At 38.9% G+C, this 68,375-nt stretch overlaps 1 protein-coding gene and 1 long non-coding RNA gene across 11 annotated transcripts; both read left to right on the forward strand.

Annotated features, from left to right (window-relative positions):
* Window positions 1-384: 384 nt before the first annotated feature.
* Window positions 385-56,165, forward strand: UBE3A (ubiquitin protein ligase E3A). 10 transcript variants are annotated; one of them, XM_068923373.1, is made up of 15 exons: window positions 839-884; window positions 5,361-5,568; window positions 9,844-9,911; window positions 17,324-17,470; window positions 18,083-18,201; window positions 21,717-21,761; window positions 32,690-33,000; window positions 37,303-38,558; window positions 46,490-46,634; window positions 49,294-49,499; window positions 51,675-51,839; window positions 52,398-52,553; window positions 52,647-52,720; window positions 54,511-54,654; window positions 54,836-56,165. In XM_068923373.1, the coding sequence occupies exons 5-15, from the start codon at window positions 18,182-18,184 to the stop codon at window positions 54,954-54,956; spliced, it is 2,643 nt and encodes an 880-aa protein (XP_068779474.1). In that variant the 5' UTR covers window positions 839-884; window positions 5,361-5,568; window positions 9,844-9,911; window positions 17,324-17,470; window positions 18,083-18,181; the 3' UTR covers window positions 54,957-56,165. The 10 variants fall into 10 exon arrangements, with proteins under 10 accessions (XP_068779490.1, XP_068779498.1, XP_068779463.1 ...); XM_068923414.1 differs by lacking the exon at window positions 5,361-5,568 and adding an exon at window positions 18,631-18,696 and having other exon boundaries at window positions 844-1,367; XM_068923366.1 differs by lacking the exon at window positions 839-884 and adding an exon at window positions 1,032-1,367.
* A 6,789-nt stretch (window positions 56,166-62,954) lies between these two features.
* On the forward strand, window positions 62,955-65,433 carry LOC138063674 (uncharacterized). The gene is made up of 2 exons (XR_011137129.1): window positions 62,955-63,077; window positions 63,494-65,433. It is a non-coding gene; the product is annotated as an uncharacterized lncRNA (long non-coding RNA).
* Window positions 65,434-68,375: the final 2,942 nt, after the last annotated feature.

Below are 68,375 nucleotides of genomic sequence, written 5' to 3' on the forward strand. Positions count from 1 at the left end.
AGCCTGTGTGCACGTGTGTATGTATGTTGCTATAGGTGTATATGTGTGTGTGCATATAGGTATGTATGAATGTGCATGCGTGCACATATATAAAGGTACATGCGTGCGTGTATGTGTTGTGTGTATATGTGTGGATGTGTATAGGTATGCATAAGTGGGAGTGCACGTGTGTAAACGAGTAGGCAAAAACGTGCATGTCGACGTTATGTACATGTATGGGTGCGCTTACATGTGCTCGTAGGTGCCCGTGTACGTCTAGCTGTGAACGTCCGCACGTCTACAGGGGTGTATGTCTACGTGCAGGCGTGTATGTGTGCGTAAGGGCTGTTCCGAAGGAGGGGAGGGGGCGTGCGCGGGTATAACGGCTGCGCCCGGCTGCCCAGAGCGGCCGCGGGGCCGCGCAGACCGTTGCGCCCAGCCCGCGCGCCCCTCCGCCAACGGCCGCACGTCTCCCTCGCACCAGGAAGCTCCACCCCTCCCCCACCCCACCCCACCCCACTCGGGATCGCCCCCCCGGAGGGGGGGGGAGGAGGAGGAGGAGGAGGAGGAGGAGGAGGAGGAGGAGGAGGAGGAGGAGGAGAAGAAGAAGAAGAAGAAGAAGAAGAAGAAGAAGAAGAAGAAGAAGAAGAAGAAGAACAGCCGCTGCGCATGCGCGACTCCGACCTCCACCCCACCCCCCCGCTGCCGCCGCGAGCTGGGCGCGCGCCACCACTCCGCTCCATAGGGCCGGAGCGTGCGCCCCGCCCCTTCGCTGCCCTCTTCCAACATGGCGGCCCTCGCCTCTCGCACCAGGCACGCACGCGCTGCCCTGCCTCCCTTCCGCCGGGTGCCCCGACTGAAAAAGGCAGGAGGAAGCCGGCTCGGAGACTCTATGGTTTCGCGCGGTGGGTAGCGTGCCGCAGCCGCCTCGTCTGCCCGCCCCTCCGCTCGCGTTGCACGCCGGGACACAGTGGGTCCTCCTCCCTTGTCCTCCCCCCCACCCCCCCCAACCCGCCGCGAGTCCTCCGAGCTTGCGCCGCGCCGATATCCGCGTTGCTCCCAAGATGGTGGCGCGGGGCTCGGGCTGAGAGCGAGCGAGTCAGCGAGAGAAGGCGCACCCCGCGGGCCCGGCCCGCCCTCCTGCCCCCCCTGCGCGCCACCAGCCTCACCAGGCCGCTCGCTTCTCCTTTCCCCTCCCCGCCGAGGCCGCGGTCCGGTCTCCTCCGCTCCGGGGGCCCCAACGGCTCCACCGGCAGCAGCAGCAGCGGCGGCGGCGCCTCCTCCTCCTCTTCGCCTGTGGCCCGGCCCCGAGCGCGGCGCGGCCCCCGCATGAACCCGGGCGGCAGCGTCGGCGGGAGTGACCGGGAGCAGCAGGCCGCGGCGCCCAGGTCGGTAGGCGCTGCGCAGCGTCCGGCCCGGGGGAAGGTGGGGGGGGGGGACGGGACAGCGCCCGCCTCGGCTCGCCTCGCCCCGGCCCGCCGGCGAGGGAGGCTGCCCCCGGCCGCGAGGGGGAGGGGGGCGGCGGGGAGGCGCGGGCGGCTGCCGTGGTGCCGTCCTTCCCTGCCTGCGAGGCACATGGGTACGGGCTGTCCCGTCCGTCCCCGGCAGCGGGAAGGCCGGGCGGGCGGGCGGGCGGCTCGGGGCTTCAGACCGTCCGCCCAGGGGAGCTGGGCTTGCTGCGCCCTGGTCTTCCTGGGAGACCTTGGGTGAACCCAGCCTGCCATTGCCTCCGTTTTCCGGCGTGGCGGAACGGAGCGGCGGCGCTGCCTGCTCTGCCGGGCTGCTGTGGGGATGGAGAGCTTTGGTGTCTCTGACATGGCCAGCTGTGCCAGTTGGGGAGGTAGAGGTTCGTGCGGTACTGCTGGGGTTCATAACGAACGGGCAGGGCTTGCTCAACAAAATAGACGTGCTCTCTTGCTCATACTACCTTTTATCCTGTGTGAAGAGTTGGATCTCCTAAGGTGTGAGCAAGCCACTTTGCTTATAGGTGGGATCTGTCGGTCCTGACGGTAGGACTCGTTGGACTTCGGTTTTTAGTGTATCTGCTCTATTTCTTCTAAAGGAAGTGCATGGGTTCTCAGTCCCTTTGTAAAGATGATGTGACATGGCTATTTGGAAGTTAATACTGCTTGGGAAACAAAATATGTTCCACGACTGTCCTTCAAGTGGCAAGAACATGTAATCTGTAAACTTGTAGTCATGTTTGCTGTCTTCCTAGAGTGTTCAAATGAATGGGAATGATTGTTATGTTTCTTCCTGTGTAAGAGCTGTCCTGAGTTCTGGTTTTGGGATGAAGCCTGTCTCATGTGTTACTTCTGAGATGCTCCCACTGTATCTGTAAGGAAACTGTTGTACCTCAGTAGGATTCGGTGTAAACCTGGGGTTCTGTGAGAATCAGCTTGTCAAACTAGCCTGGTACACAGCCTTTTGCATGTGTACCAAAAAGTTAGTTCTTCATTGAGAAATTATGCCTGATTGTAGCTTTGATTTCCTAAGAAAGTAGGACCTATGTGATTGTATTGCCAGCTTATCTAATAGTTTAACTGGTTTACCAGTTTGAAAGGGAGAAGTGTGAAAGATAAGATGGAGTTTCTAAAAGTTTCATGCAAATAGCATCCAGTTAACTGCTTCTCCCTTGGCAAGGAGTTTCTAACTATAGTGTTAAGACACCTTTAACTGGGTGGAAGAAGGGTGGAGGTGGTAAGGGATACCTCTTGGTAAGAATGAAAACTGCTGGAAGATGGGCTTTACAATTCTCACGGAATACTTATTGTGCTGATTAAGAAGATCTTGATCACATGTTTTGGGTGGTGTTAGAGTAGCTCAGTACTGTTGCATTAAATACTCTATGCCCTTTCATCTTGGAAACAAATAAAGGCACGTTTTTTCTTCTGAAAATACTGTTAAAGTTTAAAGAGTGCAATTATTGTGTTGACTTGAACATAGGAAGCATGCATTATCAAATTGCTGTGGATGTTTGATAGTTTTCCTCATGTAGTTTGCCTTTTAAAACAGATGCAGTTTGGCTGTTCCTAACAGTGCTTATGATACTGCTGTCCTCATAACAGCAATGGTCTGTCAAGTCAGTATAGACAAATCTTGGAAGAAAAACTGTAACACTATTTACATTCAAAGGACTGAAAAATACCTTTAATCAAAATCACTTAATTACATTATTACAGATATTCCATCTCTCTTTTGGAAACACATTCTATTCCACTCTTAGTGTTTACTGTTTAATTCCTATATGAAAGACACTGCATTAACAACTCTGTTTACTAGAGTTGTTTGATATTCTTCCTCACTGGAGTATCCTGAATGTCTCCCCAGTATTTGGAAATAAAAGCATCAAGTTCCCTTTCTAGATGGCAGAATAAATGGTTTGATTTGTTTGTTTTCTTTAGTGGTAATAATCGCATGTGTGTGTGCGTGTAAGAAGTTACTGAAGTAAAGGCAGGTTTGAAAAAGCAGAGGTGTGTTCTTTATCTTTTTCACAGCAGAGTTCCAAAGCCTGGATCTCAATCCAGGTGGTCTTAAGCACTCTAGCTAATTTCGTGATTTTGATTCTTTTTTTAATAGCGAACAAAATTTTTAGGCTTTTTTGTTTATTGCTGCCACTGCTTAAAGACAACATGTGAACGGTGATGCTATTCTGAATGAGAGTTTTTCTCGGTTTTAGAGAATTAATCATAGAAAATCTTTTAAAATTTGTGTATATTTGTTAAATACATCAGGAGATCTGCTCTGATTGCACAAGTCCCTGTTAAGCACCTTGAGGATATACCTGTTCCAATCATCTGATAAAAATAGAACCAGGTTGCCTTTGTTTTCATCTGACTTCATCTTTTTAGGAGAAAACCTGCTTCAAAAATATTTAATGACGTATGTGCTACTAGTACAATTATGCTTCTTTCGTTATAAATGCCTGCTTTCTTGCCATGTTCTTCATTAGTTCTTTATGAATTCGCAAGTTCTGCTTAACTAAATACATAATTAAGGGAAATATGTTTGAGTCAAGCTTTAATAGTCACAAACATATAAACATATTGAAGTGCAGAACATGTTTAAGCATGTAACATTTTGTATAAACAATAATTACTGTAATATATAATATGACACTTACAATGGAACAAATTTGGTGTTTTATATTTTTCTAAATATAAATGTTTCTAGTTTCTGTTGTGCAGGAAAGATTTTTTTTTTTTTCCCCCTTTGCTACTTTTGGTTTCAGTTTACTTAGTGAATGTCCAGAGAGTATTCAATTTTTTTTAAAAAGCAGGAAATCTTCCCCCCCAGCCCCGATCAGTTTATTCATACACTGGAAGGTGAGAATCACTAATTCTTAAAGACAGAAAATGAAATTGAGGAACAAGGGAACAGAATTCTTAAAGTACTTAGGCATGTATCTCATTGCAAAGTGTTGATCTTTGCTCTGGTCACTGTGGGCCGGGTCTTCATTTAGCTTTAGTTAATGAATTGTTATCGATTTTTAAAAACAGGAGGTATGTTTGACGCTTCCACATATTCTGGTAAATGTTTTTTCTGAACTATCCAGTGTATTAAGGTGTTTGTAAGCTATATAGAGAAACAGTATTTCAAGACTTTTTATCATTAATCAAATTCTGATTGGTACATGGAAGAAGCAGGGCAATAGTTTTGCTATGAAGGTCTATACCAGATAATTTTGAATATGGTATTTACCTTCTGAGGCGGGAGGGGAAAGGATGAGGTGGTTTCTTTTTTTTAAAAAAAAAAAAAAAAAAGCAGCTACAAGCTTTGCTTAAATACTTAGTTACTTAAATACTTACACAACTGTAATAAGCAAATCAAATGTTTGAAGTGACTTTTGTTCTTGTCACCTTAAATACTCTGACCTTAACTTTTTGCTGTGTTAACTTCCTGTATTCACAGACAGTGTCTGACAGCCTCACAAAGCAATGGATTGCCCATGAACCAAAGTTTGGAGGGTGCTGGTTCATATAATTAGTTACACGTTTAAATTATCTAGCTGGTTAGCAGAAAGTATGCAAATATAGTGTAAGATAATATTTAGTGGAAAAGCAACACTTCAGTAACCATACCAACTGGTGAGAAGACATTTCTTCAGGAAAATAACCTCAGAATAGAAATATAAAAAGATAGAATCAAATAATGTTTAGATCCTGCTTGGTAAAGTAACACATGACTAAATCAGACTTTAAATCACTCTTTTTGCATAGTTCCACCCTCTTGTGGCTTGGATTGACAGCATTTGTTGACAAAATAACTTGTCGATTGCAAAACTACATTATGAATTAAATATTGTTATAGTGTTCTGTCTTACAAATACTCTTCTCATGAATGAATCTCTTAAAGCATTAACTACTTCTTACTTTTAATAGGTTGAGCCTGCTTCCCTGTATTATGCAAACTGCTGAATGGAGGAAGGGGGTGGAAATCGGTCTTTTCCGATGCTCTTTCTGTTACCATCCTGCATGGTTTTTTACCCATGCCTTACAGGGTGGTGAAGAATTAGGAGAAGCTGCAGTTTTTCAGCTGAGAGGAACTAAATGGGTGGCTTCCCTTTGGAACCTCACTTCACTGTCTTAGGTAAGAGGGGTGACCTGCTTCTTTTGAAGCAACCTGCAGTTCCGTAGGACAGATGTATATGTATTTTAAGAGGAAATGCTACTCAGTGCAGCAGAGGATTAGACTTTCTTTGTAATCTGGTAGTTTGAAAGGGATATTCACTGTTGTACAGCTTTTAAAGACTTTTCATCAAAAAACATTGCTGTTTGTATCCAAATAACTGTAAAAATATGCTCCATATTCAGGTAGTTGATCTTTAAGAATCATGCTTATCTTGCGTTGTACATCAACAGTGGAACTGCACCAGAGGTGAATTGTGATAGTGACATTTTAGTACAAACTTGAACGGATGTACCACTTAGCTGCTTGGTGTGGAAGGTACTGCTTTCTTTCACGTTCTAGTCATTAGTATATCAAAGAAGATACTGGAATATTTGCATGACATAGCTTCACAAGCTATGGCCTAAGTAACTGTCTCAAAAACTAAAAAGCGCAGTGTATGAGTTTTAAACCTGGAGGAAATTCAGTGTTGGTGGGCCTTGCATCAGCCAATGGGGTCACAAACAGAAAATCTAGTATTTAGGTTTTATTGCTGTTGCACGTTTGCTGGAAACAATCAGTCCACGTGGTCTAGTCTTCATTCTGGTATCCTGTAAGGACTGCGACAAGACTCTTGCTGTCCTAACTGAGCGTGAGTACTAGGAGTAAAGCTACGTCTTGAGATTGTCTTCATAGGGGAGACCAAGATCTTGCACCCTTTGGAGGGACCCCCTTTTTGAACTTCCTGATACAGCCTCGATAATCATTACACCGATGAAATTGGTAAAAAGAGCAGGTAGAATGATGAACACCCCCTTTCCCCTACCTTTAGGAAGCTGTGTGCAGGGAGGCAGAAGAGCTCCTCTGTAGCATGTTGCAGGCTGCGCAGTGCTGAGAGATGCCAGACTTGTCCAGACAGTCAGGCTCTGGCATTACCTGTGTACTCCTGCTCTGGTATGCTCTGTGGGACCCATGCTGGAGCAGCTGCAGTTCTGCAGGCTCCAGGTGCCAGAGGTGGTAGTGTGGCTCTTAAAGGAGCTGCACTTCTAAAATGGGCTGCAGGTCAAACTACTTCAGAAAATGCTACCGTACTTCTGCGTGAATTCTTCTTTTGCCTTATGGTTAGTCGTGCATTTGAGCTGATTATTTTAATGCCTATATAATATTTTGATTTTACAGTCTAGTATTTTTTGTGCTCTTAAAAGGTATAGAAAATTTATACAAAGCAAGATAAATATTTAAAGATGTCTATCACTACTTCAAAATTTCCACTTCTAATATGGTGCTTTTGACCTTGTTATTTGTATAACCGTGTTCAGGATAATGACTACTCTCTATTGCATAGCAAATTGTAATGTGCAAAGTCTTGGTGGCAAATAGTATCATTTAATGTGTATATGTACCCTATCTTGTGATTAGGAAGTCCAAGGTGTTCTTGTGTACACTGCCATTAGTAGCAGCATCTGGATGCACACTTCAACTGTTTGAGCAAAATTTGCATATTGTAGATTATAGAAATACATGCTTAGCAGTCTACACACACTGCAAATTCCATCGAAGTTCTATGGGCACGGGAGTTCTTAAGAGCGCATCACTTTTCCAAAATACTAGTATTTCTTGGTTGTAAAGGTTGAGCTCTTTCCTTTGTAAGACCATGATAAATGCTCTGTTTGCATGGTTCTTCGGAATTGAATATCATATTGAGGGATGGATATTTGTGAATACTTAGCTTTTTATTTGACTAACGTGCTGTCATATTAAGAATGCCAGTCATGGAAAACAGACATGATTAGAGCCAAAATGATTCCTATTTTAACTTTTGTATTTTAAAATGATGTGAGAGGATCTAAAATCCTAAGCAAAATACCTACCACTTACTTTAATGCAACTCTCTCAAATTTTTCTTCTGCTTCTCTCTTACGATAGTTGATGAGGGACAGTGGGAACACCCTGGAAAAGTTCATCCAAACTCTTGATAGAGGTGACTTTGTAGTGTCTTTCATCAGGCAGGATGCAGAAGTTGCAAAGTATTTTTCATAATTTATGATTTTTGTTTAAATCTTTTCCAGCTCTGTACCCTACAGTTGCTTGGTTGATTCAGTAGCTTAGCTCTGTTAACATCATGCAGTGTGATATTCTTTGGAAGTCTTATATTTCTTATTGTAAATGTATGATATCAGAGTTGTAGGGTTTTTTTTTTAAGGCACTTCTTTTGGTTTTGGTCGTGTGAGAGATGAAGGTTTCTTTACGTTGACTGGAAGCAGTGGTGTTAGCCATGCCATTATGCAGATCTTCACATTTACATCATCATATTTTTTAAGCAGCTGTGGCTTAATGCTAATTAATTAAGATATTAAACATGAATGTTGAAATCAATTCTATTTCATGAAACTATTTTCATTCCTGTTAGACGAGTGCTGCGTATCCTGTAGTTCACTTTGTTGTTCGTGTAGCCTTTGCCCAAAACTCTCTGCAGACTTCTAAATTCCTGAGGGGCTGACACTTACATTGATGGTGGGAGTTGGTGGTATCAAAACTGGAAGTCCATATGCCTCAGTCTTGTGCTGTTAGTGCTGTTTGCTCTTCTGATGCTAGCTGTGAGTTCTTAAGCAAATTGCCGGACCCATCTCCTCCGCTGTGGTCTTGTTTCTGCTGTAAAGTATAATGGCAGGAGTTACTGTCTTAAACTGTGTAGCTTCAGGTTTGTTGGGGACCTCTGTTTTCTTTTCTCCCATTGCTGGGCAATAACTGTTGGGTCCCTAATAGGTGTGCTTGTGATACTTTTTGTATGTGTACTTTGTGCTCTTCTCGCTCTCCATGTGCGCTCAAAGCTGATGCTTTTCTTCCTCAGAAGAGAATGAGTGAATTTTGCGTAGCTCACGTTGGTCTGTGTGTGTGTGTAAGTATATGTACATGAATAAATATATACATATACTGGAGTTTAAGACAGAAGTCCTGTGCTATGAGATGCAAGCGTATTGGTCACGTTTGTCAGAATACTTTTTACTCGCGTTATCTTATGGATTATAGTACTTTTAATGCTGTTGCTGAACTACAGTATAAGGTAGATCTCCTGGATTTCTACTGTTGGTATGGAGTGGCAATACCACTTCCTTACTGGAGAATCGTCAGTTACGTTGTCTCTTGTTGTTTAGATGAATCTTCTTTTTTTTCTTCTTTTTCCTTCTGAATGATGCTAATGTTTTATTGACACAATTGTATAACACTATTTTATTAATCTTAATTATATATAAATCCACATAATAATTATAGTTGGTGAAATAGGAATCTTGTTTTATAGGACAGGTAGGCTGCACTTGTTTTTAGACATGAAAAATTATATCTGTGTATGAGCTGTTTGTGCCACAGAGCTTTACTGGCACAGCTGTATCAGTCCAGGGTCACTCTTTTTCATATCCCTGATACAGAACTGAGCCTTTGGTACTGCATAGGTTCTCTGTTGCTTAACATCTGTAAGACAAAGTTGAATGTGCTCTTAAGTAACCAGATCGGGATTTCCTTGGTAGGGTCTGTGCTGGAGATCACGCTAAATCAGCTACGTTGAATTCATTTGTTTTTAGTAGAGTTTATGAACCAAGAGACTATTTCATGTAGTGAAAAAATGCTATGCCAAAAGAATAACTTTTTTAAAAATATTAACTAGGTTTCTTTAGTTATATGCCTAATAAGTGACAGAGAGCCTATCAACTATTTTTCCATGTGCAAACCCTCATATCAGTTGTGCTTTTAGTTGTTTGTAAAAATATTTGGAGTGTGTTTCAGGCTCGAGTCACTTGTTAATTATGGCTCCTCTGAAAATGAACTTTTATAGACCTGCTTATCAAACTTAAAGTTTTGCACAGCAGGACAAAGATGTGGTTCTATTTGTTGCATCCTTTGAATGTTTTTATTATAAATACTGATGCCATTAAATAAAAAAGAGAGAGAGAAATTTTGCCAAAATATTTTAGAAGGAAGAAATGGATATTTATAATGAAGGGGCAGAAACTGGATGAATGGAATTATACAGCTATATTACATCACTAGAGAAGAAAGAACAACATTGTACTTATGGACTTTATACTTTTGTAGCGTCCCCAACACTTAGTATTTTATCTGTTTTGTTTGCAAGTATATGCTTCTAATTGAATGCAGCTAATGGAATCGCCATTTTAAATATATAATTTTGAGGTCACATGGATTTTGACTGTTATGGAGTATAGTACAAAAACTGAAATGCACTGTTTTGTATTACAGATACAAGAACTGTAGAAGCACATTTTAGAATCTTGAACGACAAACTTATGCAGCTGTGGAAAGATATGGTATGTTTTATGTTTTCACTAATATTGTGTGTATGTACAAATAATAATTAACAATTGTTTTTAAAAAAAGGAGGAAAAAAAAAAACGAGGGGGGAAGCTTGCATGTTCGTTTCTCCCATATTTTTCAACCATGATGTCTATTAACTGGTAGGCATAGTTCACCTGAAAGCTGAGTTATTTGATGTTCTTGGACAAAGTAAATATTGATGATGCAACATTGATGAATTCACTTTTAATTTGTTTTACAAACTCAGTATCATGCTGCTACCATTCATCTCTTTCTTTATGGATTGGCTAAAAATCAGCGCTGTTTCTGAGGAGACGGTTTCTTTGCTGCTGGACATGTTTATAGTCACGCTTGTACAGTTTGTAGGCATAATTTGCAAAATTAAGTTTAGAATTGCTTGAAAGCTTACACAAACATTACTGTACTCAAAAGTTGGAAACTGGAATCTTAGGAAATACAGAAATGTAATTTTCATTAGCAGTGTTAACATGAGCCCACAGCACATGGTATCTCTTTGTTTATGCTGTTAACTGTCCAGCCACCTTAAAGTATACGTTATAGCGAGGTTGGAACTTTAACTCTTAGTTATTTTACTTCCCATGTTCTAACTTTATCCTGAGACAGTCTAATGGAATTATCTGGTAGTACAGAAAAAGGTGCGCTGCTCCGTACTGTCTCTAAGTTATGTAAAGTTCTAAAACTTTATGAGATGGTCAGCTATGAAACTTTCTGAATTTCTCCACTCAAAAAAACTATTGTTCTTCAAGTTCAGATTTTCATTACTTAGTAAATAGGTCTGTTAATGCATGAATAATCAGTGATTAATTCAACAGCTAAATTATGTGTGTACTTTATTTTGTAACTACTTTAAATCAGAGACGAATTCAGTACTGCTGATGCAACTTTTATACCTGTGTTTGTGCATACGTTTTTCTTTTGAAGATACCTGACATAAGAACCTGTTTAAAGTTTTGAAACTTCAGCCTTGTAGAAGCGTTCCTGGGTGCCTTTTTCAAGTTTTGTTTCATAGAAAGCCATAGAGGGGAGCTAAAATAATACTCAGCTGCAACTTTAACTAGAGTGTATGCTAATTAAAAACTGTAAATCTTTTAAAAAGCCATAGTGTTACATCATCATAATCCAGATGTTCCTGAAATAATTTTATAGATTGGTCCTTTACTCTAGCAGGCATCTGGCAGGTAGTATATTCATTTTTGCACCCACAGCACCACTGGGACCACCCACCTGCTTCTTGCTCTCCAGTTTCAATACCGGTTGTGTGTATGATGGCTCTTCCTCAAACCTAAGCCTTTTGTTTTGTTTTTTTTTTTGGGGGGGGCCATTATTTCTGCTATCTGCTTTTTTTCCTGGATGTTTAGCTACTTGCCTATGTATGTATGTAGTTTTTCTAGCGGTATGTGCTTCCTAAACCAATGAACAGGAATCCTCTTCTAACTACCACAGTATGTGAGTAATGAATGCTAATGGAGTGGCAGAAAAGTTGAATATTATGGTACAGGATTACGTGAATACTTAGTCTTAATATGAACTATATATGAGGAAACATGCACGTGAACAGAGAGGTACTTTGCATGAAAGGCTACATGGACAGTGAGTGGGAAAAGAAAGTGAAGTAACCAAACATGAGAAAAAGAACAGATGGAAATAAAATTTAAATGTAAAAGCTGAAGTGAACCTGGATAGCTTTTCTCTTTGGAAAGTAACTTAACTTGATACCTACCCAGTACAAAGCAGAGCTACTAGAAGAAATTTAAATGGATTATTGGATCTCACCACCTGATATAAAGAAGAGCTTTCCAGTCATAACTGTATATTTGTTTGGTGGAAATCTGAAGTAGTAGGCATCACTGAGATGGAAACAAATTGTTCTGCTGCAAAAGATAAGGCAAGGAGATTGCGTGCGTGCACGTGCACGCTCTCATGCATTAAGTATAATTGAAGAAAGTTCAGCTGTGGTCTAGGTGAAGGATACAGGAACTAAAGATAATTCCAGGTCTTTACCTCTTTTTACTGCAGTAAATAAAGTATTTCTATGAACTTACTGAAACATCAAACCAAAACCAAATGTTGAAGGAAAAATGTAGCGTCTAGAGTTGTGAGGCCATTTGTAGAAAATGAGAATAACACATAAGCCTTTAGCTTTAGAAGAGAAATTGGGAGCAAACACTGGGCCTTATTTTGTTACTGTATAATTCATGGAGTTGTTAACCTTGAGGCAAAGCAAGTATAAAAATGCTATGGGAGGAAGACTGTATATAAATCTATAGTTGATATCCGTATATTGAAAGTTATTAAATGCACCAAATTCTACCTCTATTAAACTCAAAAGTTATATTTCTCACTAAAATGTAAATTCCAGAATGTCACCAGCCTTAATTTCAAGATAGCAATAGCAAATTCAGATCACCTCACCAGGTAACTTATGCATGTGTTAATTTTCCTCGCTATACTGCATGTTTGTGTTCTTAATCCAGTTTGAATTTGTCAGTCTTTAGTTTCCAGTTGTATGCTTTTAATATACTTTCTTTTAATTGGAGGAGCGTTTTAATGTGTTCTTCCTGTGCTGTGAAAGGACTTGGTTTCTTCCACTACCCATATGTTTTATCTTGATTGAGTTTGAACTCTTTCCATTATCTTACCACAAGGCACTTGCTCCAATCCTTATGCTATCTTCATGGCTCTTTGCTGCTGCTTCTGAAACACTTTTGAAGGATTTTGAGTAGTTGGAGAACGGGGCCCAAGTTTTGAACATGTCTCCATTGCCTTGTGCAGATGAACAAATACCGTTCCAGAAACCCTTCGGGAGTCGTGTTTGTCATTCTAGCTAGTAATACTGGGAATATGTTTATGTTTGCTTATCCTTTGTGACTGCCCTAAGTCACTTCTGATTACCCTGATTTCCAGGGTAGATCTGCATTCTTTGTTCTTCTAACTATACGGCTTCAGATTGTGTTTGTAATGTATTGTGCCTGAATGGGTTTGGCTTACCAAACAGTGACTTTTTTTTTTCCCCTATGGATGCCTTTATTTATTTTTTGCAGCTTCACTGGGACTTAAATCGTCAGGCTTTATTAGTGGCTGTTTATTTTACTTTGAGATCACTGATGATTTGACCTATTAGTTTTCTGAAGAAAACCTCTGGAATCTTATCATAGCTTTGCAGGGTTTCTGTGTTGGAAACAGCATGCAGGCAATAAAAGCAATTGATATATCACATCTTGTTTTTAAAAAAAATTACAGGTCTCAAGCATACCTATTAAAATTTCTTCTGTAACTCCCAGTTACAATTGAACTTAGAGTTTTGGTGAATATTCTGCAGTTTCCTGTAGGACACTTGATGGTTTCAATCCCAAGATTTACAAGGCCAGCTTTCCTACTAGTAGCAGTTCCTTTTTTGAAGGAGTGAGCTAGCTGGGTAGTTCGGACGGCACCTCTTACCGTACAGGTGGTGACTGTCCTTTCCATCATGCTACTTAAAGTAGTTCTGGAAATGTATTGAACTGGTGAAGGGTGGTTACCTCATCACTCTTGGGGCATCCACAGGGATTCTTCATAAAAGATACAAAAGCTATCTGAAGTGGTATCTTCTTGAGAGAGATGGCTATTTTTAATTAAGCAAGTCACATTTCAGCACCAAAAGATACAGGCATGGTAGTTTTTTGCCCCTTTTGCATTAGATCATCGGTCAGAAAGATTGTCTTAAAAGATTTGGATCAAAGATTACTTGGGTGGAAAATCTTAAGTTCTTAAAAATGCTCTCTCTTGGGGCATACATGCTTCCATCCGTCAATAAGAAGTCATAGCTTAATTTTAAAAATTGTCCCTCCACTCCAGAATTTTTCCGGACCTTGGATACTAAGTGTCAGCTGCAAGATAGCTGCACTGTCACCAAAAACGAACACCTATACGTCAAATAACATAGGGACAGTAATAGGCGTAAGAAATCCGTGTAACTGACAACTTACAGTCAAAATTGATTTGTAGCTGGATTTTTTTTTTGCCTTATATTTTGACTGCTGACAGATATGTACTGTGTTCTCCATGGTGTGACTTTGTATTCTGTACCTTGAAGTTGGAGGGCTTTTCTTGGCTCGTGTTTGGGTTTCCAGACTTCTAAGATTAAACAAAAGATCTCACTAGGCTACATAACAACTTGTTTTTGGCCCCTTTTGAAGCAACCGAACCTGATTTCTGACTGCCTGCTCTTTCACTGATTCATTATTTGTTTTCTGCCTCCTTTACAGTTGATAGGAGCATTCTTGCCAGAAAATCTCTACCTGTCACCTTGAAGAAATTACTATTGTCTTGGTTCGCTTCATAAACGTTATTTCTTCTGTTCCCCCTCAATGAGTGTTACTCCATGCCATTCAAGGTCCTTCAGATATATGGTTTGAAGACACAGTTCTTGTGTGTTGTCTTGCTAATAATAACGTGGGTTTTTGCAGTTCTGGTTGAATCTACGTCTTGTGAACAGTCACTAGGAAAATGTAGATATGTCTGTCCTGGAGTCTGCCCAGTCCCAAAGAGGCTCTAGCAGCTATCTCTGGTTTCTCAGACCCATTCTATGGGCACAAACTCTGTTTGATACCTTCAGCTGTTCTACATGTCCATAAAAGACTGAACTGTAAACCGTGCTAATCGTGAGAGTGGAGATCTGAGAAATCTATGTTTGAGCAACTCTGCTCCAAGACTTTTTTTTTTTTTTTCCCCCTTCCTCTCCTGGACCTGCTGTTTCAGGGTCCTGTCTTCCAGAAAGTAAGTTACAGTCAGGGATTTTGTAAAGTAACACCTCTGACAAAAAGGCAGCTGGTTCAGGTCAGTTCCCTATTCTTTTCAGTGCCCTTTTCCAGGATGTTAGTCTGTCTATCAGTCTAATTTCACTTTCCTGGTCAAGCAGTGTCCTTCGACTCTTGTACCAAAATTTTTTTTCTCCCTTGTTCAGATTCAGCAGTCAAAATGTCTTTCATTCAAACAGTAGTTTCCTAATAAGGGATCTTTGGCAGTCTCCTTCCCCGCTTACCCCTTGTTTTAACGTGGCGATCTCTTTCGGCACGCAGTATTCTTACCAGTAAAGGAATAAAGTTTTAGAAAAATGACTTTTCATCTGTGCTAGAGAAGCCCTGCCTATCTTGTTCTGTCCTACAGGACTTGCAACAAGGATAGGTGGGGAAGGTAGAATGAGAGGGATTGAAAAGGGAAAGTGATTCAATAACACATTTCTTGCTGCCAGAGCACCCATGCTGTTGGAATGAATGCACAAAGAAATTTTAGACCTCAATACAGTAAATCCCGTTTCAAGGTTTATTGTAACAGATCAAAAGTCATGCAGCTGCATGATTCAAAGCTCTGATCCACTATAAATTCAATCTATAGGTACAAATTTCATTACAAAATTTTGATGAATTGACTTCAACTTGGTAAGATTCACACTAGTTCAGATACTATCTTGTTTTCACGCAGCTGGTGTAAATTCCGTGCTGGGTGGTCTGTTAAATCTGACTAATACAGTTGGGTCTGTGTCAGGCTAGGGCATAAACTTGTCTTGGCAGTGACTGTGGAGCTGTCACCTCAAAGAATGTTCTTTAACATTCCAAAATCTGGTGGTTTTTGAATCCAGTACCAACACTTAGTGTATTTCTTCACTGTGGACAGTCGTCTTCGTGATTTCTTTCCTCACGCATGAAATAGCCTAAAGAAAACCATGCTTTACTAAGGATGCTGGCAGCCTGTTGTTCCAGCATGCTTCCATTTGAGTTGAAGACTGTTCTGGCTAACTTTTATTTATGGCCTGGATGATACAGGACACAATTTTGCTAGGGAATGACTGATTCAGTACACTCCGAAACACTACCTGTACTTACAGCAGTCAGAATGCAGGTTTCCCAACAGGTCAGTTTGGCATTAGGGATTACACCACTGCCCTTTTTGATCAGTGCACTAAAAGTTAGAGCTAGAAGAGACTTCTATTTTGAAAAGCATTTTTATAGAGGCATTTCATATCAGTTCTTCAGAAAACAGCAAGAAATAAAGTTCAACTTAAGAAAAGAAGGCACTGCCCCAGAATAGGCATCTGTCTACTACCATGTAAACCAGCAGCTTTAAAGAGACATTGTCATATCCTGAACTAAGGAATGCCATAAGTAGCATTTTAAGATTTTTTTTTACCTTAGATTTGCATCAACATCTTACTTGGTTTTTGCTATTTGCTTCTTTATACAGCTGACGGTCAATAAATGTAATTTTGAAGATCTTGACCTTGTCTGTCATTTGTTTGTTTTTTTTAATACAGATGAGTAATATTTCCCATTGGCTCTTATCCCTTGTACTGTGTTCCTAGCAGTGACTCAGTTAGACTTTGACACTTCACACCTGTAAAATGTAGTTACTAGGGAACTTCTGTTTTGATTCAAAGAGGTTTTCAGAAGCCTGCTTTCCTCTTTTCATTTCCTTAAATCAACTGCACCTGCGTCTGGATGGGCACTCAAATACTAAGGTTAAAATACTTAAATGACATTTTTCTTCCCTCAAGGAATGTACCTAATAAAACTAATAAGTGTTATTCCAAAACTAATACAAGTATCATTCCATTTTAGAGATGAGGAGTTCTTGTAGCAGGATGGCAAAATGTAGCAGAATGGCAAAAGTCAGTAGCTTTTCTAAAAAAAAAAAAAAAAAAAAAAAAAAAAAACCTTTGGCGAATTGTAGGCCCTGCTTATTGTTCAGTGATTTCTGATCTCTTGAGTCAATGGATACAAATTAGCATTCGGAATGCTTGATTGCTCATGAAACCTAAGGCCTTTCTGGAAGGACTCTTGCGACATATTGGACTGAAACACAACAGTTTGTTTGCTGGAATATTTAGAACTGTAGGAGGTGTTCACTTAATATTTACACCAGATCAGTGTGTCTGTGAGTGTTGCAGACAGCTGTGTGCTGGCCTTCTGTAGCTCATTAGCCTTTGTGCACCTTGGTCTATGAGGGTACTGCTACCTGACAACCTACTGATTGTAGGTTTTTGTCACTGTTTCATCCAAGCCACAGAAATAAATTTCTTAGTTATTGTACAGAGCTCTCTTTTCATTGCTACTAGCTGTTTAGAGAAGGGGGTTTTGTTTTGTTTTGTCTTTTTACTAAATACATTCTTAGTATTTCAATTTAATTAAAACTTTGTGTCAGCAGAAAGTGAATAATGCTGGTTTTGATCTGACTCCATCATAGGACTTTTTTTTTTTTTCTTTAAAGTCTTTCTCCAGTTCACATAGGAGCTTGGGTGGTAGAGAGAATGGGGTGATATTGAGGGTTATGTTTGCAAGTATTTTATCGATTAACTTTAGTTTAGAGTAGATAATAGCAGTAGGTGAGAGACTAACTGGTTCCTTTTCAGCCATGGAAGTAATCAGCTGGGGTGGTCCCAGGGCGCTCTGGGCACGAGTATTGCTGAGTGATCACTGGCTGCCACCTGCGTGACAAAGTAAAGGACCAACCCTTCAATTTATACCGGTGGAGCCAGATCACGGGAAACAATTGACAGGTAAAATATACTTTTGAAAATGTAAAGGAGAGGAGGAAGACTGTGATGTAAATGGAGCAAATATTCCAAAAGGTTGGCCAAAGCTAGCAAAGTTTGCTCCTGTGGAACTCTTACACATATTTAGTGTATTTAATCTCTAGGAGAGGCATCCAGCAGAGCTTAATGTGTGTGTTGCTCCCCCTCCAAACACAAAATCTCGTTAGGAACCATTACTAATTGAATTGTAACAGAAACAGTTTATCAAATCATATTAGATGTTAGAACTCATAGTTCATATTTATACATGTTTCCGAATCTTTGAATGGTCACTGTCTTAATGTCAGATGCTTTCCTCTGGTCCAAGAGACTTTTATTATTATTTTTTTTATTTTCTAGGAGAGACTGAAAGTAAGTTCAAATTCACCAGTTGTGCACCGTAGTGAGTTACGGTAGAAGTTGTAGAATGCTATTTGAGAATGAACAAACTTTTGTACAGTAAACCTTAATTTTGTGGATAAACTAATTCTTAGCATCAGTATTTTTTCCTCTGTGATGTTTTTATTTAGTGAACTGTTTTTATTCAGTGGAAATAATTTATAAGGACTTTTAACTAAATTATTTTTACTTATTTAGAGTTGTTAAGCTTGTGGTTAGCCCAGTGTGACACAGGACTGGTGTGACAACTTGTTTTTAATCCGTGACTCAAAATTGTGATCACCCTGATGTCACCGAATGGCCACAGCTTGTAAAAGGTAAGCATAAAGCGTGTTGTGTTAGTTCTGAGGTTATTTTTTTAGTATAATATTTAATGTTAAGAAGTACTTAATGTGTATGACTTGAAGTTAATTCTATGAATAGAATTAAGTTATGTTGTTTGGTTAAGATAAGTCTGCTGACAGAGTTGACTTACTGTTTACTTAGAGTGATTTCAAAGCTCACTTAGCTTTGCTCTGCTTGCTTTTTTAAAATTTGAGCACCCTGGCGCTCCATAGTATTCCTCTAAGAGCCAAGCCATCATTTAAGAGTCTCTGATGACTCTTACTGCAGTACTTAAAACTGTGTCTGAAATGTTTAACGTACTTATTTAAGCGATATGTTCTTTTTTTTTGTAAGTAATTTGTCCAGAAGGCTTGATGATGTTAAAATTTGTAGACTTGCAAACCTTTACTTTTCTCTCCTAGGGAGTTACAGTGGAGGTAAAAGGAGTGGCTTGCAGAATGGAGAAGTTGCTTCCTGTGTTGTTGGAAGTGAGCCACCATTTGAATTTGCTAGCTCATACTGCAGTATTCAGATTAGCTGGTGTCTCGTGATCAGTTTCTACAATCTAAATCAAAGCTGAAATTTGTAAGAGCATTTGCTCTGCAATTTTCTCTGAACAGAACTCTTGTTTGAAATTTTAAGCATGATGAAAGAATGTCTAGACATACTATGTAATTATTTTTCGGTACTATTGCCTGCTTAGAGGAACAACAAGATATCTTGTTTGTAAACAGTTGGATATTAAAGAATAAATAGCTTTTCAACAAGCAGATACAATTCTTATAAGTAGATTCATCTTCCACGGTGTTTTAATGAGTATTGGAAGCCTATTTTACTTGCTGCTTACATCATCATTTGAAACCTTTTAAAACACAGTTAATAAGTGGATTCATATTTCTGTGGATCATATTTATAGTGGATTTGCTCATGCTATAGAAAACAATACACTGAAGGAATCTGAGCCCTTGTTTTGTACATCCACTTATGTAGGAGGTCCAAACCTGTTTTGACACAGCTAGGTTTTCTTTTTTCTGAACTTCTCTGAAAATGTAAGATCTTCTCATTGTCTTTCTTGGTTGTCTTGAAGAAGAAATTTTTCTGCAGCATAGCATGTACTGAACTTCATTGTTTATTCAAGCCTAGATAAAACATACCTAAACCTCAGGGACAGAAAAAGATCTTGGGTATACTAATAGTTACGTAGCCATATCTGTCCTGCAAATTATCAGAAACTCTTTTTTGCATGATAAAAGAGCAGACTGGCATCTAAACTTAATTCTGTTGTTTTTCATATTGCTATGTTTTTAAAGGCTCCAAGTGACTAATACTCTTCACTTTTTTTAATCACCACTACTATTCCAATGGTATTTTTGTAGCAACTTAAAGTGCTACTTTTACCTAGAGTTTCATTGTGTTGCGTTTTCTTTGAACAAAACAAAACAGATAGTGACTGCCTTAGACCCTGAAAGCTGGTTCTGTGCTATTTTTTAATTCATGGAGGTGAGCAGAGAAGCTAACCAGTATGAATATAAACACTCTTCTTTCTACCACTCCTTGGGTTGTATGGTTTCTAGCACTTACATGCTTGGACAAATACTTAGGAAAAGAACCTCACTTTTTTTCTAATTATTTAGTGACTTGCTTCAGTCACTGGAGCTGAAGGGAAGAGAGGTTTGATTTGTTTTGGTGTTGATCTTTTTGCAACAATTTCATTACTCCAGTTTCATTACTCCTGAACTTTGAGTAAGGGAAATATCATTTGGAGAGGTTAAATAGAGACCAAATTTTAAAATTGGGCGGCTTTCTAGGTTTGGGTTGGGTTTTTTTTTTTTTTTTTCCAGGTAGTGGGTTCTCACATTTTAAGCATCAGTATAAATTTAGTTGGATAGTAAATTCAGAACTTTGTCTCTAGCAAAAGTTGAATTCTGTATTTTGGAGAAATACAAACACATAACTTCCTGTGTTCTGCATCATCCGTCATTGCATAGTATCCAGTTAGCCTAGGAATTTTGAGTTGTCTGCCAGAAATGTCTTTTAGGCTTTGGGTCAGTTGACATAATGCAAACAGTTTGGTAAAACAGAGAAAATTGCTGAGATCTGGTATGCCAGTAGAGGAACTGAGATTTTAAGTAGAGAATTTTGAGAACATGTAATGAGAGAATTTGAATCAACGCAATGAAACAGGAATAGAAGCAATATTTCAGGATATAGATGGAAACTTTCCAATAACATTAGAATAGTATAGGTAGATATTTAGTAAATCTATAGAAACTATATAGAAATTACTGTAAACAAAGACTTCCCTGGTAAAGCTATGGCAAAGCCTGCTTAATTATGCTAACCACAGTCCTCTAACAAACTCAGATGAAACCTGCAGAGTGAGTTCTCTTTGCAGATATTAGCTCATTTCTGTTTGAGAAAACTCTTGTCATGAAAGGCATTTTTGTTCCTGTAAGCCACAGAGTTTTACTGTTATGGCTATGCTGTATTTCCACTCCTCAAACAATTAATATCCAGCATAGCAGTTCTGGAGAACTGTGTCAAAGTCGAAGTTGCATAAGGTTCTTTATGGTGTGGTTTCAAGGCAGTTTAAGGTTATTGAAGTCAAAACTGCTGCACTTCTGCTGTCCCGTCTCTTGATTCTGGACTCTGATCTGGCTAAAAACTCCCTGGGTGCAGGAGGAAGTCCAGAGGAGAGGAAAAAAATTAATCTATCCAAAAAATAAATGTTAACTCCCTGAACCAGTGCCACACAGGAAAGATGGCAGGGATAAGGAGGAGCTGAACAATTATAATTTAGCCTGGTTAAGTTAATATGGAACTTCATCCTCTAAATTACTTTCTAAATTAAAACAAAAGGAGTAAGCAAACTGCATACAGCTGCTGCTCAGAAATACCAGGCAATTAATACCTAATTCTGAATACTAGGGACTGACCTGTTGACTGGAATAAAGGAACAGAAAACTGTAATTCTTCTGCTTTCTCCCATTAACTGCTCTGTGAGATTATTCTATGTCCATAAATTAGAGTAATGGAAGAAATACCTGGAATCTGTTTTGAGATTCTGTTGAGATCTCTTTCTGAGCTCCTTCTTCATAGAGTCCAACTGTGCAAAAGGACTCTGTTTTTAACAGTTGATCGCTGATAACTTGAGCATACCTTGTAATTACAGAAATAGTTATAAATAATTAGCCCAGAACAGGTGCACTGTCCAACCTAAATATAGAAGTACTGATCAGAAATCTCCTGATATGGCCCTTGTCGTGTAAGCTGTGGAAAAATGCTGTCCTTATTAGAGTAATTGGCTTAATCCTATTCTCAGTTTTTTTTGTTGAAAATGCGTTTTATAAGAGTTTTGTCAAACAAGTTAAATGTGTAAATGCATGAAAGCTAATGCTTTTAGTGGCAATATAAATAAATGTATTATCACTTTCCAGTTTTCTTAACTCTTCGTATTTTAATGACTTAACCTTAAGCATTTTTTGTTATTTTATATCTATATTTGCAGATCACCAGGAGAACCTCACTCTGAAAACATTGAAACAAGCCGAATGTAAGTAAATGAATGATGAGTTTGGTATATCTTCTTTAAAAATATTCTGAACAGATGGGACAATTACTCTTGCACCTGGCAGTGGGGAGACAAACACCAAACTAAAGAAGAACTGTGAAATAGCTTGTGGAATTTCCTTAGAAAACTTTAAATCAGTATTTTGCTATGGAACTATAGAAAAAAGTAATTTTAAGCCTCTGTGCAGAAACAGTTATTCTGAGCAATAATTTAGAGGGTTAATTTTGGGGGTGTTTTTTGTTGTGGTTTTTTGTTTTCTTGTTTGTTTTTTTGTTTGTTTTTGTTTTTTTTTTTTTAGGGAAAGTTCAGAGGTTTAACTTAATGTGAACCAGTAGATGGTAGCATAATACAGTGTCTGAAATCTACAGGCCTATATTCAGACCTGACAAAAGGAATGGAATTCTACCTGCTGTTCACTTAGAGCTTGCATGGGCTTGAAGGCAATTCAGTACTAAGGTGCAATACCTGCTAGTTCTATCATGGCAGATGAATTGCTGAACTAAGGGAAAAAAAAGCCTGACTTGATTTGGCAAATCCATGTATTAGATAGTTTTCTGTATCTAGAAATATCTTCCTTTCAGTAAGCAATATTCATCTAGCTTCTTGCTAGCAGTTCTGAACTTTGAGATCTTCATCAGCCTACAAGTCAAGGTTAACTTGAAGCAAAATTGTGTTAGGTAAAATGTTTGTTCCCATTTCAAATTGAAAAGGATTTGGGGAGAATAAGGGGGCTGGACTGTTTTTTTTTTTTTTTTTTTTAAAGTTAGTTGGAGGGTGTGTTTTTTTTTTTTTTTTCCTTCCATGAGTTAGCAAACACTTTTTTTCTAACTTTTGAAACCATCCTCTCCTGGAATTCAAATAGAGAAACCACAAACGTTGCTATGCTGGCTTAGAAGAGAAGTTCCAAAATAATACAGGGAATATAGCCCAGTGGTTTAGGGTACTATGCTAGGCTGCAGAATATCTAGGTTCATTTATCTTCCACCACAAACCTCTTCTGTGACCTTAAACAAATTAGTCCTCTCTTCCCCACCCTTCCTGAAGTGGTCTAGTGTTTTACACGTCGTGAGCTGGATTCCGTTTTTAGGGTGTTATGCAGGCTAGGGACATGGTGTGAAGTGCTCAAGGACTTCTTTGCTGTAGCTGTCCACCTCGGAGGGACAAAGCTGAGGTGAGCCCCTCCTCATTGGACTGCATACCTATCCTTAAAAGTAAAAAGGAAACAAGGAGCACTTGCCCCATCTGCTTTTGGGTGTTCACTGCAGCTAAGTCTCCTCTTGCACTAAAAGGAGCAGTTCCTTTGGGAGGAGAATTTGCTCTCTCTGTCCTCTCCTGTATGTTAACAGTAATGCTGTCCAGCTGCTGGGAGGTAGTGTTCTACTCCATAAATATAAACCTGAAAGAAATGAAAATCTTTAGTAGCAAGCTTTTGCAGATGCAAGATTTTTTTCTTTTTTCTTTTTTTTTTTGTGTAGAATGGTCGTCAGAATTGTTCTCATTATGTAGACTCCTGTTGTTTTTTTAAAGTAGATGCCAGCCAGTCAAGCTATAGGGATTCACATACATATTTGAGTAGCAATTATATAGTACCTATGCATACTATAATGGGAGAGCCAGAGTGTTTAGTACTGTATCATAGTGTGATATGTGCATCACTAATTGCAGAAAACTTCTGCAATCCTGCTACATAGTTACTCTTTACCACATAAGATGGGATTACATGCTTGGTAACAGTTTAACCTACAAACCTACTGTGTACCTAAAATAACTATGCTGTTTAGATGCCAGTAGTGCATTAGTAAATGCAGGGACTTATGCAAGTTCTTGTTAATTGCACAATAAATGTTTAAGTTGTTTTGACTGGCTTTGGCAGGCTAATGTCTGATTCTTCGTGTTTTGCTTTGCAGAGCTCTGTATTAGGAGCATTGTTGCATATGTTTCACATGTATCACTTAAAAGAAAAAAAAATAGTGACTCTTTCAGCCTCTGCAGCAAATTATTCCATGGGTAAAAGTCTTATTTATCCAAAACTCTTCAAATTCTAGCTTTATGCCTGATGAGCGTCTTGGTGTTAAGATCATTTTTATTTTAGTGTTCGTTCATGTCTTTGATTATTTTTTTTTCAATATTCGCGCCTTCATCTGTCTGCTCCTATTGCAAGTCTGCAATAATTTCCAGCTTTGATTAGTGTAACTTTCTTTAAAACTGTTTAGAACTAAATTGCAGTTTTTTATTGCTTACTTTAACAATAACTTGACTCTTCTTATCAATTAATGCATCTCCCCTCTGTTGCATGTTGCCACATATCAAGGCCAGGATGCTGATATTCTGATAGGATGCAGGTTTTCTGTGAATTCAGCCTTTCTTCTTTGTTTTTGAGGATGGGATGCTTTTCAGCTTTGACATTTCTGGTCTTTTTAAGTTTTTTAAACCCTTGTCTAAAGTGCTAGTACAGTTATATTTGATACATAGTCATCTCACACTGGAGTAGGTTCAGTGTTTGCTTTATTGCCCTTGAAAGATGGCAAAGTTCTCCAGCAGCTTCCAAATAATATGCCAGAAAAACAAATTATGGCCATTGCAAATACATTCAGTGACTGTATAGGTGGTAGTGATTCATCATACCTACTTTCAGATGCCACCTTGGTGCTTCCTGGACATAGGACACCTTAAACTATTTTCTTCATAGCCAGAAACATGAGCGTAGCCTTGAACGTGAGCCAGCTATGCACCATTGTGGCAAAGAAGGCCAACCAGATCCTGGGCTGCATTAGGAAGGGTGTTGCCAGCAGGTCAAGGGAGGTGATCTTTCCCCTCTACTCAGCCCTGGTGAGGCCACATATGGAGTGCTGGGCCAGGTCTGGACTCCCCAGTCCAAGACAGACATGGACATACTGGAGTGAGTGCAGCAAAGGGCCACAGAGACGGTTAAGGAACTGGAGCATGTCTCATAGGAGGAGAGGCTGAGAGAGCTGGGACTACTCAGCCTGGAGAAGAGAAGGCTCAGGGGATCTCATCAAGGCACGTAAATATCTGATGGGAAGGTGCTAAGAAGATAGGGCCAGACTCTTTTCAGCAGTGCCCAGTGACAAGACGAGAAGCAATGGGCACAAACAGAAACACAGGAAATGCCACTTGAACACAAGGAAACATTTCACTACTGTGAGGGTGCTTGAAGACTGGAACGTGTTGCCCAGAGAGGTTTTGGAGCTTCGTCCTTGGAGATATTCAAAAGCTGCCCAGGACTGTGTCCAGACAACTTGCTCTGAGTGACCTTGCTTGAGCAGGGGAATTGGAGCACATGATCTCCAGAGGTCCCTTTCAGCCCCAACTATTCTGTGATTCTTCCAAATGGTGCATCTTGCAATGCCTCATTTAGCCAGGCAATGATTCTCTTGAGGACTTTTCATTAGTTAGTAAGAGTATGTGTCTTTTCTATTCCACTCCAGAATTATTAGTGTCTTAAATTTGGCAACTACTTTGATTACTCTTCCAGTGCCTGTTTTATCTTTGCTTCCAAGAGCAAAAGTGTAGTAAGATGAGGTGAGCTATTTCTGTAACAATTTGAAAGAACAGGAATTCAAGATTTTGCTGTGAAGTTTTTGTGGGGAAAAAGATATATTTTTGCCTTTTTTTAATATAAAATGCAACCGAAGCAACTGTTTTACAGACCTTGGCTCCTGGAGTTTGGAGAATACTGTAATTTTACCAGCTAAACCCAAATAAACAGCTTAATATGTGAACAGTTCTCTCTGAAACTGTTCAATTCACAGATACTAGACTGTTCTTAGACTGGAAACTAGGGTGCTTACATCTTCTGACCCCATGCTATTTACGCTCAGTTTCTGTGTAACCGTGGTCGTGCTTCTAGGACAGTGTCATAAGGGATGAAGGCATAGCAGAAGAACGTAACCATGGAAACCTGACTTCTAAAAAAAAGTCTGGAGTCGGCATTTAGATTTCTTTTCTGCAAGTCTTTCTTACATGTTGCAATGGTCAGTCCTCTTAATATATCAACGTATTTTTTTTTCTCTTAAATAGTGTCTCCTTTATAATGCTTTCTACTGGAACACTCTGGTGATCCAGAAGTAGAGTATCAGAGTCCATGTTTCCAAGATACTATTGTGACATCGTTAAAGATACCACTGCAATGATGTATCCAGTCTTCTATCTTTGGTAGAGCTGCTGATCAGAATGCAGTGTATAAATGTTTGTGCTTGACAAATTTAAGCTTGTTCAGTACATGGAGTTTAATTTGTGTAATTGTTCTTGCTTGAATGTTAGAACTTGTTTTAACTTAGGGAAAAAACATGGAAGGTAGTGTGCAATATGTATTTTACATAATACTTGATTAAAATATCGTAGTTTTTGTCCTGGCTACGTGACCGTCAGACTGAATGGTTCCAGCAAGTTTGTGAAGTTACTGGGAAAGTGTTGTTCCATTTATTTCCAATAAGACAAAGTTGTTATAGCATTATTGTGGCCTCACAGCTGGTAACAGAGTATTACAGGTTAGGACTTCTACAAATTTTGTTTTAAAATTACTAAGTAAGAACTGTTGAATATATTGTGCTGTTTCTTACCAATTAGATATAATTATTCTTTGGAAGTTTAACAGTGAACTGAGGGTTTTTTCTTAAAAATATTAACATTAACAAATGCATTCAAACTGAATAAGAAATTGTAAGTTTATAATTAGTCCTAAGCTTATTACTAAGTTTATTCCAGCAGTAATTCAAGTTACTTTTTCCTTGTAGTTTAAAAATAAATTTATTTATTAAGGCTTTATTTTTCTCCCTGCCTTTTCAGTTGACACTGATTCTATGAACTTGAGTATAGCCTTTTAAAACATGGTACAGTATTGTAACATGCCTATGTTCCTTACTATTTATATTTGTGGACTGCTTACGGTAACTGTTTAATAACTTGAGTTTCCCCAAAACTAGTTATTTAATGCCTTCAGATCTCTAATATCATGCAAAAAAAAAGGGGAGAGGGGAGGAGGGACTTTCTCCTGAAATTGCTTGGTTTGAAATCAGTATGTTGTTCATCTCAATTTATTGCATACCTGATTGCTGGAGGCATTATACAGGTAACAGGGCACTGCACGTTTCTTGCAAAGGACAAACAAGAAGTGTAATATGATACTAGTTGGTCCGTGGAGCAGTGTTTGCTCCATAAAGTCTTAACTCTAGCAGCAGGAAGAGGAAAGGGCAATAATAAAGAGTCCATGTCCCAGATAGGACTGTACCAAGGTAACTTAGTCTGTGGGACAAGATTGAGATATGCGCTGACCAAGTTCTTGACCCTCATCTCTCTAGCTGTCTGTCTGTGTTGCTACATAAAGCTGGGGCAGCTCTTCTGTTGACTGTTTGCAGGTGGCCCTTCTCGCGGAACTGCCATATCTACCTTTCTCGGTGTATAACGTTCCCAAGGGCAGAGGAGCCCTAAAATATGCAGGGAGTGGGGAGGTCCCTTGGGTGAAGCCGCTACAGTCCCACAGGGTCATGGTCCAGACAGCAGTGGTGGGGCACAGGAAGGAACAAGGTTTGGAGAACACTAGCTCCTTGCCCGTGTGCGTTTGCGCACGTATGCTAGCTAGGATCTCCGTGGGCTGAGGCAGGCAAAAGGTGCTCCAAGATCCCTGGAAGCGAGGGACAGTGCTCGGCTTCAGCTCCATTTGGCACATCCATGTACAAGCCACTTCAAAAGGGTACGTGCGGCCAGGGTCTTCACTGGAAACTTCTCTAGCACTGCCATTATTACACTAACTAAACAAAAGAGGGAAACCAACATGCAAAGATTGAAACTCTCAAAAAGCAGTATTTAGATTTACAAAGATGACCATTCATAACCCACATCTGGGGTTTTTGACTGTTTTTGATCTGCCAATTGTTTTATTTCTTAAAGTACAGTATAATTGTTGCGGCTGTGTAAGTCACTTTATGCTCTTATCTCTTAAGGTATATACTGAAAGTTGTTTTGCTGTTAGTACTTGGAAAAAAAAAATGTTCCCCTTTTTTCCTGTCCAGAAGACAAACATCAATTTTCCTCTCGTTTCCATAAGCATTGCTGGTTTTCATTTATTTGAGATATTCCAGTAGTTTTTTACTGGGTTTTTTTGCCTTAAGAAAGGAAATGGCTTATGAACGTTTTGGCACTTCTGAATTCCTAATGGTTTTGCTAAAACAGGCCATTGTAAATTATTCGTTTATTAATATTAGACATCTCAGAGCAATGTGAAGCTTCTGTGTAGAAATCGTATAAAAGTTGATCTATCCCGGATAGAAACTGTTCAGAAACATCCTATTTAATGCTCATACTTCTAGACAGCTATGAATCCTTCATACTGTTTCTAAAATTTAGGTCAAGTTAAAGCTAGGATTATGCTTTTATACAGATATCTTTAACTTCAGATAAGATGTAAAACTTGGATGAAAATTCTTTCTTATGTAGTTGAAATGTAAAGAAGTAGGTACTTCAGATTTTCTAAAATTCCTTAACTGTTTAAATTTCTCGTTTTCTCCGCTGCAAAATAGTATTTGCTTTATGTAGTATTTCTGCATATTTAGCTTAAGATATTTGAGAAATGCACGCTATGTGCTGTTGCATGAAACTTGAATTGCTAGATAAAACAAATTTGGCACATTTAATATCTTAGCTTGTATATATGTTCTAGACATGCAAAAGTGAATTGAGTTGTAAAGTAACTTTTGGAGAGAGAAAGAGAGAGGTAGCTGCTCAGTGGTGTGAGTTTCTAGTGATACTCCGCAGTTTTGGCAGCATTGCAATTACAAATGCAAAGTAACTGCAACCTGGCTTTCTGTTACTTGAAGAAAAAAATAAGGATGCCTTTAGGCATTTTAATTGATTCTTAAGTACTACAAAAGTATTTTAGGGAATACCTTTTTTTTTTTATAGAAAATGTGCAAGTAAATTTGTTGGGCTTCGGGGAAAGAACACGTATGTATGAGTCTCTCTCTCTCTCCCCTGCTGGAGTAGGGAGTGTTGCCTGTAGAGGTGGTGTAGAAGACCCTCTGCTTGGGGAGTTGTCCCTAAGGCAATCTGTGAAGCCCTTGCTACTGTGACCATGCCAGTGCAGTTTCATACTCAGATATGCAATAGCAGTGTGTGCCTTTGTGGACATGTGTGCCTTTCAGTCACTGCAGTCTTAGCTACATTGGAAGATGTCTGTGTGTTAATATGCAGCAAACTCGTCATTGAAGTGACTAGTTAATCTTCACTAGATCCTTGTGTAGATGCTTGGAGCAGGTTGTAGACTTCACTGTGTAGTGTGTGCTGAGAACAGAGGTGTTTTTGCATTACCCCAACTCAATGGATGAGTTTTGATACCTAAAGCTAAGAACATATGCTTTTTGGATAGTAGAGAAATGCACCACGAAAAAGAGTGCTTTGTCCTCTGGAGGTACCTTCTACATTTTCTTAATATAGGATGCTTAGGCTCTTGGTTTAGACATGCAAGCGATGAGCCTTAACACTGGACACTACAGGTACTCCCCCAAATACCTAAATGGGGATGCAATATGGACTATCTTACTGTTCTGTAAATTCACACATTAGCTTACTCCACACTGCTTTCTCCTGAAGTGCTTTGGTGGATTAAGGCCACTAAGGATAGCTGTTATGGAGGACTTGGTAAAGTCTATTTTACCTTTTTAGGTCTATGTCCTCCCTTTAAGTCCACACCTTTTTTTATTTACCTAGATAATTTGCCTAAGGTTGTGTGAAAAGTCTGTAGAATAGTCAGAAAATAAACTTCTAAGACTATAGTTACTATAGCAAATTGCATAGTTAGTTACCATAGTTGATTTAAAAAAAAAAAAAAAATCTAATTTTCAGGTAGACCGTCATTCTCTAATGAAATTTCACAGAACTTAAGTCAGTGAGTCTTTGGCCGTGGGTCAAAATAAAGACACTTGTTACAACAAATATTACTGTAGGCATGGAAGAGTTTAAGAGAAGTAATTGATAGTTAAAGTGAATCTGTGGATAGATCTACAGCACACTGCTAGAAATGCACTAGCTCAGTTATTTTTGGTGGTAGTAGACAGGTGTGTTTTATTCTTTTTTCCTCTGTATTTTCAAGTACAGTGATTTTGTGATATGGTAGTCTACTTCAAAAAAAAAAAAAACACTTAAGTAAAACTTGGTTTTTGTAATTCTTTCTACATAAAGATCCAGAATCGATTTGAGAAATTCATAGTGGTTCTGCCATAGCTTTTATAGCGTGTTTTAAAACTTAATTTTCATTAATGCCTCAACTGTACTTCTCCTTGTTCCATCATGGTATTAGGGAAGCAGAAAACAGAAGTCTGTTAGAAGTTAAGTGTGAGAGATAGTGACAACTTTAAGTTTAGCTTTGACTGCTAGCATTTCAAATATGATCCGACTTACAATGGAGTGTTGTTTAATATTATATGCATTATCAAAATAATTGTATATTTGCACTGAAATTACTTTATGGAAACCAGATTTAACGTAAACTAGGAGTGTGTGTATGATTCTTTAGTAGTTTCTCCAGCTTGAGAACTGATAAGCTCTTCTCTGTTTAGGAAATTGGTCACTTTACACCATATATTTAATCTAAATAACTTCAGCTGCTTTAATTAAGAAATTTATATTTAGGATAATTATAAGGAATAATCCATATAAAATTCATAGATATTGCAGAGGTCATCAAAAAACAAGATTATAGCAAAGATCTTAAGAATTGCTTGTAGACTGCAGTGGGGAGAGATGGAAGGAAAATGTGATGAGGAAGGATAAGTTAAAATGATAGTGTGAGAATGAAATAACTGTCACTTTGTATGCATTGGGGAAAGCTTTGTCACTGACTGAGATGAGAGAAATTAAAGGAACAGTAAGTTTGGAGTTGAGCTGGAAAGACCTTTCATGGAGATACCAAAGTAATGCATAGATTGCAAGAGGAGTAAACAAGGAGCGTGTTGGTGAGACAGGTGGCCATAGCTCAGGTGCAGAAATTCAATATTGATGAAAAAAATCAGTTTAACTTGATATACACCCCTGCTTGCAAATGATGATAATATTTCACACCTTAAATGTGAAGGTCTAGAGTGATTGAAAGTCAAGGATGATCAAAGCATAAAATCCTGGCATTCCAAAAATAGATGTCTGTAAAATCATGTACTTACATTTAAGCTGTATGAAAGTAATTCTGTTTTTTAAACTTCAGTTCTAAAAGCTGAAGTATATGAGGGATCAAGATCAAAAAAGTAAAATATATACATATTTCTTAGAGAGAGCAAGGCAGGTTTTCTAAAGTCCCTGCTTAAAAATTGGATAGGCTGGAACTTGGTTTCCTTGGATCAGAATACAGCTCTTCCCTGTTTGTGCAGTAGTTTTGATGGTATTGCTACTTTGTTTCTTGCTACTAGAGGTTTCAGGGATCTCTCTCTTCTGTTTTATCATGGAACTCACTAGGGCATTTGGAAAATCATGTAGAGATTGAGGTAATAGTTTTCTTTGTATGAAACGTTTTCTTTCTTCTCCAGGACCGTGAGATCTTGAGGGGGGAAGGAGAAGGAACAAAGGTGTTATTGCTGAATAATACACCCCTCAATAGAGTTACTTTCAGAACTTGAAGACTCTTTCTCTTCTTAAGCAACTGCATTGAAACTCTGATACTAAACCAGCCCATATTAATAGCTAGTTGCAGGAAGTGCTGAGTAGTACCAGCGGATCTGGTACTTCATTTATTCCCTCACGTAAACTCTATATTCATCAACTTCTGAAAAAGGCAACTTTAGGTTAATTATAACAATATGTGATGAAAACTTGCTTCCCATGTTTTAATCTAAATTGAGTATAAAGGGTAGGTGTTAGACCTAATCAAAATATTAATAATGTTGTTTCATAGTTGATATTAATCATAGTTTTAATTAATAACTACTTTTCGTAACTGACATGAAGGCTTTCAGATTTCTTTTCAAAACGTGATGAAATGCAATGCTCTTGGTACTGCATGAGGCTTTGTTCTGTCCTAATTATCTTCAACTTTCAGCCAAATTCTTTAACATGTGCATGTTTCTTTAAAAGTCTATGGCTTTATTAATTGCTCGGCTAGATTTTTTTTTTGTTTTGTTTGTTTATGTATAGTATTGAGCACATTGAATTACACAGAGATACAGTTGTAATTTTTGAAAATATACATTCATCATATATAATTGTGGGAGAAAGGGGAGGATTTGGCAAATAACTTCATTTAAGGGAACTATATACTTTATTATGGTGAGGCAAGATTTTTCAACCTTGAGATTATCTCTAATTGTGGTTTTGTCAGTAGTGTAATTAGCCAATGAACTTTTTTTTCCCCTCTTAATTAAATAACAGAATAAATATAACCTAAGTCATCTGGAATCTTGCAGTTGTCCTGCAGTCGTCCTCACTGCGCTAGTGATAGTTTTACTGGAAACATACCTGGATCACTTTTATTCCATGTATCTTCCCGCTGTCAGTGGCAACTGCACCTCAGTACTATACATCAAAGACTCAATTACCTGTACAGGATCTAGTTCTGTTTTACTCTTAGCCTTGCTTTGCATCTAAATCACTCTCTTTTTCAATGACAATTGAGATTGTTCAGAACTGAACAAGGTCATATACACTGTAGTGTAAAGCTGAATACTGCACACAAACAGGCTTTACCTTTCATTTACCTGTGATCCACAAATTAAATTGTGTGTTAAATATACTTTCATTTGTCAAAATGAGAATCCTCCATTTAAAAAATCTCTTGATGTGTCCTGTCTGATTCAGAAATCTTGTGTTTCAGTGCCTGACTAATCTCTGCCTTGCTGATGCTTTTGAATGAGCTTTGTATGTGAAAGCCCTACTAATCCTTATACTTACTGTTTGAATGTTTGCTACAGGAAGCGAGCAGCTGCAAAGCATCTAATAGAGCGCTACTACCACCAGTTAACTGAGGGCTGTGGAAATGAAGCCTGCACGAATGAATTTTGTGCTTCCTGTCCAACCTTTCTCCGTATGGATAACAATGCAGCAGCCATTAAGGCCCTCGAGCTTTATAAGATTAATGCAAAACTCTGTGATCCTCATCCCTCCAAGAAAGGAACGAGCTCAGCTTACCTAGAAAACAATTCCAAAGGTGCCCATAACAATTCCTGCACTGACAGAAAAATGAACAAGAAGGAAATGCAAGGCCCAAGAGATGACTTTAAAGGTAAGATACTGTTCTAGAATCTTTATATTGTATATTTACTGTGCACAACTATAAGCCATTCGTATTTCAGTGTGGTGGTGTTTTGCTGATGTCTGAAGTACAATACAATATTTGGCCTGAAAATATTTGATTACGAATTTTGAAAAATGGCTCAGTGCCAAACACTACTTCCAAATCTGGTTCTTTACCACATCTGTGTTAACATGTATTTGTTTATTGCCTTCTGAGATTACTGTTTTTGCAAAGAAGTAGTTTTTTTTAATCCTGTTGTATGTCTGCCTCAGTTTTGTTAATCTGCCTTGCTTCATAACTCCTCTGTAGTTAACGAGTTACAAAAGTTATACTTTGCTTGACTAATTCCAGTTTGTGTTAAGAAACATAACAGTTGAAGGAAATATGTTGCAGTGGATGGTAGGCTTAGATGGTAGGATTTTTGTTTTTTAAGAGGGAATAGGACTAAAAAAAAATGGAAATCCTATCCAATAGCATTGTGTTGGACTGCCCAGTCCTTTAGCACCTGTTCTTCTTTTGATGGTACCAGACTGAGCTCTTAGCGTAAATGTTGCATTTTACGAAATGGTGAGCCTTCCAATTATGACCTCCAAAAAATTGTTTTCAAGTGAAGTTGTTTAAGGAAGCATTAGAGAGAAAGACTGTTATATAAGCTGATATCTTGATTGTTGACTAAAAACTTGCTTTTGGAGAGGTCTTTAAAAATCTAACCAAGCCAAAACGTGTTTAAGCTAAGTGATTTATAAGCTAATGTGGGGGGGGGGGAAGAAATAAGGTTCTGTATGTCTCTTCAGTCTTCTATCTAGTTTATCGAACCTTACTTTCTAGCATAGTAAATATATACTGCAAGGGTAATTTTGGCTGTAACTAAAATCTGTGGTGCGAACGGGAATCCCCAAGCTAATTGAACTTGGAGCCATTAACCTTTGAGCAAAGACTATTTTTTTTGAAGCACTATTGCAATAAATGGTATGAACACAACTTTAGATTCGTTTATTGATCCAAGAAAGATGAAACCATTTTCAGAAAAAAATAAAAAGACCTACAGAATCAACAATAAAACATGGCTCTGCTCATGTTGTGAGAGAACTAAGAGGCTCCAGTCAATACTGGCATCCAGTTTGTTCTTTATCTGATGCAAAAGATAGACTTTTCTCCATATTGCTTATGATCTAAGTAAGTGGGAGGGGAAAAGGGATCCAGTGTAGTGTTAGACTGGCAAGAGACGCATTTGGTCTCTGTTTTGGGAGAAATGTTTGTCTCTTAAATTTTTGTATATTTTTAATGGAGGGGTGTGTGTGTGTGTGTGTGTAGAGATATATAGATATCTCTATATATATTATAGGACTTTCTCTCCCCCAGATAGATATCTAACAGTCTTTTTGATCTATCTCCAGAGATGGTCTGTTATCTAAAGTGACTCAGGCTTCATCTGTTGCAGAATCACAAGTATTGTTTGACCTGTCTTTGTAGCTTGAGAGCATTAATGTGTTCTTAAAGCCTCTCTGAGACTCTTAGTTACCTTTGGAATCAGGTTGTATCTAAGGAATCTGACCCTGTAAAACTCTTCCATGATCCTTCTGTGCAACCAGAGTTGCTGGGAAAACTGCAGTCAAATTTTAAAAAAGCCAAGGAAAAGGGTATGCAGCTTGCTTTTACGTTTGACATAGAATGGAAGTTTTAAATTGAAAGACATGCCCTTCAGAAAGAATTCTTTAAATTACTCCTGTAGTGTTAAGCCCTAAAACTATTACCTTTTAGGAAAAATGTGTCTGGAGACTATTGTCAGCATCTCGGTAACGTTTCTTAGATGGCAATCCAAAAAGAAGGAAAAAGTAACACAAAAACTTACAAATATATAAAAAGCATGGGTTAGAAATTCAATCATGCATCTATTGCCATTTCAAAAATCGATATCATAATTAGTCAGGAAAGCTCTTTCAACTCTGATCACTTAAACAGTTAAAGTAGGAACAGAAAGGTCCGGGAACAGGCAATGAACAGACAAGCATGACAGAACTTCGATAAAAGATAATGAGAAGATAATTACTAAATTTGTTAATTAGTGTGTTGTTGACAATTTATAGATCATACACAACCTTTCTTTTCAAAGTCAAAAAATGCTCAGTGAAATTGAAAGGTAACTTCTCCTGGATCACTGATAAAGCTTGACTTCATGTACAGATTTGTTATGGAATATCACAACAAGGTTTGAGGGAAGATCTGTGTTTACTTTGGGTCCCGTAGTTGCAATAGAAAGGGTGAGAAGGAAGAAAGATTGTAAAAGCTCATGAATTTGGACATAAGTAAGCCAATAAGTGACTTGAGTTAGAAGGAAGCTTCATTTGTGTTTGGTTTGTTCTCCAGTTGATCGGTACCCAATACAGCTGTATCGGATGTTGATCACAGAACATAAAAATGGAGCAGATAATTATGGCAGGTCAGTTAGAGTATGATCACAACATATGCCAGTTTTAAGGCATGAAACTGCAAATTAAGTACTATTTTAACTGGAAACGGCACATGCTTTGTGCCTTGAGTGCTACAACTGTAAAAGAATGACAGGGGAAATCATGTTGGAAGTATGGGAATTTGAAATGTGTTATATCAGTAATAAACTTTCAGTTTAGTGGTAATTATTATGCTGTGATTAGCATCTGTGCCCTGGGGCCAATGAACTTGAGGCCATGATCATCATTTTGAGGAGCTGTGGCATAGAACAGTATCTATATCAACTGTTAAATTTCTTTTAGACCAGTTTCCTGCTTGCATGTGCACTGCAGCAAATAAGAACAGTAGATGTAGTACTAAGCTTGCAGTACATCATAATATTTTCCAGTGCTACTGTGTGTGTATGTATGTTGTGTTTTGCCTGTTTTTTCGTAAACAGGACAGGTCTGAGTTTTGAAGCTTTTTCACTGTTTTCATACTGATGTGAAGTTAATCCCGATAGCATGATATAAACTTAATCTTTCCTATGTTAGAAGTAGTCTGCAAAAATCAGTAGGTTGTCTTGCTTTGCACCATTTTGTTTGTATTTTTAACCTAATGATTGCTCGGAGTGAATATTAATGTAAGCAATCTCATTTTAAAATGTTTTAACATACACTGTCTTTACCATTAAAACAACATGCTTACTGCTTTCCAGAGGTGGCTGTACTCGTGTTGTCTAGGGATACAGTTCTGTGATGTGTGTTTTCAAAGCTATAGAGAAACTATTGCACAGATTGAGTTCTAGTTCTAAGTGTGGGTTTAGAAGAGTTTGAATATTTACACTGGCACATGCTTTCAAGGTTCTGAAAAATATATTTGGTAGTAATCTTACTGATTCTGCTAGTAGTACTGGTAGTAAATCATACACCTGGTGTGAAATCATTTTTGGGTCCCAGTATAGGATTAGCATAGAAAGCTGTAACTGATGCTTTCTCCTCCTCTTTTCCAAAGAGAAAGGAAGATAAAATTAACAAAAGGGCCACCAAATGAATTATATCACATTGGTAAAAACCGACAGGTATTTGGAGCCCATGCAAATGAAGTCTGTAAACCAGCTTATTGATTTGAATAGCATGTTGATGAATATACTTAAATTGTTCACTTCAGTGAGACCTAATGTACACAGAAATAACCCACATGGCCAACTGTGTGTGGAATTCGGAAGGCAGCGTAAATTTCTGAGCGTGTGTTGTGTTGTCTGGAATGACTTCTGAGCATCAGTTTAATATGAAAGCTGTAGCAGAAAGCATTAGAAACAAAAAAAGTCTTATCCTCCAGTTAATATACAACAAAACAAATTGCTGAATCTTTTCTTCAGGATCTGTTGGTGGAAAGAGCATTGATTTCAGAAGCATGTGGAAAGAAGACGTTGATACAATTTAGTTCGGGTATAGCTTAATGACTTGTGCCTTGGCTGTGCAGGCTTACCAGAAGCATTGGTGTTCTGTCACGCAGTTTTATTCATGAAGTCTTTTGAAGTTTAAACATCTTATTGTTTTAGTTGCTCTCGTTTAGGCAATGCAATACTATTAAACATTACCAAATGTCGTGAATCAGCTCAAAAATTTTCCTAGTGCAGCTGGTTCTCCAGTCATCGACATCCATGAATAAAATGTTAGACTACATCATAATGAAAAAAATCATGAATCTTCATATTAGTGAAATTATGAAGTATATCGGTCTTGAATTTATCATGCACTGACATTGTCTTTTTCCAGAGTGTGTTAATGATGACATGAAATGCAGATTCTTGATTAGAAAAAGTTAGAAATTTGATTTCTCTTTTTAATTTTATAGATGTGACTTTTCTAACAGAAGAGAAGATCTATGAAATTCTTGAACTATGTCGAGAGAAAGAGGATTATTCCCCTTTAATCCGAGTGATTGGGAGAGTATTTTCTAGTGCTGAAGCATTGGTACAGAGTTTCCGAAAAGCCAAGCAGCACACCAAGGAAGAGCTCAAGTCTCTTCAAGGAAAGGATGAAGATAAAGATGAAGATGAAAAGGAAAAAGCTGCCTGTTCGGCTGCTGCTATGGAAGAAGATTCAGGTGCATCGTCGTCGTCATCATCAAGAATAGGTGATAACACACAGGGAGATAACAACCTCCAAAAACTAGGCCCTGATGAAGTGTCTGTAGATATTGAAGCGGTCAGGCGGGTCTATGATAGATTACTTTCTAATGAAAAAATAGAAACTGCCTTTTTAAATGCACTTGTGTACTTGTCACCTAATGTGGAATGTGACTTGACTTATCATAATGTGTACTCTCGGGATCCTAACTATCTGAATTTGTTTATTATTGTTATGGAGAATGGCAATCTTCATAGCCCAGAATATCTGGAAATGGCTCTGCCGTTGTTTTGCAAAGCAATGAGCAAGCTGCCCCTTGCAGCTCAAGCAAAACTGGTCAGGTTGTGGTCTAAGTACAGAGCAGACCAAATTCGGAGAATGATGGAGACGTTTCAGCAGCTCATTACTTACAAAGTCATAAGCAATGAGTTCAATAGTCGTAACCTAGTGAATGATGATGATGCTGTTGTTGCTGCTTCAAAGTGCTTGAAAATGGTTTACTATGCAAATGTAGTAGGAGGGGATGTGGATACAGATCACAATGAAGAGGAAGATGAAGAACCCATCCCAGAATCCAGTGAACTAACTCTTCAAGAACTATTGGGTGAGGAAAGAAGAAATAAAAAAGGGCCTCGAGTGGACCCGCTGGAAACTGAACTTGGTGTTAAAACTATAGATTGCAGAAAACCACTTATCCCTTTTGAAGAATTTATTAATGAACCACTGAATGATGTTCTAGAAATGGACAAAGATTACACTTTCTTCAAAGTAGAAACAGAAAATAAGTTCTCTTTTATGACCTGCCCCTTCATATTGAATGCTGTTACCAAGAACCTGGGATTGTATTATGACAACAGAATCCGGATGTACAGTGAACGACGCATAACTGTGCTTTACAGCTTAGTTCAAGGACAGCAACTCAACCCGTATTTGCGACTTAAAGTGAGACGTGATCACATCATAGATGATGCGCTCGTCCGGGTAAGTCATGCAGCAATGTAGAACTTAAATATGTTGGTTTTGGCTGGTGCAAGCTGCGCAGCCTTTGACTAATGGAAAAAGACTGGTTGAGAATGCAGTATTTGATGTGTTAATTTCCTCTAGGGAGGCCAACTACTGTATCAGTACCATGTTTTCTTTGTCCTCTGGACTGTCCTGGATCACCATCTGATAGAAAGATTCTTTTTTTTTTTTCAGATGGAAGTTTGAATTAAAGCCGTTCAGTTGTGTTCTTTCTTGGGCACTTCAGAACTTCTAGATATAAAAGTTTTGAGTGACTACAAGATAAGTAGAGCTTCTTATTTCCCCAAGTGTCGTTGCAATTCTGTGTAAATAAGGTTAGGACTGAGAATGAGGAATTACGAACTATCAGTACCTGAGAACTGTGACAGCAGCCTGCCTCTAAATATGCTGACTCCTTAAAGGAAAACTTAAAAGTAATTTGTTGATGCCTTCTTTGAAGACAGGATGGAAACTATGGAAAATATTTGACAGTAAACTTTTTTCCATAAATATAGCCTTCAATTTTAGGATCTTTCCTCCTTTCTTAGTTTTTGTTTACTCAGTTGTTACTGCTTCAGGAGTTCATTTTTGTGTGTTCTGTTGTTAAGTACAACAGTGTTAGCAAATTGTTTTAATTTAAACTTTTTTAAAGCTTGTTGTTGAATAGCCAGCCAGATCATGTGTTTAGGGAGACTTTAAGAACAGTATCTCTTTTCATCTCTCTATTCAGCTGTTACTTGCAGTTAATTTTTACCTCTTCAGCTTCTACTGAAGGTCAGTTGTGAGGGCTTTAAATGAGCTGCCACCTCAATTTTTTTGAGTAGCTCTTAATTTTCAGATAGTCTGGCTGCTTCTTGGGAACTGCTGATATTATGAGTTAGGGAAAAGCTTTGCATCAAGCACCAACAGGAAAAAATTGCAGCATAGAAATGGCTTTTGTCTGTAAGCTCAGTTATTATGTTAGGCAAATGGGAAACATGCTGTTCTAAAGTTAAAGTCTACTCTGTACCAGTTATCTAATTTAAGAAGGCTCCTTGTACTTTTGCAGCCTATATGGCTTTATAGCTGTATCCAATTATATTTTGTCACGTTTATATAATGGAATTTATTTCATCAGTTCAGTTTGGCTTTCAAATAAACAAGCACTGAAAGAAGAGGGAGGCAAAGTACTATTGCTCTAGGAGAGGATGGGCTAAAACGGGTAAGAAACTAGTTTCAGGGAGGTGTTCTTCTAAATATCAGTTCCAGAAGAGAGGACGCACACCTTCTTCCTTATGCTCATGGTACAAAAGAAAATATGTAAATAAAACACATTCTTCTACATACTGCTTGTTGTGGAATGGAGTTGAAATCTTTGAGGACAAAATACATTGTGCTGCTTAGAAAGCTCATGGGCAGCATCAAATTGGTGTAGTTACTGTACCTCAGCTGGGCCGCAGCGGTTGTCGCTGTTCACATTCTTGGTCTGTTGGAAATGTAGATAACTTAAATCAGTTTAAACTCTAGCACATTCATTTAAATTGTGATGCGTTTGCAGCAGCCTGGCACAGCACAGAAGTCTACAAGCACGTGTCTGGGCAGTTACCATAGATCTTTTTATGGCTGTTAAGCTAGGCTGCCAGAACATGTTAAATTGTGGTGACCTGACTCTGTCAAAACCCCAAGGAGAGCAGGGATTTTAAACTGTTTATTCTGAGACAGAAAATAAAGGAAAAAGATATATTTGCTCTAAATTCAAGCAATGTGAGCTAAATTGCTCTTGTCAATGAGAACAAGTTGCAGGCCAGGCACTTTCCGCAAAAGTGGGAAAGAGATTATATTCAAGCAAATGGAGATGAATGAAGACTCACTGTCATAGTTGGAGGAAGGGAGCTGTAGATGTTATTTCAGGCAGATGCAGTGGGACAGCTGTTTTGAGATAATGTGGACTTAAAGGAAACTGTGTTGATTAAATATACTTGTTACAGAGGTCACCTTTTAACTGTTGGTATGTTTTAATAGAAGATGAGAGGTATCTGTGCTCAAGAAGAGTTTTTAAATAAGAGAAATAAAGGGAATAAAACAATACAATGTCTGTTTATGGTAATGTGCCTATGTCCGTGTTTGTTTTTGTTTCTCTTCATTTTAATATCAAAAAGGATGCAGTAGACGAACTCTTTAAATTTATTTCCATTCAGATTAAATGACGGAGAGGGCGTGAAAGATGGCATAGAAAAGATGAATAGGGAAATTTTTCGTAACTGGTAGCACCCTGTTGTATTATCAGAAAGCAGGCTTAACGTAAGCAAAAGGACATATTTTTCCCATGCAGTGTACACTTAAATTATGGTTCTCATTCCCCAGAGTGTAGATACTCAAGAAAGTAAGTTCCATCAAAACTGTTAAATACAGGCTTTTGGCTGTGACCCATAAACACACCTCAGGAAGTCTCCAAGATACAGTCTGCTGGGAAAATACTGTTCCGTATTTTCTGTTTTCTTATGTTTTTTCCAACAGTGGATGTCTGATCCGTCTGTTTTATATACTGCTGTTAAAGGTACTTCCTGTGTCAAACTGGGAAGTGATTTTAGTAACCTTCACAATTTGCTTCCACTTCCTAATTGATGTGAAATAGGTCCCAAAAGAAATCTTCAGTCTTATGTCCCGGTCCTGAAAGTGACTCGCTACGTCTGGTTGTAATCCAAATCGGAACTGCAGGTCAAGGGGGACCTTCCTGAAGTAACTTCAGGCTGGGGTTTTTTGTTTTGTGTGGTTTTTTTTTTTTGGGTACCCTTTGCTCATTCAAGGAACAGTCCAGAACTTGGGAAATCACTTAAGGCAGGTAGCGTGTGCTTCAGTAGCAACGTTGGCAGCAGCAAAACTATGTGAAAGCTGCGTTGTGTGAGTGTGCATGGGTGATGATTGCAGGCTTGGATGTGGTATTGAACTTTGGAAGGGTCTCACTGAAAGCTATTAAAAAGATGTTGCCAAGGTAATAGTCATCATGTGTAAAAGCATTTTCTTACATCTGTTCACTGTCAAAATAGTTCTTAAATATATTTAAATTACAGGTGAGTAATATTTCTAACACTTTACTCTTAGGCATTTTAACTTCAGAGGTTTGAATTTTATGAAACTCTTGATCTGAAAACTGTAACAGAGTTCTTTGAGTTGTAAGTAATTTCATATTAATCTCACTAGACCTGTATTTTTGGACAACAATCACTGCAGGCATTTTTGACTGTATGGATTAACTCTCTGATAATTGCATGCTAAAAGCATTCTCAAAAATATTGGTTCAAATGAGGATGATCTGAATCATATTTTTTTATATTCATGCTGCATATTTCATACAAATCCATCAGTCAGCTTTGATAATGTTTTATCTTTGCAAATGTACTGATCTGTGCTATTTGGTCAAGCTCATTAAGTTATCAGCAAGCTGGTTTTCCCTTAGTTATCAGCAAGCTGGTTTTCCCTTAGTTATCAGCAAGCTGGTTTTCCCTTATCAATACTGTAAATACTTAAACTTGTAGAATTCATTCTGTAGGTCCTCTCGCTTTTGGGACTTGACTTCATTATAACAAATACACGCACTGGCAAGTGATTTTGTTACTCTAGAGGTTTATCACTCATGTGATATTGAGAATTTGAAGTAGTACCTTTTAAATACTTGTTTAAAGCTGTTAGTAAAAGAATCATAGTTTACTCTGGAACAAATAAAGTTAAGCCGAGCTCTCATTTGCAGATTCATTGTTCAGTTTCTTTGCATGTATGCGATCAGAAACTTTATTTTTCTGTTTATTAATATGGACCTAATGAAATGTGCTTTTCTGTATTATATACTTACTGTATACTTGTAGGCGTGTTAATCTGAAAAATTGGGAGGTGTGGTAAATGCTAGTCCTCTCATTTATTACGGAACGGTTACATTTGCAAGTTGGTAGCTCAGTTCTCGAGTTTGCAGTCCTGGAAAGCAGTTAACCTGCCTTCTTATGTCTGCCTGGTTTCTGTTTAAAAGGTTAGCTGGGCTCCTGCTGAGTCACATTATGTGGATGTGGTAACACAAAAGGAAGTTTATCCTCAAATCCCCTCTTCTGCCTTTTCATCCCCTAAAGGCTATTTCTTTCATCCCTTTCCTCTGTCTCTACACTTTTTTGGCACAGGTTATGTGTGAATTTATTTGAAAGTAGCAGTAATTTAAAGCTGCGATATGCAAGTTCTGCAAGTGAATATTTGGTGCCTTCCTTTTGCAGAATCTTGCTGATACTCACTCGCAAACTAGAAACTCAGTCTGACAAATTACAGGTTGGTTTTAGAGGGCTGGCAGGCAGCAAGCCTCTCTTATTTACAAATGACCGCTGAATGTATTGATCACCAAAAACTTCAATGTAGCAGCTAAAATCAGCAGGCAGATTCTTCCATAGCTTATCATAAACAAAGTACTCGCAGAGCTTTGAGCTGCATTAAGAGAAAGTATGTGTTTATATGTGTTCAGCTGAAAAATAGCACTAGCGTGCATTCGTTGCATGCTGTATATGTCTGACTGAATTGATGTAGGAGGCTGTACAAGCAAGTATATGCATGAACCATAAAAATCACTTTGATGTTTCTTGGTCACTTTTCTTTAGGCTACTACTTCACATGCAGTTCTCCTCAAAACATAGTGACTGATATGTGTCATGAGATGTCGCTGGTACTTTCAAACTCAGTTATGTTCATGTCATTTTTGCCTGCTAGCTTGGAAAGTATTCCCATCACTGTCTTAAAAGGGAACTTTTATGTTACATTGCAAGAGCTTGATTTATTTTTTCTTATTTTGATAGCTAGAACTGAAGAGAGGTTATTTCAATTACTATCAATTTTAAGAAGGTAACTAAACTCCAGTGGAAGATATTAATGCAGGGGTCTTTCAGGAAAGCAGAATGTTCGGTAGATGAAGTCAGCTATCCAATCTCATATGCTATGGCACAATAACATGTTTCAACCAAGAAAATACAGATATTCTGTATAAAGGGATGTCTCAGCTTTCAGCTCTTCTACATATAGATGGTCAATTCTTGGTGATACGGCTTCAGACATGTAATGCACATACTTTCTGGGAAATGTAATGGAAAATGTAATGATGACTTTATCTGCTTGGCCAGACAAACCATCATGATAGAAAACACACAAGTTTTCCCAAGTTTTAAAACTTTGGGAATTCACATAAACTCAGTCTGTGTTTATGTGGCAGCATCTCTGTGACAAGATTGAGGCTGCTTTTATGATTTAAAAAAAAAAAAAAAGACAAAAAGCATTTAAATTGAGGTTCATACTTTCTTTAGAAGCACTGCTGCAGTTCTGCTGAAATTCAGTGCTTATTTAGTATAGTAACTAATACTATGTTTTCCGCTGAGTTCAATTTTTCTTCTTAAGCATCAGTGTTGAGAGATGCAAACATTCAGAGGAGCAACTAAATCCGCAGCCTTCAGTTGAGCAGCTTAGCAACATTGTCCTGGTTATAGAATCTACTTCAAGAAACAGCAGGCTTTGACTCTCAAAATACTGGCTTTTTGGTAATCCTTTATCTGATTTCCTCGCAGGCATTCATGCAGTCTTCCAATCTGCCCAACTAGCAATGCTCAATTGAGTGTTCCTTTCCCCGATTTTAATACTACTTTTCTTTTACGACACTCACTGCAGCCTAGCAGTTTCTGCCAAAAAATTGATTTTGAAGTAATTTTAAAAATTTCTGTATAAATGTGAGCACTCCGCTTAATACAAATGCGTCGTTATGACACAAGAGAACCTTTATGCTGTGGCAGAGGTTTGCTGTCCTGAAGGAAATGCACAGGCAATACCTGCTTTGTCAGAACTTTGTAAAACTTGCCAAGTAGTTAATTGCTGGTGGTAAATATTGCAATGCCAACAAAGTCATGAATGGGAAGAAGACAAGTAAGTATTATTAGTATCAGTTGTAAGTGGAAAGGATTCTGACAAGGAGGATTCTGTGCATCCAGGTTTAACCAATAACCTGTACTTATGGTCTTCAGATACTACTCCTCTGTTTTTAAAAACAGCCATCAGTTGTATTTAGAAAAAGGATCAAGCTCTGCTGAGCTATTCAGGAACAAAGTTTATTTTTGTTTTTTACACATCTATAAAATATGTCATTTAAAGTTTACATGAAAGGCAAGATACAAAACCACACTGTTGTGGTAAGCTTGTGATGAGGATATCCTCATCACGTGCTATCAAAGTGAGAGCAGCATGGAGCACAAGCTGTCCTTATTGCAGAAGTAGTCTTGACAAAATACAATGAATTTTAAATAATAAATCTTAGTCTCCGTAAGGGCTAAAATAGTTTGCTGCAAAGGATGTTAGTAGAGTACCAAATGGACAGAATGCTTTAGGTAGCTTATAGCTAAGTTCTCCAGAGAACCCTGTAATTTCTTATACATTCTAATTTGAACTCTCTTGTCCTCATTTTTGGGGCCCTCGTGGCATGTGGTGTGGTGTGGGGGGTGGTGTTTTTTTGTTTGTTTTTTGTTTTTGTTTGTTTTTTTTTTTTTAAATGAGCTTTATACACCGTGGATTTATCGTATCTCTCTTCCTGGTACCAGTTTTCAATACCAGCTAATGTCATTCTCCCCACACTTGCTCCTTTTGCATGAGGAGCTTCAGAGTCTTAAAAACCATTTTGTTAACCACCTTTAGCTTTGTCACTCATCTGCCCTGACATGCTGCTTGTGTAAAATGATTGGTTGGTTGACTTGACAGTTGTCAGGAGAAGACTCATCTCACTGATGGTACCATTTTACTATTGGTGTCGTTATTTTCTTCTTTTTGCTCTACTTTGTTCTGTTCACTTAGTCTTTTAAACTTCTGTAGTTAAATTCTGGGACAAGGCTGTGTTGGCATGTGTATGTGGGTAGTGTAGTGCCATAAAAAGAAATGGGTCAGCTTGTTAAGAATAGTAATTGGTAAGTACGCTATCCTGGATGATAGACAATCTCACCCGATAATGTGGTCTTGGTAGGTGAAAATACAGGTGCGTGCCTTGCTTTCTTCCTGTTGGATTTTCTTCATAGCTGTGCTTCGTATAATCATACTGCACAGGTTTCCCGTTTTGTTTGTGCTTTGTTTGTGCAAAATATTCTTGCATAAGATCTGATTTGATTTGAACTTCTGATAATTGAATGGATAAATTTGTGTGGGAGAAAAGTGGCACAGACCTGCAATGGCCTTTATATAGAAATTAAACCCTTTCTTATGGAAGATCATAGCTTCTCAACTTTCACTTCCATGGAAGCAATGCAGTAGCCCTGTTTGAAGGCAGTGGAAAAATAAGTGCAAGAGATTTCTGAGAGTTCTTCACCAGGGTCAAGAGAAAAGGAAATCGGTTTGACTGTCATGTCTTTTACTATTTTCTTAGTGAGATATAAATATTGTCTTTTGTCTTCCACTGTAAATTATTACATGAAGGTTCCAAAAGAGTTTCTGTATAACCCGTCCATAAAACCCTCAGTTGTGAACTATGTGGATCAAATTGCATTCTCTGTTTGTTTTCATATGAATTTAGTTATCTCAGTAATGCATCTTGTTTTTATATTATCTGTGCATTTTGTCCAGTACAGTGCTAATCTATGTAGAATAAGTGCTTACAAGGAAAAAAAAAAAAAAAAAACCAAAAAGCAAAAATGGAGGACACTAACAGACTTATTTGACTGGCATATCAGAGCTCTGAAAAGTTTCTCACTGCATTAATCCTCAAATTCTAATATATACTTAGAGTACTTTAGCATCAGTATTGATTCCTTATGTTTTACAGTTGTGACTTGCTTTTTTTTCCTTGGGTTTTGAGGGTGGTTTTGACTGAGGTTTTTTAGTATTCCATTGACTCTTTAAGAGAGTTACTAATGAAATGCTTTTATCTGTTCACTCAATAGCTAGAGATGATTGCCATGGAAAATCCTGCAGACTTGAAGAAGCAATTGTATGTGGAATTTGAAGGAGAGCAAGGAGTAGATGAAGGAGGCGTTTCCAAAGAATTTTTTCAACTGGTTGTGGAAGAAATCTTCAATCCAGATATTGGTATGTTATCTAGTAAAGTACTAATTTCTCTGAAGTGAAGCTTTATGCAGTGTATTTCTACATCTGCTGCTTTTTTTTTTTTTCCTGAAGTTCCCCAGATTCCTTGGTGATCATGAGGGTACCTCACCCATAGAGGCTCAGCATTTCATCATCATTCATCAATCCTAAGGTGGAATGAAAGGACTAAATGTTTAGTGAAAGCTGCTATTGTGCATTTATATCTGTATCAGTTGTACAGGGTTCCTTTGCAGTATTCCTTTGTTTGTTCTCTCACCTTTCTCTTCGCCTTGCTTCATGATTAGCTTCTAGAATTAGTAATCAAACCAAAGAGGAAGAACTCCTGCAATACAACCAGAGTAGGACTATGGTGAGTTTTTGAGCTATTTCCTCTCTCTTCTCCCCCAACTTGAAAATCTGATAAAGGCAAAAGCTCTCAGCTCTTCTAACGATTCGGTCTGAAATTATGCAGATCTAAAGTGTGGCATTAGTGTCAAATTTGAATGTAGATGGTTAAGAAGAACTAGGAGTAGTCTGCTATAATATTTAAGTCAAAGTTTTTTTACCAGTTTAACAATCACATTTCCCTGTTATTGGTTTGTCCCTTGCTTCCGTACCAGTCTCCCATGCTTCCATTTTTATACTTTCTGTGGATTTGAAAATCCTTTATTTAGCAGTGAAAGTTAAGGTGGTTCTGCTCTCATAGGTATGCCTGGAGATGTGTGTGTTCTGTAAAAAGGAAGTAGGATAGCTTAATATGACATGGCTAGCAACGTTCTGTATTGCAGCTTTCCTTTTTTCTGGTGTTTTATTATGGTTTTTATATACCATAGTCTTAATTTTTGGTCAGTGAATAAAATGTTGCATTTTACACTTGAAGTTTTTCCACATATGGGTCTGGGCAAACTGTCCGTCCTCCATTAATAGCAATTTGCTAGAGTTGTTTGTTTTTGACTGTTTAACTCTTCCATCATCTTTCAGAAAGTACAAGCCATCACTTTTACTGTGCCAGTAATTCAGAAGTCACTGTAAACTTCAACCAATTCAGCAAATGGAATGCAGGCTTCTACTTTTTCTCCTACGCGTGCTTGTGCACATCAGTCTCTGATTTCCAGTTTCCTTGCCTGATACTAGTCTTTGTTTATGTGCCACCATGATAGTTCACTCTGTCCTAGTACCTTACTGAGATAAGTAATCTTAGTTTTTGATAATAGACCAGGCTCTTTGAATGAATTTACAGTTCATTCCCTTAGCTTCAGCTGAATGAGAACTTAGACTTGAACTCTTGGCTAAGGGTGGCATCATACGTTCAGCATTGGGAGGTGTTTGGTGGCTGTATTTATGTGTCTTTATAACCAATTCATGTGTGTCCTGTAGGTAGTAAATAAACATATTTTTTAAGAGCTGACAAGGCAGATTCTTGTGTACTTCATCTTCTTGACCACATATATATAACTTGCAATGTCTGGAGGAACCTGCATGCGTTTGGTAGTCTCTGCCTGGGAATCACGAGACTTAACTATACAAGCTACAGATCACTGGGAATATACTTCTCCTTGTCAAGGAGAGTCTTCCCTCTCCCCCCCTCCCCCCTTAAGTCTACATTTTTGCATTTGTCTTGCTTTGGTATCAAGTCTGATTAGCAACTGATTTCATCTTGGCACTCCTTTAAATAGTTCATAGCCTGTATGAAAACTCTTGTTTAATGAATAAGAGCCAATTTAGTGGCTTGCTACAGCCAAAAGGGTAGGGGACTCCCTCCCTCCCTTCTTTTGTCTGTGCTGTCCTGTCCCCTCCCTCAGACTCTTAGCATGTGCCAGTTTGGCTGTTTATTGAAGCCTGCCATGAATTTACTCAGCTTGTGAACTTGGCAGGAAATTAGTCACTTTTTTCCTCTGAATCAGTTACCTTACTTCAACTGATCCAGCTAAGGGAGCTGGCAAAATCTGCCCCTTTCAACAGTGACAAGCTGTTAAATTTGCAGTCCCTTCTGTGAAACAACAGCCGGGTGTTATGCTTCCCCTCAAGTTAGGATACGTGATAGCTGCAGCAGTTCAGTGGGCCTTGTCGAGTTTCTAAAAATCAGTTAGGTATCTAACTGGTTTAAGTTCATATGTCATGGTTAATCCTTGCTCCGTCATCATGGCTTCCAGTTAAGAAGTAGGACTGCATCCACTCCCCCTCTAAACAACCGGTCACTTTGAGGGAGTCTGCGTGGATGAGTCTGTGAAGGAGGGATATCACTTTATTGTAGGTGGAGTTCTTCAAGCTGATTTCTTCTGTGTGGTTTCTGACTATATTCTTTTCTTGCACTGCTGTATGTATCAAAATTAAAATCTGTGTTGATAATGTGCTGCTGTTTCTTTGGTAATGGAAGGAGATGAGACGTTGTGTGTGTACTGCTTCAGCATACACGTTGCAGGATGCTATATAGCAGGCTTCATGTGCACCTTTTCACGTACTTTCAGTGGGTAATGTGAATAATAACATTATGAGGAACTCCAGGTACCCCAAGTAGCTTCTCTTTCCATCAAGTATAGTACTAAATTAAGTATGTTTTAGAGTCTTTCTAGTACAAAAGTAGGTTTATAGAGGTGTTGTGCATGTCACTTTTATTGAAATGTAACAATAATTGTTTTAAACCTCTTTTTTTTTTTTACAGGTATGTTCACATATGATGAATCTACAAAACTGTTTTGGTTTAATCCGTCCTCTTTTGAAACTGAGGGTCAGTTTACACTGATTGGCATAGTATTGGGTCTGGCTATTTACAATAACTGTATACTGGACGTACATTTTCCCATGGTTGTGTACAGGAAGCTAATGGGCAAAAAAGGAACTTTCCGTGATCTGGCAGACTCTCATCCTGTAAGTTCATTATGTTCTTTTGAGTTCGTTACTGTATTTTCCAGGCAATAACTCCATCTAGATTTAAATTAAACACAAGATTGCTGTCAGAGGTGGAAGTGAAATAACTTGTGACTTGTGTGAAGAATCGGTTGTATTTCTTAAAATAAATTGGTAAGCAATAAAATCTGCTACTGCATCTCATTTGGAGAAAGTGTTATTGTCTAATGAACAAATAATAAGCCTGGATGTCAACAAACCTTGTCCTGTTTCTTATGTACTGCCTGACTTGCTTAATATCTTAGTATCTTCCCAACAAATCTCTAAAATGAAGTTGCTATTTGTCTGTTTTCATAGAAATAGATTTCAATGAAATATGTGAAAATAGTGATAGACCTGAAGGTATGATGCTCGTATTTTTTCTAAAGCAAAAGATAGATACGGCAATTATATTCCTACAGTTTGGAAGCAGTGATCGGTGTCCATCTTTTTCCTCCTTCAATGGCTATATAAAAACATGAAGCTGTAAGTGTGCTTTAGTAAATGCAGTGTAGAAGATGGATCCAAGAAGAGTATGTATAGAAGATGTACATCATATATGTTGGTTGTATGTATGTATATGCCATACATATGTCAGTTCTATGTATAGAAGTTTGTACACAAGATGTCCTGGCCCTGCCTCATCCTCAGTCAAAGATCTCCAGCAGTTTTCTATCTTGCTAGCCAGTATGACTTGTTATTATGCTTTATTTAGCTTCAAAATGGTGGGAGACTTCCCGCCTAAGAGGTTATGCAAGATCTTTAGCTATGCCAAAAAAAGAGTAAAATGATGATTTTTTTTTGAAGTCTTTATTTTTGATTAAACAAAAGTTAGGCATGTGTAGAAATAGGTTCTCCATTCTGCTTTGCATGGTTACATGTAACAGTAGACTGAGTCTGGCCAGTTTCCTCTATAAAATCACGTTGAGAAATGCATAAAGCTCCCAGTTTCTTGTAGTTCTGATTATAAACTCAGAATCTTCATGAAGCAACAAGTGGATTTATTTCTGTGAAACAAGGCAGTCAGGGCAGTTCTTAATTTCTTTTTTTCCACTGTTCTTATGTCTTTCTTCTGACACCTATGTTGGCTACTTTTAAATCCATCCTTTTGTAGGCTCCTGGTGTTCTAAGATGACTTAAACTTTTAATTCAGGATTTCTCAAACTGAAAATAAAATTTGGAGTAGTTAAGTCACACAATGCTTATTCTATGCACAGTGTTGAGCATGGAGGGATAGGGTGTTCACCAGCACTTACTAACCAATGTCACCAAATGCAGTGATTTTTCAATACGAAATATTTTTAAAGGTAGTGAGAGGTAGAGGCTTACAGGTAAACTTTCAATAACTAAAACCTTCAGGGAAAGCTTATTGCTTTCACTTTACTATTGAAAATATAGTTGCACTCAGTTTTTCTTTTATCTTCAGTTTGTGTTCTTGAGTCCTGCAGCTCTGTCTTGGCCACAAAATTGTTCTTTCTGCGTAGTTTTCAGTTTCCAAGAGAGTCTTGGGCTTTTCAGGCAGAATAAGGAGAAAGGCTGAATTTTCATTTGCATATAGCAAACTTGGAAATAATTTCAAATTCCATTTGGCAATTTCTGACCCTAACCTGGGCTTGGCGAGACCTTGGGATTTAGTAACAATTTTTCTGTTTCAGCACACAGAGATTTTCTTTCTTTAAGTGTCCCATTTCCTGTTCCTTCATGATTATTTCCTAGTTTTTCTTAAATCAAGATGTAGGAGACATACAAGTCTGTTGTCTGAATTTTATGTGATAATGAAATACAACGTTTTCTTTGGTTTTAACACATACACGTTGAACTTAGGGTGTAACGTGTTCTGGATGCCAAAGGGTTTATCAATGGCTTGATAGTCCAACCTGTAGCATAGGAAGGTTCCTGGATACTGGTAGGCTATTCTGAGGGAGTTGGCACTCTTTGCTTTGTTTCTTTTCATCTTTCCTTAACGTCCACTATTGATTGCTGTTAGAAACACTGAATTTAATAGACCTTTGTTCTGGCCTGTTACGGGAGTTTTTAAGTGACTGCATCATAGACTGCAACAGTTCTTTTTGGAGCAGATGATTTAATGTCTTCTGGTATTATTCAATGAAATGTATTGAAACTTATTTATGACAGATGTATTTTCCATGCTATTAGGTTCTCTATCAGAGTTTGAGAGACCTACTAGAGTATGAAGGAAGTGTGGAAGACGATATGATGATAACTTTTCAAATATCTCATACGGATCTCTTTGGCAATCCAATGATGCACGATTTAAAGGAAAACGGTGATAAAATCCCTATTACAAATGAAAATAGAAAGGTAATTCATTTGCATTCAAATAACTTTCTTTACCTGTCTGTAATTTTAGATGCTCTATATGGGATTACCTAGGATTCTGCTAAGGTTTAATTTCACTTACAGTCAAAGTTAAAAACCTTCAAAACTGTCATAGCACAATGTAGTTCTAAGCAGAAGACTTCTCTTGTTTAAAAAAAGTGCATAGATGTATATATACATGTGCCCATGTATGCACACAGATGTGTGTGAATATGGAGGTATTTTTTTAAAAAAAAAACAAAAAACTGACTATATCTTTGAGAATACCAGTGTGGGATGATGAAAATTTACTGCACCACATGTATTCCGGTGCCTACAGTGGGCATAACTTTTGTTGTAGTGGCTGCTGGGCTTCATGTTTTGACCTATTTGAGAAATAATTGAGACTTCCTCTTTAATAGTGCTGAGTAGAAGCACAGCCTAGATAAACCAGATAGAATCCTAAAATTAAATGTATTTTTGGATCTTACATTATTGGGAGATACTTGGAGCGGAGCGTGTGTCAAAGTACTAAGGCTTTTTGGGGTTGTTTCCTTACAGGAATTTGTCAATCTCTATGCTGACTATATACTCAATAAATCAGTAGAAAAGCAGTTCAAGGCCTTTCGGAGAGGATTCCACATGGTGACCAATGAATCTCCTTTGAAATATTTATTTAGACCAGAGGAAATTGAATTACTTATTTGTGGAAGTAGGGTAAGAATCCTGAAAGTACACCAGAAAAGGTGGAGCATTTTTGATCCTAAATATGTAATTAGTGATTGTTTTTAAAATGTCATCTTCTTACAGAATCTAGACTTTCAAGCACTAGAAGAAACTACAGAATATGATGGTGGCTATACAAGAGACTCTCTTATAATTAGGTAATTTTATTAATTTCTGAAGGGTTACAAGTACTTTGCAGGCCTGTTTCTTCATAATGAATTGAAAGACAATATATTTCTAAGTAGTGGAGAGGCAAGTGTCTTATCTATAATTTCTCTTTACCCAAATACATTAGGAAAGAGTGAATAGCACAAGCATTGTCTTTAGCTTCTGATAAGCTTTCATAAAGCTTAGATGATATTTTCCCTGAGTTTTTTTGTCTTTCTCTTATGCTTGGTAGTTAAATAACCCCCAGTATAACCAGGATTGTTGTGATAAATTATTACTACTCAGTTGTAGATTTAAAAAAAAAAAAAAAAAGTGAGTTCCCTCAAATAGCACTTTTTTCCTTTAGTTAGAAATGAAACAATTCCAACATTTTCCAAAGGGGAAGTTTTTAAATATTTTTGTCCTTTCTTGCCCCCTTTGACTGGAGAACTCTCAAGGCAAGGGTCAGAGAAACCATATACCTTTGGTCCTCTGGATTTTTCTTGAGAACTGCAGTCCCTGGTAGGGTAAAAACAACAAACAAAAAAAAAACTTCTGACAGCAGTTGAATTTGTTTACAGAGTCGAAGGGCCTGGCTGCTTATCTGTGTTGAGTAGTTCAGTAAGTTCCTGTCCGTCGCCAGATCCACCGTTGCCTCAGTGAATATTGCTTATTGTTACCTGGCAGCTGGATTGGGCTGAGAGTACCCAGTCACTTACTGTGTGTTTTACTGATATTGCAGCCTAACAAGTTACTGCTTGTATTGATTTGTGCTGGGACATGTACCCGTTACTGTACACCGAGTCCCAAGTATTTCACTTCTAGTTCTACGCAATCCAGTCCTATCAAGGATTTCCTCCTTATTTAGGAAAGATAGTGTGGTCCTTAGTTCTCTTCATTTTTCTGGAATAGCTACTTTTACCACCTCTTCTATATTTCCTCCAATCTATCTGCAGTATTTTAGTGATAAGAATCTGTGATTAAAGTGAAGTATCCTTATAACTCCTCATAGCACAAATCCAGAGGACTCTGAAACCGGAAGAGGATTTTTTTTTTTCCCCCCCCACAGTATGAGTTCTCATAATGAATAGCTGGGAGAAATGACTGTGTCAAGTGGTTCTGACGAGCTAGTAGGGGAGGTATTTTTTTGATGTCACATTGTAATGTAAAAGCCCTTAAACTATGCTGTTTTGTTCCGGCTGTGGATATGTAAATTTGTTTATTGGATTGCATCTTGCACCTCTTGCTCTGCTGGTTTTAACTGTAGTTACTCAAAATTTTTTTTTCCTTGTGATCGTTGTCTGTTAACATTAAATGAATTCATCGCTGGTGCTTATTTTAATGTTGGCTTTGGGTTGTGGGGTTTTGGGGGTTTTTTTGTTTTGTTTTTTAATGTGGTTCTTAAAAGTATATGTTAACTTATTCAAGCTAATGGTGATTAGTACTGTGGCATCTAGGAAAAATGATGAAATGGGCAGTGTACTAAAACCAAGATAATTCCACAGGACATAGGAATAATGCAAAATAAAGGAAGAATATTTGCCAGTCATTTATTAAGTGAATTAATGTGTTTTTAAAAAAAAAAAAGTTAAGCTGTAATGTTTTAGTAATGTTTCTGACTTCTATCTCTACATCTCAGTGATTGGTAAATGTTTGTTTTGTTTTTTTTACAAATGCCACTTAGCAGCTGATGTTAAAGTTAAGTAGAATTGCTAAAACTTCACAATTTGATTATTTTTTGAGTCTCCTTTGTATCAAAGAGAATTTTCAGTTTACTTATTTTTGTTTTCATCCTCAATAGGGAATTCTGGGAAATAGTCCATTCATTTACAGATGAACAGAAAAGACTGTTCTTGCAGTTTACAACAGGCACAGACAGAGCCCCTGTGGGAGGACTTGGAAAATTAAAGATGATCATAGCCAAAAACGGCCCAGATACAGAGAGGTAAAGATCTTCATTTCACTTGCTTGTTAGCGAATGGAAAAAATTTCTGTGCTCTTATTTAATTTATTAGTTTAGTTAAATCTTAGTTATTTTGTATTTGTGAAATAGCGGTGTATTTCTCTGCATGCACTAAATGTTCCCAGAACTGAATTCTCCTTTTTTTGTTTTTGTTTCCCCACAGGTTACCTACATCTCACACATGCTTTAATGTACTTTTGCTTCCGGAGTACTCAAGCAAAGAAAAGCTTAAGGAAAGATTATTGAAGGCCATCACATATGCCAAAGGATTTGGCATGCTGTAATGAATAAATATAACAAAAGGGATTTAAAAAAAAAATGATGGTGATGATGTCCCTGTCCAAAAAGGCCATAAGATAGTGAGCTACAGTAGTCACCTGTGTTTGTGCCTCCCTTCTTTACTGGGGACATTGGGCTGGAACAGCAGATTTCAGCTGCTTATATGAACAAATTCTTTATTTTTTCTTTTAGCGTGAAAGTGTTACATATTCTTTCACTTGTATGTACAGAGAGGTTTTCCTGAATATTTATTTTAAGGGTTAAATCACTTTTGCTTGTGTTTATTACTGCTTGAAGTTGAGCCTTTTTGAGTATTTACAAGAAAACAAACTGTACTCTCCCAAGGAAAATATTGCCATCATTTGTAGACCATGTAACCTTCAAGTATGTGCTATATTTTTGTCCCTGTATCTAATCAAATCAAGAACTGTACTTTTTGAAGAGTTTGCTTTTGAAACTTGAAGTCTTGGAAAACAGTGTGATGCAATTACTGCTGTTCTAGCCCCCAAAGAGTTTCTGTGCAAAATCTTAAGAATCAATAAAGATGGAAGGGAGAACTTGGAATGTTAAACTGCAGCCTTGAGAACTTTACTTTAGTCACAGCACAACAATTAAAATTCATTTCACTATATGTTGTCTTCACATGTCTTGTAATAAATTGTGTTTTTAATTAGAGAACATTTCTTAGTGTATGAAAGGGTAGAAATTTTAGTTACTCTTTTTTTTTTAAAAGAAGTTTACTGGGGAAAGTGCATTTTCAACTGAACAGCTTTAGAATAGAGAGTGAAATGTTTGAAAAAAGATAGGAAGTTTTTGCTATATTATAAACAAAGCATGTGGAAGTGCACTTAAAATGAAGTTTTATTCCTAATTGCCTATTATGTTGACATTTTAAATAGACAATCCAAAGTCTTCCCTACATGTTATGTCATCATCATTTATTTAATGAATCGTTGTTCCTACTTATCAAGGCACATGATCAGTGTTGCAACATAATCGAAAGGGATGGCTACTGTATTTTAATCTCATCTAACAATAAGTAAAATTGCAAAATATTAAACGTAAGGCCTACTTCATGTTGTACACTTCCAACCATTAAATAAACTGTTAGAAAGTAAATACTAAGGTTATGTTCATCTACTACATAAAGTATTCGGTAGGTTTTTAATTTAACTCTACAAATCATATCGGAAATAAATCCTTTACCTTTCGTAGTCTGTGTTTAATGTTAATTTCTCTTGTTGCAATATACGGTAAAGGGATCGTGCATTTTTAAGTGAAGACATAACTGCCATATCTCTTTTATAATACAAGCTACAGCTGATGTGCAGAGCTGAGCTTGTGCCTTGACAATTGCTATAACTGACTACTACAGATCAAATCAATGATTGTGAAATTGGCATTAAAAGGCATAGTTTTGAAATCATTGGAGAAAGAAAAGATGTCTTTCCAGGATTATTTTAATAAATTCTTTCTAGTAATAGAAACAGACAACTGTTATGTAACTATGATGCTGAATAAAACAGTGATGTTTTTTCACCATGGTTCAGTGAAAAAGAAAAAAAGTGATTTCCTTACTTTGATAAATTGGATATTAAATTCTTTGTTTAGAAAACACTGTAGTATAGCATAATTTGAGGGTTACAGACATGTAAAACTCTCCAGATGTGAACTGTAGGGATATGGGGTCCAGCAATGTTCCACTGTCAAATCCAAGTCAATTTAAGCCTGCCTTAAAATGGGGATTTAAAGTTGGGGTGCTATCTGTCTTCTCATTTTTCATCTCTAGGTGGCACTGAAGGTATGCTTTCAGGATTTTCACCTAGTAGTGAGACAGGTGTAAGAGGGCAATACCAGATATTCTGCCTCTCAGTACTGCTTGCTGATTCATTCAGATTCTGGGCATCCTGTTGTACTGTAGATGGTGAGAACAGATTCTGCTCCTGAGTGCCTTGAGCTATTTTGTTGCAAGTATGAACTATGCAGTAGTATAATTGTGTAGTGTGTACTGTATCAGTAGTCTAATGTTATTCAAACTATATCCGTATAATTTGATTTATCTTGATGTGGGCATGGGGGGTAGTTATGCCCAGCTGACAAGAATATAGGATTAGCGTTTTCTAATTTTTATATATATATAAATGTCTGAAAGCCAAGTAGGTAGTGTTGTGAGAAATACAAAGTTCTCTCACTGAAGTGCTGACGCTGTAAATGTGCTTTTTTTTTTTTTTTTTAATCTTCCCTTACCATTAAGATTTAAATAACATAATCGTACTGGCCTTTAAAAACATAAATTGTTTTTTGAGGGATCATTTTCAGGTAAGATAGAAGTATTTAAAACTCAACAGATTTCTCAGTTAAACATTCCCTCTTCCCCAAAATGCCACTGTGTTGAAACCTTACCTCCTTAGTGTGTTACAAACCTGTGCTAATTCTGCAGCAGCAACAGTTGATAGTGAAGTAAAAAAAAAACCCATCTTGTAGCTGCAGCCTGCTCTCCTGCCCCTCAGAAGCTGCAGTCAGTCTTTTGTTGTTTGAAAAATCAGTAGGTTAAATAAAGCAAGAAAATGCAGTTTAAGGGGCTTTTGTAGTTTGGGCTCCCCACCCCAGACTCCAGGAACAACCTGAATATCCTTCGCCCTCACTTAATTTTTCAGCAGTGTCTGACAAATATTACGCCAAAGAATTTATCTTGGGACTTGAGATGTACTTGGGCAGCACCTGAATACCTCTCGCATGCGAGCTTCCAAGGTGGCATCCTGATGCCAGGATGCTGCTGCTCTCCCCTCAGGGTTTCCTTCATATGTTAACAAGAAAATATTGTGGGTATCCCAGATGCATTTGTCACTTCTGAAGTGAGACATTGCTGAGAATTTCCTTCTGCGCCCCAGCAGGCCACCAAATTGCCTCCCACCTCAGTGAGAGGGGATTATTGGGCTTTAAACTGTATTTGGTAGTCGTCATACGTCTCAAAGATCCTGTTAATGTGAGATGCATTGTAAAGAATTGTCGTGAGTACTGAACACACTGTTTTTGGACTTCATTAGGAGTGAAGGAAGAGTTTTATTTAACCCTAAATGAACAAGTGCATGAGTGGAGCCTAGAAACTTCACGCAAAGGCTTTTGTGTGTTGCTAGAAAGATTCCTGGAATGGACTTCAGGAAGAGACATGTGAGCAGAAAAAATTAAATAAGGATAGAATTTTTATCAGCTTCTGATGGATTATCTTCTGTTCAGCAGGCTGTAGCATGAGACTGGATTGTGACAGTCAAGGAGGCCCTCCCCACCCCGTACTTTGAGGAAAGCTGATGCTAGAACTGACTGCCGATGAGCCATGGGCTCTCCGTGCAGCCCTGCGTTATTTTATTACGGTCAATCGAAACCTCCCATCTAACAGAAATCTTTACTGCTGAAGCAGGAACGTGTCACCTTGCATCGTACCACGCAGGGATGACACGCCAGATGTGCGGCGCTGCCAGGCAACCTGTAGAGTCCTGCGTGCCTGCCTGCGTTTCTGTGCCGTGGAGCCAGGAGCATTGCAGAGGTTCCCAGCGCTGCTCTTCTGCAAGAGGGCAGCCCTAGGGTGTCAGCTTTAAGGCGCTTCTCTAGCACTGTTGTAGCCCTTTGCCTTATTTTTAGGCAGAAGAATTCCAGTGTTTCTAAGGCCAGAACCTCTTCCGAGCTCAGCTATATAAAATCAAGCCTTTCCCGACAAGAGATTTATTTAATATTGTGGGTAGTCTCAGAATCACAAGCGTTTTTGACAAATTATCTGATTTGTACCACAGCACAACTCCGATTAGTAACGGGTGAAACTTTCAGGATTAGAGATACTGCCGTGGTCAAAATCCTTAGGTAAGCTAACAGGACCCAGGCCATGTACAGAGCTGCCTCATTGCTTTTTCCTGGTTTGTGCGCTACAGTGAGGCCTTGGATAACTCTCTAAATCTGCAAGTGTCATGACGGCAATGTCTGTGGTCTGTCTTGAAATGAAGCAGCCCCAGTAAACGTTAAAGCACCATTACAAACGAGCATTTTAATTACTGGGTATAGTTGTATCTGGGGAGAGAGCAGCCTCTTTCTGGCTTGATGTCCTTGTGGCTTCGAATGAGTTTCAGAACTAAATTTCAAATTGGATGTGAGATTTTTGTCTATAACACTTCAGGCATCTTCAATAACTCTGCCATTTATTTTTATTTTAAATTACTTGATTAGGTAGCTATATCTGTTCTTGATCCGAGCAGCACAACTTCCCTGGCCATTGCAAGGATGAATATTTTTCATTTTTGTTGTCAAATTGCAATGAGTTTTATTAAGAAAATTGACTTTTATACTGACTGTCTCGTAGAAGTAACACTCCTTTAGAAATACAGTTGATATTGGCAGTTGGTTTTACACATGTCAGTTTTTACCCAGTTAAAGTTCATTTGGAAAACCCATGAACTAATGGCGTGCATTTTTCTCAGTGCTCCATCCAAATCTGCCGTTGATTTCTAGTATTTTTATTAGCAAAAATGAAGAGTGTGTATTATTTCTGGATTTCTTCCAGCAATAATTCTAAAAAGGCCTTTGACAGGTGACTTCAGCTATGACTGAAGCATACAGCTATAAGCTGTAAGTTTGCATAGCTTTGCTGTCATGAAATTACTAAGTGAAACGCTGGCATGTCGTCAGAGGTACCTCCGCCTTTGCGCTCTAATACCACATTGCTAGTGTATGGGGGAGTCTCCTTCCTCTGCTTGGCCCAGAAGTTTTCAGTACATCTTTGGTGAAGTTTCTGGTAACTGCGTGTCGTGGTCAAGAGCAGCTCATTCGCTGCAGGCTGCGGTCTAGGTGGACTGGGGACTTTTCAGCCTGTTGAAAGCGGCAGTGACAAAATCCACAGGAAAAGCAGCATTTCTCTCACTCTGTCCACAGACTGTGCCTCCTGCAAGCTTTGCTGTCAATGGAGCCAAAAGTGAGGTATGGCAGGTGTTGGCTTGAAACCCCAATTTCTCCTTGAACAGAGTGAATTTCACAGCCGTAAGACTGCTGATAGAAAAGGCTTGTGATCCTTGCAAGTGAGAATCAACCCCCTTTCTTTTCCTGAGGAAAAACTTTGTATTTCTTCCACACGGACAAAAATTCCCATTTCTCTGAAACCTATTCATGTGAAACCACAGTCCCTCTTTTGGAGTGGCCCTGGTGAGCGGGTGGGAGCTGTGCTAGGTGGCAGACCTTGTTCTCCTCTGCCGCTAGGAAGGAAGAGTGAAAGGGGAGAGGAAGAAAGGAGGGAATGGACTGGCAAAAAAAAATAACTAGGTTGGGAGAGAAGCAGTTGAAAGAGAGTTTTTAACCGAGGAAGAGACTAGGGAGGATAAAGGAAGGTGTGTAGGTATTGTGTTTCCTTATGGAAAGGAGAGTAGTGGCAGGTGTGTCCCTTTGAAATGCACAAGGACTCCAGCATGTGTGTGTTTGGTTCTCCAGTATTTGTAACATATTTGCAGAAAGTGCTTGTGATAAATAATTCAAGAAGTTTACCTCATAGATTTGCTTTTATGGGTGTCTGTTGTTCAATATATATGCTGCTTCAGGATTTCTATGCAGGGAAATTTGTAGGGGATGAGATCAGCAGAGATGTAGGTAGAAGGCAGGAATTGTTGTTCTGTTTCAGTGTATTAGGAAATGCTGCCTTTTCTTACAGGGTAGGTTCGCGGATGGTTTTGAGACTTAAAATGAAAACAAAACTTACTCTGGAAGTTGGCCAATGATTGCTAGATTGAGAATTTCGCTTTTCATAATGTCTGTATGAATTTAGTGCTTCAGTTGTGCTGCTCTTCCAAACTAAGTAGACAAATATTTTATGCATACAGCGATGCTTCTAATCATACAAACTTGTTTTAATAACTCACACTGAGCAATGTCAAGTGAAGATAAGAACTGCAGCAATCTGAAGATTTGTGACTGAGCTGTCAGCATGTACAAAGCCTACATCAATCCTTTCCTCTTAAAAAATGAGCAGATGAGGTTGAAGCTGCATAGGACTGAAGTCTGCACGGACTATGTACCTCTGCTCTTCTGCAAAATGGTTCTCCTGGCCTGAGTGCCACTGATCCCTGCAGAGTGGGATGTGTGCTCTGTGCCAGATGCTGGAGGATGTCCCTGCTGGCCATCAATCTGATTTTTGCCTGGTTCTGGCTGTCTAAGTTTATGGGTAAATCGACTGCAGAAAAATATCCGATCAACAGAAAAGTGGTTCACTGTCTGCCTTTTCAAGGGCTCCAGGATACTTTCTTCTAGAATAGGCTTTCTTCCTTGGCATTGGCAAACAGAGACTTGGTGCTTCTCTCTTGCCCCGGACGAGTCTATCTCCCCTTTTTCTCAGCAGCAGTTTCAAACTGCCACCAGCTGCTCCTAGGTGCTGGGTGACTCTTTCTTTACCACTGTCCTTCCTTCTTACGCTCATCCTCCTTCAATCATCAGTATTTGTGGCTGTTGCAATTAGTCAGAGGCATGTGAAAGCACCTTTTAAAGTAGTCTTGAAATCCCACATCAGTGAGCAAGTTTGCAGCTAACACAGGGTGTATTGCCTCTTGTCAAGGAAATAAAAAAAACAAAGGTGGGAGGAGGGCTCCAACTTGAACTGAAAGCCTTTTGCCTCAGGCAGCTCCTTGAATAAGGCTGTCTTTGGCTCTGACAATCTACTTGGTAGCAGTGTGTCTCCCCATTTCTATAAACTCTCTGTTCTGGACCACTGGCAGAGAAGCCTGATGGATGGCTAACAGGATAAAAGGACTGTGCTGGCAACTGAGTTGTTGGAAAAAGCATGAGGCGCTTTCCTATAAAGGCTGGGCAGTTTTGTTGTTGGATGTTAACTTTTTCTTTAACCTTCATGCAAACACAGTTTGAGATAGCTGTGTTTACTGCAAAGAGATGGGGCGTAGGTTTTTCAGAGTTTTCAAGAGTCAGGATTCATATGAAAGCTCTGGGTCACTTCCTTTACTGTGGAGTGCCCAAAGCCTCTGCTGTAATAGCAGCTTCATTTTGTGAAGCATTAGAGTAATACTCAAGAACATATAGCCTGAAGCACTTGCTTTAAAAGGCCTAAAATCTGCAAATAATGTATACATAGGAATCCCACCAAAGATAGTTGGATGAATCATCTGAACTGTTCTGCATGTAAAATATTTGTACTTCCGTGGGGAAACTGGCTACTAGTTCTCCTAAAAAGTAAATTTTTGCAGTGTGATCTATTTGATTCATCAGCCCTGGAGGCAAACAGTGCTGGAAAACATTTTAGTGCTTCTCTATTGCCTTCTCTGAAAATGCAGTTAACAGCCACTAGCTCTAGCTGTGCTTTTCACCTGGAAGGGCAGCGAGCTGCTCAGGTTCAGTGACTTCTCCGAAAAAAAGGGGGAAAATATTCTGTAGACGGTGGAGCAATAACAGTTGACGGTAAGAAGAGTGTTTTTGCTAGTCAGGAAACGCAAAAAGTGACGTATCAAAACAGACAAGAAGCTGAGATTAATAACTATTCATCAAGCTGCCAGTCACTCCAGAATACTGTTGTGCTTTCTCAGTTTTCCACGCTTAAGTATTACTCTTCAGTTTCACAATTTTAGAAAGGCTGATACCAGCTTCTACAAAGGTTAAGGAAAAAAAAAAAAAGTAACTATTAGTAAATTCCTATCATGTTTTTGCAACTCTGGTTTTAGTAACCTACCCCTAATTTACCGATCTAAATAGGGCAGGTCTTTGCTAGAGCTGAATGGTGTCCCTCCTTTGCGTCTCAGGAGGAGAGCTTTTGGCCTGGAAGCTATATCCATTGGCACTGCTTCCTGGGATCTCACTGCAGAAGCTGAGCAAAAGTGGTAGAGTTAGTGAGGAAAGCTGTGGGAGAGCTGCTGCTGTTTCTGGAGAAAAGCTAGATGTTTGTGTTCGTCCTTTGGGCCTTAAGATGAGGAAACCCCACTCTCCTGTTGCTGAGGTTGCAGAAGCTGATTTTGCTTATATAATGTGAGTCTTGCCTTCCTGCTTGTCTCCTAGGGTGCAGAGCAGGGACGGCTACAAACATAGAACAGCAGAGTTTTGTTTTCCACAGTGAAGTGGAGAGGGCAGCAAGCATCAGCATTTGATTTGTGAGCCGCGTGAGTAAATTTGAGCTGGAAATGGTTGCAAAATCTGAATTTCAGAAACAAAAGGCTAGACCAATTTTAGATCCTATGTTCCTCGGGGTTTTGATGTGTTTCCCTCTTCTCCCACCTAAGGGGGAGTGGAAGCGAGCACGGCTGCCCTGGCCTCCGGAAAAGGAGGTCACCACCCAGGCAGCTTTCTCCTTTGCTGCTGGCTTCGTACTGTGAATACAGCTATGGGCAGCCCTGATTGATTGCTTCCCTCAGGAAAGCTGCTACAGCTGAAATTTTTGTGCTTTAGCTGCCTGTACTGTTGCCAGATCCATTTAGTACATAACTCATTTTGCTCTCAGGAATACACAAAGGGGTTTTATGAATGCTAAATTATGTAAAAAAAAGGATTTGGTTATTGTTGTTGTTGTTTGTTCCAGGACGGAAACATTAATAGAAGAGCCAAGGGATTTTCAAGCAAGATACAAAAGCTGTCATGTCACCGGTCAGTCTGTAAGGATGAAGAATCGTGCTTCTTTAGTCAGCCCTACTGTACTATCTTGTTGGACAACCTGGACTAGGTTTGGCTGATGAAATCTGTTCTCATCCTAGCTGTTGTCAGCGATATGAAAATGATTCTCTCTTCCAAATCAACATATGGACCAGCTCAGAGAGAGCGATGGCGCTTTTGTGTGGGAAAGGAAGAAGAGTGGTTTGTTTCCTAATGTAAAGCAGAGCCCTCTCTGCTTGTAGGTTAGTAAATATTTGGCAGGAACAAAACTTTAAAGCAGATGTTTAAGAAAAAAAATTGAATGCAGGGATTGTTTCTTCCTCAGGGCAATTCTGCAGAAAGATCTGTAGTCAAGCTAGCCACAGACTCCAGAGTGGCCCCACATTGGCTGAGAGTGTGCGTACACATACACAAGTTGATTTGCTATCACCATCATTTTTTTTGTCTAATTTTTTTGTCTAATTTACTTGGTAAAATTTTCCAGGACAGAGCTATCTACTGTAAAAACAGTATAAGTGAAATAGCGCCCCTGTGCCACTGCTATTGAAAGCTCTTCAGAAAACAGCAAGAATTGAATCATTTGTCATTACAGCGCAAGGCCAGTGACTTTGGAGCCCTTTCCTCAAATAAAGCTCACTCCAAGCCGTACCTGGAGGATGTCAGTACTACTTGATCAGTTTTGCACTCCTTTTGCACCTGCAACAGAGGCTTCAAACACCTCAATCTGCATCTCTCAGATGTCTTGTTCAGCTCAGCTTGGTGCTATTCTGCAGTGAGCAACAGTACCACCCCATGGCCATCGGCTTCAGCACACGTTGTCCTCCCTGGGAAGATCTGAAGTTAGCGCTCGAAGTGTTAAATCTGTCTGCAGTTTCGGGGCATGTGTTTAAGAGCTCCTTCACAGTTGTTATGTTTCTTGCTTTCCCTTGTGTGCTGGGATGGGGTTAGAGGATCAGCCCAGCCCATGCCAGGTACTGCCTGATGCCTGTGGGGTTTGGGAGGGATTTTTTTGGCAGGCTAAGCGTGCGTGCAAGTAGTAGAGGGTTGTATGCCTATTTCTTTCTGCTGGACAAGTTCCCATCCACACTGTGCCACCCTGCGTGGAGTCAGGGCTGGGGAGAGGGAGCTCTGGAGAGGGCTCTGCTCCCCGCGGCGCCCAGAGCTGCGGAGGAAGCATGGCGATCGGGCACTTGTGAGCATGTCGTGCCTGGGTACACTGTACACTGTGAGAGTGTCAAAACTGGGCAAAGAAACAAAGCAATGTGCCAGATGCTCTACAGTAAGGGGAACATACTATGATCCCTGCTTGGTTTTCTGTTCCTTTAGACCCCTGTTAAAACTGATGGTTTTCTGGGCCATATATCTTCAGTGTTATCAGTCTGTGATGAAACACTAAAAACCAGGGGGATACTGATAAGAGAAAACACACAGAATTGCTTGAACATTACTCAAAATATTTTAATGTACATGCTGTATCCATTTTAAAGAAAGGAAAAAATCTTAGAGAGACGAAAGATGGCAAAGGATGTGATTTCATCATGCCAAAAGATACATATCTAGGAGGGGCTGAAGCCAATGGCTTCAAAACCACTCTTGTTCTGGCATGTGGTAAGCAGTCCTAGGGGTAAGGAAAAGGGGAAAGCAATATTTATTTACCTGATAGATTAACCTGTTGTGATCCATCAGGTAAACATTATTTTGTTTATGGATGTTTTTTAACAGGTCTAAACTTGGTATGAATAATAATACTTAAAATGGTTTTATTCCTTGTTGAACAGCTGTAGTATGGTGGGTAGATAATTAGATATTTACAAAGAGTTACGGCTGACATTCATAGAATATTCTAATAAATGTAGAACCTCCATCAGATGTGATGTGTGAGTAACATAATAAGAAGTGTCAAACACTAACAAACGCAGTACAGCAATGTAGTAGTAGCTATCAGTGATGCAGTATCTGCCTCTGTTATAAAGTGAGGGTTGCAAGTTTGGCAGTCTGACCACACCGACTGCCTTTATAAAAGCGATATACTGCAACCAGCAGCCACTCAGCCCCCCCACTTCAACCCTAGCTTCCTCAGAGGGGGACTGATGGCACTAGACACCCAGCCAGTACTCTATCCTCTGTTTGTCTCAGGAAATACAGCTGGGGAAGCACTCAGGCTCCTTTCTATCCTGTATGGTTGTCTCTCTGGAGATACGGAGGGCAGGATTTAGCTCAGTCAGAGCAAAAGCCCTTCAGTTCCTTATCAGACAGGCAGGCAGGCTGAGCAATGTGCCAGCTACCAGGGAACTTGACCTACTCTTGCTTCCTTTGGGTGATCATTGCCCCAGGTCAGGATCAGCTGAGGGCTTGGACCAGTGCAGATTTGGGGTAGCACTTACAAGGGCGGTTGGAAAGCTGCTTTTTTGCTTATAAGAGGATGGACAGGTTTCTGCTTCAAGTATGGCATGAACAAACCTCCTGCTGCTACAGAAACTGAGCTTTTAATGCAGCAGCCAGCTCTTGCCTGTGTTGGAGTTTTTTCCCAGTTTTCAGTGTCTTCACTAGGAGTTAGCTGACAGGCTGAGCTTTGCCTGCTGTAGAAGCAGACAGGAGTCAAGTTTTAAGTGATTAACTGGTTAATTTAATTGCAGGATGATTTGATGTTACTGTATGTGCTTCTGCCAGCAGGCTGCTACCCATAAGCTATAATGTATCAAGCCTCCGGAAATACATTGAAAGATTAAGCTCTAATCTAAAGTCCCATATTTAAGGATATAGGTATTTTCAAAGCTACCAGTCAGCCACCAATGAATGTACCAGTGTGTTTTTGCCAATGGGCACTTGCAAAGCTAAGTACTGACAGCATCCTACACCCAATATAATGCTTTCATCCCAAAATGACAATGGCAGCAGCACAGGATTCTTTACCTGGGTAGTCCCTTTGCCCCTATTACAAGCAGAGTAACATGCTTGTAATATTCCTTAGTTATTGTTAGATTTTTATCTCTTACCAGGCCCAAAAACATCAATAGAAAGAGACAGTTGCTTCCTCCAGATAAATGTTTTCTTTGAGTAGTTGTGCTCAGTTAAGCAGAGCGACTACCTCTTTTCATTTCACTGCCATCTAGTTAAGGTGCTCTCTTCTCGCCAGGTTCCTACCAAATTTCCAACAGGCCGTCTGTTCCCATTTGCTGTTGGGACTCCTCAGTCAGGGCTGAGGTCGCCTAGAAGGCAGAGCAATGGCTGCCGTAACACCTAACGCTGCTGGAGGGGCCAACACCCGTGCCACAGACAATAAGCAGCCGCTGTTATTCCCAACTTCTCTGAAGTTAGTGAGGTTACCCATGGGTAAAAGTAACACAAGGAAAGCTACAGCACCCAGTCCGCAAAACCCAATGCTCTAGTTTTCCAAGGAAGCCCTAATTTGAACATAAGCCATGCTCATACGTTGCAGCTCTGCTGACGCCATGTCTGGAGAGGAGGTTGGGCTACATTCAGTTCCCCTTCTCCAGGCACTGAGATGGCTGCCAGTCAGCATCTGGCCTGTGACTCACTATACTTGCTTCAGCCTCTAACATTCAAGAAACAGTCAAAAAAGCGTGTGTGTTTGTATGTGTATGCGTCCCCTATTGTAGTCTAAATGTGGTTAGTGCTGCAGTGCTGTGGGTTCAAATCAATTTAGGCTAAGAAGCGCACAGACCTTCCTAGGTCCCTGGTAAGCGCCCCAATCTCAGCCTTTCTTGTGCAGGAAGGGAACAACCCAATCATCACTGGCTTTGATTAAAAAACAAAAACAAAAAAAAATCGTTGAGAGAGAGAGGAACCTGTTCTGCTGCCTATTTGGGTAGGCATGGTCCAAGGATGTGGGACTGCGTGCGAGTCCCCTCTGGGCGTTTGCAAGGTGCCTCCCTTCTGCTGCCTGTGTAGCCGCTTCTGTGCAAGCACAAGAGCCGAAGGTTACAAACCTAAAGTGTTTTGAAGTCCTAAACAGAGATACTGCTTCAAAGTCTTGCAACCCTGGCTGGCTGATGTCAGTTGTTCTCCTGAACACAGTGATTAAACATTACAGTTTGCTCTGTGTTAATCTCATGAATATGAAGCTTGAACCAACGTTAAGATTAAGACAAGGCTCTGTGGCTAGCAAAGGCAGTGCTCAAAGGATTACACTGAAAACAAGTGTTTTGACACTTACTGTGTCAAAAACAAATATGCCTCCTTGTCTACATAGTTACAGTGTTTCACTCTGAAAGAGAGTGACACAGACCCTGCTGCTATCCATAAAACTACTGCTGCATCTGCTCTTACGGCTTTAGCCACATGAGAAAGCTGTGGCAGGAACAAACAGTAAGTTCATACAAAAACCCAGGATTTCCCAAACTACCAACCACCTTCTCCTGAGTTTGCATGGAGCTAGTATGGGAGCTGGGGGAGAGGGGGTGACCACATGAAGTTAAGGTTGTTAAAAGTACTCTGCTTAATTCTTAATCAACTCTGAAGAGATTTACTAGCCATTTCAATAGGGCTAGGATTTCACTCTCAGGCTAAAGGTGCTAATATCAGTTCAGATCGATAACAAAAGAAAACTAGAGATGTGAGGGACGCTAAAAGAAGACAACTGAAGAAAATTGTACAGAAAAAAAAAATGAAAGCTAGTATCTTCTGGATGGGAGAATGGCCTGGTGGAAGGGACAGAAGCTCAGTACCATTCTGCTCTGAACATGACAGCAGGCTGAGTGGACCAGGCCAGTGCAATCACCTCGGAGCCAGGCTATTAGCATAGACAACTACTCTGCAGCCAGTAGAAAAACAACCAACACAGTCAGGCT

This window comes from Struthio camelus, chromosome 1 (genome assembly GCF_040807025.1).
Source record: "Struthio camelus isolate bStrCam1 chromosome 1, bStrCam1.hap1, whole genome shotgun sequence".
NCBI classification, from domain to species: Eukaryota; Metazoa; Chordata; class Aves; order Struthioniformes; family Struthionidae; genus Struthio; species Struthio camelus.

What these genes read in the sequence shown, in the direction of transcription:
- UBE3A (XM_068923389.1), top strand. Translation starts at nt 18,182, where the DNA reads ATGGCCACAGCTTGTAAAAG. An exon ending in ATGGCCACAGCTTGTAAAAG is followed by an intron (nt 18,202 to 21,716) that starts GTAAGCATAAAG and finishes CTATATTTGCAG; the next exon opens with ATCACCAGGAGAACCTCACT. An exon ending in TAGATGATGCGCTCGTCCGG is followed by an intron (nt 38,559 to 46,489) that starts GTAAGTCATGCA and finishes TTCACTCAATAG; the next exon opens with CTAGAGATGATTGCCATGGA.